The sequence below is a fragment of the Ischnura elegans genome, chromosome 3 (genome assembly GCF_921293095.1).
Source record: "Ischnura elegans chromosome 3, ioIscEleg1.1, whole genome shotgun sequence".
NCBI lineage: Eukaryota > Metazoa > Arthropoda > Insecta > Odonata > Coenagrionidae > Ischnura > Ischnura elegans.
The window spans coordinates 126,016,386-126,088,474 of NC_060248.1; the positions used below are offsets into that span (position 1 = coordinate 126,016,386).

Below are 72,089 nucleotides of genomic sequence, written 5' to 3' on the forward strand. Positions count from 1 at the left end.
ATCCAGCCCAGTGGAATGCACCGATGAAGATGAGGAAGGTGATGATGATGAAGAAGAGGCAGGTGATGTTGATTTTTTTCCAAATGTAACTCCATCTATTGCCGTAACAACCGTGATGCCGTCAGCTAACCCACGAGCCACACCCACTCCCGGGAGTCAAGTGTCCCAAGATCACGGTGCAGCTGTTGTAAATGTACCACCAGCTGCAGCAGGGCAACCATCAATATCGACTTGGTGTCAAAACGCGCATCCTTCCGCACAAATTCCTTTTTCAGGAAATTCTGGGTTGAAAATAATTCCTCAAGGAAATAAACCTCTAGATTATTTTTATTTGTTATTTTCTGATCAAATATTCGATTTAATATTGCAGCAGACAAATTTGCAGGCACAAAATTTGTCATCTAAGAATATTTCACCTAAAGCTCGCATAAATGGATGGAAAGACATCAACCGTGATGATTTTGAGGTTTTCTTGGGTTTGCTTTATCTTTCTGGTCATATTCATGTACCCAGTTTTGCACATTATTGGATGAAAAATTCGGTGTATAACTTTCCCCTTTTCCGAAATGCCATGGGGCGCGACAAATTTTTACTTATTCTTAGAACTCTTCACTTTGCGAGAAATCCTCAGCAAGGTGAACCTAAACCGTCAGACCCACTTTTCAAAATCAACCCATTGGTGGAGTTATTTCATCAAAGAATGTCAGACATTTATTATCCCTCTAAAGAGTTGAGCATAGATGAGTCAATGTTGTTATGGCGGGGACGCCTTTTCTTCAGGCAATATATCCAGAATAAGAGGCACAAATATGGTATCAAACTATACATGTTGACACAGCCTAACGGTCTCTTATTGAAATTTAGAATTTATTGTGGTTCTGCTGATAAGGTAGTAGGTGGAATTGGCCATGTTGAAAAGGTCGTGAAACACCTTATAAAAGATCACTTAGATGTAGGCCATGCAATATATATGGATAACTATTATTCTGGGGTTGGTCTAACAGCTTACTGTCTTGATCGTAAAACATACGTAACAGGAACCTTGAAGGCGAACCGGAAAGGTAACCCATCAGATATAGTGCAAAAAAAGTTGAAGCCTGGTGATGTAGAAGCAACTTACTCTAATAATGGCATTTGTGTTCTCAAATGGCGGGACAAACGTGACGTTCTAATTGTGTCCTCAGAGTTTGGCGCCCGTATGTCTGAACACAAATCCCGCTCTGGTAAGGTTACTCAAAAACCTGAGGCTGTCCTAAAGTATAACGAGTTTATGGGAGGGGTCGACAGATGTGACCAATTATTAGCATACTACCCCTGTGAAAGAAAAACTCTTCGCTGGTACGCCAAAGTTGGCGTTCACATATTCCACGTTATACTGAACAATGCCTTTATACTGTATAATATTTTCAGCAATAATGAAAAATTGACTCTTTTGCAATTTCGGGATAGTGTGATTCAATCACTAATTTATCAACATCGTCCACCTCTTGAATCTTGGGCAGAAAATCCCAAGTCAAAAAACATCCATGTTCCGAAAGAAGTTCCCCGAAATGAAAAAAATAGAAAAATAAGAAAGAGATGTGTCATATGTAAAAATGCAAACATGCGAATAGAGTCGAACTATTACTGCGATCTATGTCCAAGCAAACCAGGATTATGTATTGAAAGCTGTTTTGAACGATTTCATGGTTATAAATGAAAGACTGTACTGATATTTTTACATATTGCTCTTTGTAAAAAATATCTTACCTATTTGTAATTTATGATTATATGTTTTTCTCTTGTAAAAAAGTGTTCATAAGGATGTTGAAATAAATATTTATGTTTCTGAAAAGTCTACTTGGTTTCAATGTCCAAAAGTAATGGATGGTAAAAAAATGTGTAATGCTACTGAAAAATTGATTTGGATCTCAACTATATACCTATAGTTTACAATAAACTTAACTTATTGATCTGACACGAATAAAAAGAGAATCTGACAAAGTAACATTATTTGGAAAATCCAACCGAGAAAATGGATTTTTTTTTACATTTTACGCTTTTTTGCAATAATTTATATTTCATGTATAAATTTTTATTTGGTTGTATGTGTGCGAGTTACTTAGATTAACTATTTTTAAGCGATACACTAGTGAGTTCTTGTGTTTTATGAGATATATCCAGCGGGCACCCAAAAAACTATGACGCGCTCTTGGTGGTGATCTACGCACACATGATCGTATGCCACTTTCGAATGCTTGCGCATGCATAAAAATGACTTGCACTAAAATAATCTATAACTATTGAGCCCGTATACAAATTCTTAGGAAACTGGATGGATACAAAACCTGCCACAAATACAGAATACCATAGCGAATGTGAACAAGCAGGAATTCCCGTGTGTTGCGGGACTGCATAAGCAAAACCTATTCGAGGGGCTTTCGTACGGCGGCAGTCGACACTGTGTCGCAAGTCGTTTTTTTTTATAAACAATGTCCAAAATGCAAAAAGGTATTTAGATATAGTTTCTATACGTCAAAAAGAGAATATTAAAGAAATAAAACATTTCAGCCATCGGGGAGACTAAAGAAATTTAGCCCAGCAGTGAATGTGTTAAAAACCTAAACGCCATTATGATGATTAAAAATTGTCTCGTGTCTATGCTTGCTGCAATTAAAATTAATGAAAAACTTAACACCGTGTGATCAGAATGAAGACGACAAAATATACCGCCATGACGAAGTCCCAAACCCTGACTCCTGGGGTAGGAGTCATGTATGCTACCACTTCCCCACCTGACCCTTCTGTTTAACCCTCATATGGATTTACAAATTTAGTTACATGGTTGGATTTACGGCGCCGTGTCATTTTTTGTTTTTATCTTTCAAAGTTAGCCTGAATTTACAAGTTTCTGATTGATAATGGTAAATACATCTATGATCTTTATTTCTCACCGTGTTTTGCTAGATTTAACCCATTCTTGTGGAAGTTATAACAGAAAATCTTGTACGCTGCATTCTTTTCCATTTTTTGCCGTAATGCTTTCTATTTCTGCTCCCTTTGTCTGTTGTTTTCGAATGAAAGTTTTAATTTCGTGTGTAATGATTGTTTGAAATATTTTTTCTCATATGCAGTGCTGGACTAACTCCGCTTTTTAATGTTGATATTGTTTATATTTTTATGTATCTAAATACTAAAAATGAGTACCGAATAAAATTCGTTTATTCCATTTGACATAATTTTGCTTCAATGTGTCCACCCATATATTTTATCTTTGCAGTGTATACAGAAGGACTCGCACGCTCCGCGCGCTCGTTAAGGGGCTCCGCCCCTTAAAAACCCCGGTTCCGGCTTCGCCGTCAACATTTGTGGTCGTTCGAGGACTTTCGAAGTTTGAATAATCTCACCTCAGCTAGGGGCCGGCTTCGCCGGCCAAGGGGAAGTGAGACGCCCCACTCTTTCCTCGAAACGGCTTCGCCGTTCCTCGCTGTAGGGCGGCTTCGCCGCCCAGGGGATGAATGTGAGTTGAGATGGGTGAGTCTACAGCGGCTGCGCCGCATGAAAGCCGGGGCTATTAATGTGTTATACATGCGGTCACCGATCGTCCACAGTGATCACGTAGCGATGATTGTAAAGGGTAGTGTAATGCGGCGTAATAGTGGCGACAAGTACCCATAAAAGAACACTTAATGGCAAGTTTTTCATTTTTTTGCGGGGGGTTCCAACGGAATACCGGGGGCTTTATACTTGTGTTAAACCAAAGAAATCGTCCTTATAAATTCCGTGCCGATAAGTCCTAGGGGTCCGCAACAGTGGCGGAGTTCTGACGATTCCTTTACCCGGAGAGGCTACTTATTAGAGAATTGTTTTGGGATGTTTCACGGGGTTATCGGGGGTTTTAATAAGTAGAAGGGGCACCGGCTAAATTGTAACAAAGTACTCGGAAAGGCGACTTTAAAAATTTTTTTTTCTGCGAGGTTCCAAGAGGTGATCGGGGGTTTTCTGATATTTTTCCCGTATGGTTTACGGTGGCTCGCCCTCACCAAATATTCCGGATCTAGAGCTCAGAGGGGACGGGTAGTGCGGCGTAATGTTTGCGAGAAGTTCCCAAATAGGAGACTTAATGGCATATTTTACATTTGGGGGGATTTCAGGGGGATACCGGGGGTTTGTGTGTGTACTCCATGCGGTCACCATCCGTTCACAGAATTTCCGTAGGGATGAGTCGTTGGGGTAAGAACCAGCGGTGGAGAAGTCACGAAATGTACCCAAAAAGTAGACTTATGTGCAAAATTTTATTTTTTGTGGGGTGTAGGTGGGTTTACTGGGGGTTTATGGGTTTGTACTGCCAATGTTCATCAATCGCCCATATCAATTCCGTAGCGATGAGTGGTAAGGGTTGGAAAAGCGGCGGAATTGTGGCGAAAAGTACCCGAAAAGGCTACTTATACGCAAATTTTAATTTTGTAGGGGGTTTAAGGGGGTTTAAAGATGATGATGTTATATGATCACATCCATTTACTATCATATCTAAGAGAAGTTGTCCCTATGGCATCCATATTTCGAGAGTAATACATTAAAAAATAAATTTCTCCCCGGAAAAAATTAGTAGTGCCCGCCATTTTCATTTTTTCGCCGTTATATCGATTAAATAATTTATTAAATGTTCATTTTTTCTGAAAGTCAATGCATTAGTGTATGCAAATACTAAGTTTGAAAGAAATCGATCAGGTTAAAATTTACAAAATCCTGTGTTAATCTTTTGGATTTCATAATTTTCGGTGATTTTCGGTATATTTTAATTTTTTACTGAGTAACCAAGGACGATGAAAGAAAATTGTTGCCAACATTTCGTAGACGATTATATGAGCATATATAATAATCATTTTCGTTATCCTACATCCGAAATTAAGTCGAGGGGAGCGGAAGGAATGAAATGTTTTTCGAAAAATCAATTTTTGGACGCCATTTTGGCTGTAATTTTCTCAAACGGAAACTAATAAATTTACTTAATTACGTGCCTACGTTCATCAGCCTTCAAAAAATACATTAACAACTCGTGTGGCACGCACGGTTCGCGCGCAGTAAAACAAAAACCGAAAGACGGTCACCGGAAAAAGCCCGATTTCGGCCATTTTGTCGTCCTAGCGACGACACGTGGCGGAAACTTCCGGTTTTCGGATTTTTCCTCCGGATCATTTCGGTTTCCCCGCACGCGTGCCAAATTTCAGCTCTCCAGCACTTCTAGTAGTGGTCGGGAATTTGTATCCATCAGTCAGTCAGTCACCACAAGGGCTGTATATAGATAGGATAAGTTTTTAAACGTTAACAATGAAACATCTGTAGGTGAAGTGAGAAGAGACGAGTGTTACTTTCGTGATTTTTACAGGATTCTGGCGATCAAGGCAAATCTTACAAATATTCTGGTAGCTCATAACCTGCAATTAAAAAAATGAAGTCCTATAGGTTTTGAAATATAACGAATGTGGGATAGTTAGCGACGTGTACAACAACCCAACGCCGATTTGGAGGTGGAGCTATAAAAGCCAGCATTTTTTCTGACCGCGGAGCCACATTCCCTCACTGAGGACGTTTCCTTAGAGATTGACGTGTAAATGTGATGCGTGGGAGTGTACCAGATGAGGTTTTATTCCTGGATTGGTGGGAAATCCAAGAAAATAACTTCTTAGAAGTATGGGTTATAGGTGGTAGGGAAGAAGGAACAGGCGTCTATTTTCTTTCGTCCAGCTCTACGTGAGGGACTGAAGGAAGAATGTTCTGGGGTGACAAAAATACCTTCAACCTGGGAGGACTTTCCTCACCTTTTCTTTCCGTAGCGTTTCACTGACCCAAACATTGAGGCTATCCATACCTTTCCACTAAGCTTCCTTATTTCGTCATTCACCACCTTCTTCCCCCTCCCACAAAAGTTGATTGAACTTCTCTCCGCCCTAATGACCCACCTGAGCTGGACCTTCTTGGAATGAAGGGAGGGCGACCGCGAGGCGTTTTGACAAGGCTTTTGTTCCCTGTCCCTCATGCAGAGATGGAAAGATAAAGAAAAAGCAGGCTATTGTATCTAATTGTCTCCTTGCACTCCCAACCGTTTTCGCGATAAGAGTTTTCTACTCTTACCTGGCCTAACGATCTGGGTATTCCCTGATCCTTGGCAGTCGACACACTACCACCCCTTCACCTCAAAACAACCTACCTGGCATTCCTTCTCCTTTCTCCTCCTCACTCACCCCTTCACGTTAGTAAAATCCCAATGAATAAAATATCTGTGCATTTGAGTACACAAAGAAACGAGAAATATATTTACAAATTTTTACTTCACGGTAAATTGTCTATTCTCCTATCCATCATGAAACGATTTTTACCATGTAAATACTGAACTAATGGTCAGGAAAAAGAAATTATTTTCTATCACACAGTTAGGTAGTTATCTTGATTTCACCCCAATGGTAAACTGTCACGTCATCGTAATTATATAAACGTCAGCAATTTTGCATTGACTATCGTAGCCGCAAAGGAATATTATCGAATGAAAGGTACAAGACAAATAACAGTAACCGTGCAATGTGTTCTTCACGGTAGTCGGTGAAACCTCTGAATCTCCTGGCAAGTTACAGTTGCTCATTCAACGAGAAATATTCACACGACGGTGAGGAAGCATTATTCTACGAATTCGGATAATGCATTATGTTAAAATTTTCTTAGAATTGCTGCTTGGTGTAATTATAAACAGAGTAACACTGGGATTTACTCAAAGGTGACTATGACCACGGCAGGTAGGTGGACGCGGAGCGGAGAAGGTGCCCAAGCAAAACTAAGATGGAAGCCATGGAAAAAACAACCTAGCTGAGCCATGAGTTTCTATGAATAATTATTGCAAAAAGATGAAGTTTTGTGAATGAACATTATAACGAGGCAAACATAATGATTCTTAGCTAAAAGAGAAAGCACAATTGGTATTTTAACATTTTCCTTTTGTTAAACAATTTCATTTGGTTTATAAGTTAAAAAAAATTAAATAGTAGTATTATAAATAGATCATAGCGTTTCATACGAAACATAATTGCTTTGACATAAGCGTTCAGAGTGCAGTCCCTGGCGTAGCGACGAGGAAATTCTCAGCCCAAGCAAAACTAAGTAGGAGGCCCAGGAAAAAACAACTTTGGCTAGCCATGAGATTCTATGAATTATTTTTGTAAGAAGATGAATTTTTGTCAATGAACATTATATTGAGGCAAACATTATGATTCTTAGCGAAAATAGAAAGCAAAATTGGTATGGCAATATTTTCCTTTTGTTTATAAAGTTAAGAAAATTAAATAATAATATTATAAATAGATAGCATTTCATACGCAACATAATTGGTTTGACATTAACATTGAGAGTGCAGTCCCCAACGTAGCGACGAGGAAATACTGAGCGCCGCAGCGGCGCCTTAAATCCAACGACGTAACTTTTTTCGTTAGAGGCCAATAAAATGTAAACTATTGACACTATGCAAACAAAATTTTATATGTAGACGAAGAAAGCAGAAAAAATAGACTACTGAAAATTTAAAAGTGATCCATTGGAATGGAAAATTTTTACACCACTTTTAAAACCATGAGTGCCGCTAAGGCGCAGATAATCCATATGAGGGTTAAAGGTGTGATATTTTGAAATTATATACGGCTTGTGAAAAGTACTGCATAGATATTAATTAATTGCAGCCAAACTAAGGCTCATTCAACGGGACCACTACTACTTCAGAGATGTGTTCACCATTCCTAAGGCCATAAAAAATACGCCATTGAAAAAGGCAGAGCAAGGTACGTGGTCTCCACTTGTCAGTTAAACAGGCAAAGCATGAATTATTATCTTAATGGACTACAGTTGGGTCCTCCATCTTACACACACATTAACAAGAAGACACTTTAACCACAAAAATTCTCTACATGCCATTGCAAGGGATTCATACTTAACCTCAGTTGTAGAAATGGCTACAGTGGTTAGTTCATGAGTGCCCCAGCTTACAGTTGCTCCATACACTTGGAACAAGTAGCCTGATGTTGACTTGGAGTCTGTTGTGTTTCCAGCCCAATATGAGTCCGCACATCCTCCTATTTTTGGCGTTGAGCTTCATTCAAATACTTTAAGTGACCTAGTATTGCTTAAGTCCCATACATTGGGGCTTTGTAGCTGTAGTTTGGTACTTGTGTAACAAGTTGCTTCAAGCACTAAGATGAGGCTGTGTGGTGTACATCAAATATGTAAGACATCCCACAAGCTCTTTGTATGAAGTCTTATTAATTACACAGGGGCCTTCCAAGGTTGTTATTGGTCTGGCCTTCTTGTTCCATTCTCATGGAGCCTGTTTGAGATCATATACTTAGGCTTTTATTTAGTTTGCAGACTAGTTTTTCATTACCTTCAGTATAGCCTTCTGGTTGTTTCACACAAGTATCTTCACTGAGGTTCCCATGAAGAAATGCAATCCTGACAGCAAGTTGCTCTACATAGAGTCCATCTTGATTGCATTTTGTTAGCACAATTAGTATAGTTAAAAGGCCTCCTGCTGGTGAGTAAGTTTCTTCATAATCATACCCCTTGCACTTAGTACATCCTTTCACAGCAAAATGAGTCTTCTAGCGATCAACATCCCCTTTTTTTAGTCTGATTTACTTTGAAAACCCACTTGCAATAAATAGCTTTCCTTCCTGGGGGAAGTGGAGTTAAATGCAGAGGTTCATTTTCACAAAGAGCCTTCATTTCTTCATTAACTGTATTGCACCACTTGTCTTGATCCTGTCTCGCTTTGATACTTGAGAAATTCTTGGGCGTCATCATCAAGAAATGCTTCAGCACTTATAGCACAAACTATGACATATTCCGTCTCATAGTCTTCTTCATAAGGTGGATACTGGGCCGCTCTGGTTGACCTTTTGCCTTTTTCATCTACTTCCCATTCTCCACCTAAATTCTTATTTCCACCTGTATTTTGGTCCCTATCTGCTTGGTTGTATTCTTCATTTTCAGTGGTACCTTGATTTTCATTCCAGTATCCTAATTCCCTCTCAGCTTGGAACTTCTTTTCATCAAAAATTACATCTCTACCTCAGGAGTATCTTTTTTATTTCTCGATCCCAAAGCCCGCTACGAAGTACCCTACAAAGGTGTACTACTTACATCTGGGATCTAACTTACCACTCACTAATGCTTTGGGAGTTTGCAGGTAGGCTGTACAAGTGCATCCAAAAATCTTCTGCTTATTAAGATGTGGATTCTGCTCATATCAGAGTTGAGCAGGAACTTCCTTTTCCAGGGCTTTTGTGGGATTCCTGTTGATAAAGTATAGGGTATTAAAGTGCCACAGATTTTCTGCTTCCATTGCAAAGCAAGCTGTGTTAGTCCTCTAACAAGTGGTCATATACATATAATTGTCCTCAGCGCCTAGCAACTGCTTCTGTTCGACCACATTTCAATGGGTGCTTTCCAATCACCTTGCGCAGATTAGCTCACATCGCAACAGATTGAAACACATTAGCGCACAAAGAAACAGACGATTGGAACGCATCTGCGCTGATGTGTTTACAAATGGTGGACCGATCGGCGGCAAAAGTTGAATGTTCAAATGACCTGTAGCTTTTGAACTGACCTTCGCCACATGATCAATCAAGAAGGATGATAAATGTTCGTCTATATCATTTTGTATTTATATAAGCACTAGTAAGTATTAATTGAAATAAAATAATGGAACTATCGCTACTTAATAATTACCTCTCCCGAACCGCTACTGTGCCGGCAGTTATACCAGTTATACTTCATTTCGCATTTCTGGATTGAGATACACATACAATAATAATTAATAATCCATATCACGCAGGTAAAGCCGTAAAAAATTTTAACACTGCATTATAAATCTGCCGATTCTATAGTTATTTTGCGGTACTGAATTTAAATTAATGGAATGCAATTAACGCCACATGAACGTTAAAGGAAATTTGGTATATAATACGTCCGCTATCCATGTAAGCTAATGAAATAAATCTGCTTATAATCTAAGCAATATAACATTTTAGTTTAATAGCTTACATTCTCCATTTCTAATTTTTTTGATAAGGACAATTTCTCTAGAAAATCGACTAGCCTCCTCTTGCTATCGTCCTTTGCTCATGTTATATCAATCATTACGTTTGACGAAGATAATATTATATTTCCCAAATTACGAGCTTAATTAAACTTATGTAAGACATATACAGATCAAATTATAGTTTATTATTCTCAAATGATCATCATACTTATCTTTGAGATGGTGGAATTCATTTTCCGTCAGCAATATATTTTCCCGCCATCATTAGTTTTGTCTGCTAGCGCAGACGAACAACGGTGCAGGATGTGTTCCCATCTGTTTAGCGCAGATGACGTCACAGGTACGATTGGAACACGCTCTGAGCTAAACAGTTTCAAACAGATCAGCGCAGATACGTGATTGGAAAGCACCCAATATTTTTCCTATTCCGTCTGCAAACAGCAAACCATAACCATAAAAATTCAAGTTTTGGACAGAAGCTTCATCTCAAAATAAGATACCCGTAACACATTGCATTTCTTTGAGTATTTGACAATCTTCAATTTCATTTTAGTATCCAGGTTCAATTGACTACCATAGTCTTCTCGTCTGCAGCATCAACTGGATTCGAAGTGACCAAGTCCCGTAGTTTTCGTAGCCCAGGGGCTGAATCTTCATCTTTTTAGACCCCCATCGTCATCTGAACTCCATGAACTGGGGTTCGGTTCACAGTAAATAATTGTTCTAATCTGCCAACTTGTCTTGATGCGACCATACCGTCCAAATACCAGTAATGCCCTGCTGAATATAATCTGACTTTTTGTTTAAACCAAAAGGGCACAAGGAGGATTTAACCTGGCTCTGTGACAACCATGTTGACATCCTATGCAGTGCAATCGAGGGAAGGAGATTTGCAATATTTACAACCAAATTATGACTACTGGCATTTTTTTATAATTAATACATAATGGGAGATGACGGTCATTATAGTAGGACATCTGCTTGCACTACAGATTAATAAGATTATTTCAACATACATATTTTGTAAAGCATCGATCATATCTTGAATTGTAGCTAGAAAAGGTAATGGACCTTAAATAAATCAACAGTTATATCATGTGCATTCTTAACTACTGAAGAAACTTTGGTGGATCTAGTTGATCTACATTAATTTCATCTTGCATGTGGGGGATGGCGGTACCTTTTTCAGGAAATAACATCTCTTAATCCAAATCCAATTCTAGTTGTGAATCAGCAGCTTTATTCCCTGATTTCTTTCTTTGCACATGGTAACAGCTGATGTATCTATCATTCTTCTCACTGTACAATACATGGAAAATCCTTATTTGTTACTAATTTGTTACTAACTTATTTGTTTTACTAATTGATACATTTTTGTTTGTACTATGCTATATACTATTTAAAGGAAATGTGGTTAACTGCAAGGTTATAATTGGAGCATTTTTCACTGACAATAATTAGTCTAATGTTGTCATTCATCCTGGAGTTTTGAAATTACAATAATGCACATTAGTAGGGAAATTCCCGCAAAAATATCTCATGTGAAAATTTTAATATCTCGTTGATGGTGATCATGTGGAGCAATTGTGCTCATTGATAGATGCAGTGTTTATGGTAAGTCAGGCTGATTGTGTAAAAAAATTTGCACCTATATTTTCATGAATTTTTTTGTGCATCACTTGTTTACAATGGGAAGCAGTGAAAAGGGTTTTAGGTGATGCTCTGATCCTTTTTTTTGTTGCTTGAATGCCATTTTGAAGACATAAGTGAGCAGCAATTAAAATTGTGATGAAGAATGAAAAAGAAACTTTGTGCTTTTACATGAAATATTTATTTACGCCACCATGGTTTCAACTGAAGTAAGACGTCATCATCAGATGATGATGTCTTGAGCCGGTGTCCCATGGTCAAGTTTGCATAAAAATATTTGTATCAAATTTTGATACAACTGATGCGCACCTTCTCCCACGGTCAAAATATCATTCAACCAGCTTTTGGTCCTATCGTTTGGACCAAACTCAATGTGGTCCGAATGGGTTGGACAGGTTCAAAATTTTCATCCATTTGGATGAAACCAGCAAATCACGGAGCCTTTGACAAAATAGCATCGCCAAGCGCTAACACACAGTTTAAACTTATTTATCGTCTGCATGAACATTATAATTAATAAACAACTATTATGTATACAAAAATAAACTTGTATTCCACACGGTATGCATTAAAAACCCAACCTGTTTCAACCTTTTCAGGTCATCATCATTATCCGTACACCTTTGCAGAACTTTTTAAATTGCAGACTTCGAATTGAATTCCTTGTTTTATTTTGAGTATTTTCAAATTTTTAATGAAGCTCTACCATCAATATTAACACATTTAATGCAGCAACAACTTCCATGCTGATGTTTATACTGAAATTGATGTATAAGTAAATATTTATGGTAGCAATTCGTTTAAAAATTGTAAATGCTGCTCTAAAGACAAATAATTCAATTCTTAGTTTATATTTTTTTATTTGCAAAATGACTGGATAAACAATTGTGTGACCGCGGTCCATTAATGCTATGAGGTCCCTTAATGCACATGTAAGACAAGAGGTCTGGGTACCTGCTCCCGGATTTCGAGGGTAAAGCTTAAGCCCCCGCTTTGCTGGGTCCGGAAACAAAGACATCGCACACCCACGACCGTTTTAAAAAGGGGGAGAGCTAGGAAATGTATATATATGCGGCAGTCATTCACTTGCGATGGAAAATCACCAACAAAAATTTGCTGCTTTCATCTCTCGTGTCAGGAAATGTCCAGACTCATATTTTTGTCTTTAGTAGTGAACGGGTTAGTGTCGATAATTTACGGGAACATCATAAACCAACTCCTCCAACAGGGTTAGCATGCATATTCCAACGCTTTCTTATCCCCTTTCTGGAAAAGGCCAAGTCCAACACTCCCTCCGTTTTCTTTTTTTCGACTCTTTTAATGTTCAAGAGGCCTGCTCAAACAATGTCGACTGCTAAAAAAGAATCCTCCACTCCACATTTTTTTACATAAATATCGTCTTTCGTTTGTTTTCCATCTTGTGGTCCAAATGAGATGTGTTGCGGGAGACCCCATCCAGTTGAATATAAATTTTTGGGCTAAAAATTTTGATGCAAATTTGACCGTGGGATACCGGCTGTACAATGAAACCATGGTGGTATAAATAAATATTTCATTTAAGCACAAAGTTTCTTTTTCATTCTTCATAGCGAATCGCATTCACAAAGTTTCACCTCAAACTATCAATTTTAAAATTGTGATAATTTAAAGTCTCGTCCCACCCTGGGTGGCAGCGTGACCTCTTGTCTAGACTGAAAAGTCTGAGTTAGGCAGCATGCTATTGGTTGGAAATTTAAATGCTCATGTTCCAAGTTGGAATATAGTAACAACCATTCTTGTAGGAAATTATTTGTCGTGTTTTCTATAAAATCTGATCAACTCTTTTCGAGCCTCTCCTATCCCCCAATATGAAGAAATAATTTCATAATTATGGTGTTTACTGAAAGGTTGGGCTTACTTATTCTTCAAATTTATCTTTCTCTCTTCTAGGTGGAACTAATATTTGGAGAAGACTGATTGATGTGCCAAGCTAGGATGCTATGCAGAATTACTTTAGTGATGAGTGGTATTTATTGCAGACTGAAGGTTCCTAGTCAGGAAAGAATTGTATTTTCTCAAGTATGCTTTGTCAAGTATTACTTCCACTGCATCTAGAGAAATGTTGAGCACAGAATTGAAGTATTGACAATATATGTTGCAGTTTGAGGCCATACATAGTTTACAAGAACTTCAATGGTGGCCAAATCTTGGATTCTTACATTAAGACATTGAGGTAGGTAAGGAAGTCATTTATTCACAGGTCAACGGCCTTTGCATTAGCTCTTTCATGTTCCATTATTGTTGTGGTTGTACTTCATGAACATCGTAAGCAGGAGAGCAACTGGTTTTGCTCAGAACCACTTAAACTTATTCATTATGCAAGATATAATAGAGCTGCCTCTTATGATGCAATTCTATCATTTTTTATGAAATTGCTAATTGAAATGTCATATTCATTGCTTTAAAACTATTTAAGCCAGCTTGCTACTCACTGTATATGGTTTAAGATTTCCAGTGTACATATTTTTGATGACAATAAATGCAAACCTCACAGTTAATAAGTGTTTTCATTTACAGTCTCTGAATTGAAGTTTGCTTCTTAGAATGTTAAACCCTTCCCCCCTCCTTCTAAACCTTGCAGGAATCCTTCATAAGATGTTTATTTTTGCTGTGCATGTTATTAGTGTTGCATTTTGTATATATCTTCAAACAACTTTGTTAAGAAAGTCAAAATTCTATAGAAAAGAATACTTTCAGACAAGTCACAGTCTACAGATATGAGTATCAGTAAATGGTAATGAGTGTATTCATTGCCTATTGATTGTTTATTCAGTCAAAACTGACTACATCTAATGCATAATATCATCTTACTCATGGTCTTCCCTCCTTCTCTTTTAAATATTGGAAGCCCGTGTCCACATTGACTGTGTTTTTGACAGCAGAGTTGTCAACATCACTGAAGGTAATTTTTTTTCTATCCCTGCGGGTAGGGGATCTGAGAATACTCCCGCAGTATCCCTGCTTGTCGTAAGAGGCGACTAAAAGGGTGTTAGGAACATCATTGGAAATAGAAAAGGTTCAATGAATACTCTGCTGATTTTGTTACCAGTGAAGGGAGGAATCATTTTGCTGCCGATGGTTGTGAATTCGGTGATTGGCTATGCTTTTAAGATTAATTGTAGCTTTTGCTTGCTTAACATAACTTCATCTAAGTATATAATATTTACCAGGGTTTATAGTATGTCCGTCAAAAACAAAAAATTATATCCTGGGACAAGACTGCTATATCAATCTCTAGGGGTAATCACAAATACTTCACTCATCTAAGCATTCTAACATATGACTCAAATGTAAAAAACGTAGAGGATTAGCAGATGGAGGTGAGATTACAGGTGGAGGTGTGCCAGGACCTGATCCTAGATGCAATTTTCTTATGTTATTTGCAATGATACAGACTCTGGAATTTAATACTGGCACAAATAAAGATGTTTCCCTCACAATACAAGCTGCAAGATGAGTAATGAGACGACTTCTTTAAATTTGCGAATGAAACAAATACACAAAGATCTGGTTTGAGTAATAAAAATCCAGGGAATGAAATCCTTGGGAAGAGTGACTGATACTGCCCCACTAAATGATGAACTATGCAAAGGAAAAGTAACTACTGATACTCACGAAGGCACCAGGGAATCCACCAATGCTTCGGGAGTCCCTGCTGGAGAGCTGGAATACAGCATATGCAGGGCCTCCCAATGCCTCCACTCCGGTGGAGAATCTCCAGACCTTGGGGACCTCTTCAGCTCCAAATACCTCTTCCTTAAATTGTTTAACTTGTCCCTCACTTGAGAGGCTGTTCTGGGGTACCCTCCTGCCGCCATCCTCTCAGCAAGGAGCTGCCACACCACCCCATGCTTCCTTTGGTGGTTCTTAACTCTAAGAGAGCGATAGATATACCATCAAAACATGTTGTGGAGTGAAGAGTGTGATAATAATAACAATTCATCTTTTTTTGGCGAGATGGGGACTAGAAAGTCCCATCTTCCATCTAACCCCACCTCATGCATTAAATATTTGTAGTTATTCTTGAAATTTAATGTTGCCAAAATACAACAAAAGAGACATAGAAATAAGCTTTTAAAAATACAACTAAAATATGCAGTGAACAAATTTATCTTTGATAAGTAAGATGATGTGAAGAAGTGTGGGGAAAACATATGGATATTGACTGTAATATTAAGATGATGCAGTGAATGATGGGAATACAGTATTTGAGCAATCAATACATTATGCCATGTGCATGGCCAAACACGCTGATTCCCCTTAAGTTCTACTCCAGGTTAGCTCATACAATTATACACTATATATAATTAATAAGATAAAATTTCCTTCACTTGTTCTGAATTTCTTCCTCTGAATATAAATTAATCGGGGCAACCACTTCCTGGTTGTTGCGGTGCAATTTCCAATCAGCTGCGATGTCTTGTCTGACCCGATTGACCCTTTGATGTCAAAAAAGACAATGAGCATTGTTTTCACTTTGGATTTGCTCATTCTTCCCTTTTATAGGCGAGGAGACGTTGGCGTGTGCCACTCGGAAGGTTGCCTCTGTCTCAGGATCATACTCGAATATCCATGACTCGTCACCTGTGATAACATTATTCAAAAATTGGGGGTCATTTTTGCACTTTGGCACACTTCCACTCTCCACAATTTCTCGTCGCTAGTGAGCAATTTAGGGACCATATTCGCGCACACCTTGCACATGTTCAAATGCTCCGTCACAATGTCATGAACCACTGATTGTGATAAATTTCACATCTGGGCAATTAAATGAATACTTAGTGGACGGTCTGAGTCACGAGTCACATTGTCGGTGTTTGTAGAAGTCACAGGTCTTCCAGCACGGTCTTCATCAGCGACCTCTTCCCGGCTCTCCAAAAAGGACTGGTGCCACGGAAACACACCACTTCTTGCTAAATCTGGGTAAGCCTGCTTGATCATATCAAACGTCTCTGTCGAAGATTTACAGAGTTTCACACAGAATTTAATCGCGTACCTCTGCTCTAACGAATGCAGCATTTTCGGCTTGCACCACTCACAGAAACACGTGCAAAAATGTCTGTCCTGACTCTCCAGGTGCTCGGAGACAACTGACCAGCCGCTCGTTCGTTAGCTAGGAACGCCCTCTACCGAATCCAGTCGGTGCACGCACGCTCCGAAGTACAGTCGTGGCGGAAGGAAATCAGTCCTATTACTTTCCGGACAAACCCTGTATGTGCGTCATAATTTGACAAGTGTTGCGTGATAAGTGATGTATTATACTTAGTTACTGTTCTCCCTGGTCTTCTTCCCTCCTTCCCGGTCAATTGCACCAGTCAGATGGTGCCCAATTAAGTAGTTAAGACTTGCATCGGCAATGTGTGGGAAACCTTTCTGCACTGCTCCTGTTGAGATAATACATCTGAAAAAATATTATTGTGACTTCCCTCTACCTAATCAGGCTGTTTGAATTTGAAAAAAACAATTCAAAGAATTTTTTCCAAACAAATTTACCAGCAATGAGCATTTACAGCATTGTTTGAGGAAGAATGAATAATAATGAAAAAACAATGCTCAATAATCCATTCTTTTTCCCACAGCAGCTATACAGTTTGCAAAGGTCATTAGTAAACATTTTTCTCATAATATTGCGCATTGTGTGCACCTCTGTCGAGCCTGCCACAAATGAAAACTCCTTCACCTGGGAAAATGTTAACAATGAATAAACAAAAAATAAAATATCAAATATTTGTCAATAAATGAAAATTTTGCTCCTCTTACCAGATTCTCCCTAGTGGATTCATTGAATAACTCCAAGCACAATTTAAGTAAATAAAAGATCGTAGCACTTTTCCACAAGAATTTTTAATGCGTACAACGCGTTTTGGCTCACTGAGCCATTATCTGGTACAACCACTGTGGAACCTTACACTTCAAAAGGTATTTTCTATCTTCTTGCTTATTAGATACCGAATATGGGTCAATAATTTAATTTAGGAAATCTTGATCTCTGCTCGCTCATTTATATTCAACATGTTCATTTTGCTCAAAACATTAGTTTGCCATGCAAAAGAGTCCTCTATCCACACCAGCTGCAAGCATTTGTTATTGTATTTGGGTCCGATATCATCATGATATAAATAGTTTTTCTCCGTGGAATGCCCTGATGGGCACTTAAATTCAACTACAAAACCATCTCCACGGGCATCAGGTGATGCTCCCAAGGCAGGATATGCTTTCATTAGAGATATCCCACACCGAGGCAATTTGGACTTCAGTTTACTCTCCAACCCACTCCTCATGGGGCGCCGACCGCAGCATGATGCTTTCAGCAAAATTTTAGCAAAGACTGGAATGATGGAAATTGGATGGTAGCTACTTGGCGGGTTTCTATAACCATACTTATAAACTGGGATAACCTTTGTATATTTGAGGCTGTCTGGGAAATTTCCTGACTCGAAGCATGAATTTATTACTCTTGTAGGAGGGTATGCTATACAGTGAATAATAGACTTAATTAAGTTGCTAGAAAGACCAAATATATCCTCACTGTTGTAGTTATTGAAGGCTTTTACAGTTCTAATTATTTCCAACTTGGAAGTTTCCCTCCACTGAAAGCCCTTACAGAAAATTAATACTGGTGGTCAGTATTTTTAATACTGAAATACAGTATTAAAAATACTGGCTCTAGTGATTTTCAGTATTAAAATCACTGACAACCAGTATTTTCAATACTGGAAGAGTGCCTTTAATACTGGATCTCAGTATTAAAAATACTGGCTCTAGTGTTTTTCAGTATTAAAATCACTGACAACCAGTATTTTCAATACTGGAAGAGTGGCTTTAATAGTGGATCTCGGTATTGAAAAAACTGGTATCAATGATTTTAGGGAAATTTATTATTAGGCAAGTGGCTTCACTGCTGGCCACCATTTAGCATTAGAAATTTTGGAATCTGGGGTGCTAAGGAAAAAAATGCTGCCTCCATTTTTGTCACAAACAACTTTTATCTCAACTGGATCATGCATTTCATGTCATATACTATAAAATGTTTCGTGATGTGTCATAAATTAGATTACCCACTTGTATGAAGAGATAAGTGTATCACCAAATAACTGTATGCATAAGTTATTGAAAACAATGACATTATTTATTGACCATTTTAAGTACTTTTAGTCCCTTTCCAAAGAGTTAACCAGAGGAAATATACATAATTTATTCTCAAATGGAATCAAAACACACTTGTTGCACAACATTTCTGGAAATACAGCAATACATTCAGGAGTTAATTCAGAAATATATGGGAAGGCATTGGAAGTAATACCAATTGATTTTTCTCGGAAAAGTGTTTCATTGGTTTGGTGTAGCTTCACTCCTAAAATAATGCATGTCATTTTATTGGAGCTCACAGTTTTAACTTTGAGAGCATGCGTAATAAAAATCAATTGCTTATTTTGGAGCTGCACGACATAATTAACTCGTTTCGTCATATGTGTATAGCTTTGAACGTGAAAGAGAACATTTTTATAAATAAATCTCTGGAATGAAATTGCATTGTTCCAATATACTTCCTCACCAACTAAATTTTCAACCGTCACTTTCTGAGCCAAAGTCAAGGATACAATGTCTGGAGCACCAAACAATCTCACATAATCACTATGATTTTCGCATAAACTTGATCTATGCTTAGCATAAGTAAGCTTCCCATGTAATAACTTTGCACAGTTGGATTGAGATGTTTCCATAATTTCAGAGGCCTTTTCCCTAAGTGCCTGTAACCATAAATACGACTTGCATATTTGATGTGGTACTGCTTGTGAGCTTTGGAACATTCGGGCCAGGACCCCATTGTTGTGCTCATAAGGGAAGGCTGATACTGCCCACAGAGATCCATAATTTTGTACACTTTTTGGGATGTGCAATAACAAGTGACAATTAAATTTCAATAATTGTGGGGTAATGTAAACATCCTCCATTGATAGCACAAACTTCCTCAGAGCTTTCTCAGCCAAAGAGAACTCTTTCGGGCTGATATGTTCTTGAAGGAATGTTTTAATGCTATACACTAAAAGGGACCAATGGTCAAGGTATTTCATTGGAAAATTAACAGCTTTTAAAGAAATTACAGAATAGTAAAACAAAAAAATTTTCCGCTCTGATGCCTTCCATAATTTTATGTCACTTAATGAGCGAGGTGTTCTAGTGATTTCACTTGGTGGTTTCACAGACTGAAGGACATTATCAATTATTTTACCTTTTTTATTGCTACCGATGTAAAAGGGCTGACTTTGATTCATGGGAGAAAGCCACCAACACACCAGTCTTCACTACACCAAGTAGCACACAGGCATGTATTCTGGGACGAAGGACACAATGATATTGAAAACTTTCAGAAGCAAAAGCACCGAGGGTCCTTTAATTCCATTTATGCTCTTCCCCATCCTTTGCACCTCTCGTGTATCACCCAGGTGCTGTTCTTATCAACTGTACGCCCTAGGGCGTACAGTTGATACAGAAATTCTGAAGGAGTTGGATAGAAGTTGCAGTACTGTTACCAGTACCAGCCAGAATGTTTTCCTCAGAATTTATGAATGATACATTGAGAACATGAGCCTCGAATTGGACATTCTTGGGGACGGCCGTCATACCAGTTTCCCTCATAGTGACTGACCAGGCTGCCTTGCATTTATTAGTAGCATTAGTTATGAAGTAATTATTGGAGTTACATTTAGCCTTTGTTTTAATTCATCATAATATTCCTTTTTGAGTTTAATATACTGATTTTTGAGAACAACATCACCCGCTGTCCTGTACAGTGTATAAGCATTTTTTTTAAGTCTACCTCATGCCTATTGGTGAACCATTTTTATGTGGGAATTTGTTAAGTGGAATTTGAATTGATTTCTGGGGAAAAGCATGCTCAAATAACAAGATAAAATGTTCAAAGAAAGCAGTAACAGTTCTTCGACTATCACCAGATTAAAGTGAAGAGTCCCAGTCAGTTGTACTCAGAAGATCTTGGAACACTTAGAGTTGGTGAGGAGTTAATGGCCTGGTTAGCCTGGTTTTGGAGGTTTTCCTAGTGGGGTCACCCTCAACATTGATGCCAATCAACAATGATATTGCATAATGGTCTGACAACATTGGATCAGAGACACTTAAACTGAAATTACTTACATTTGGGGCAGTAATTACATTATCAAGGCAAGAAAGCTTCCTTGTAGGCTCATAGTTGGCACAATACAAATTAAAAGACCTTAGAAGAACACTTAGATGTAGACTTCTTTGATTGGCAGCTCATGTCAACATTTAAGTCAGTGCCAATGAAAATTTTCGCCTGGAATTTCTGAAAGTGGCAGAGTACACTTTCCAGTCGTCCACAGAATACATCAAAGTCGCATTGGGTGAACGATAAATTGAGGCGACAATTATTCCCAGGTCACGGAGATACACAGCTGCCACTTCAAAATGCAGTTCTGAAAAAAAATTTACCACATCAACAACTTTGCTGTTGGGATTATGCTGGAGAAACACAGGCTCCACCGTTTTTTCGTTCGCGCCGGCAGTAAATTGAAGCAAGGTAATTGTCTTGCAGCTGGTGTAGATGTGTTTCCTGTTCAAGTAACAACTCGGTGAAGCAGAGCAGGTCAAAGTTTTCAGAGTTCAGAAACACGTCAAGGCCCAGGATTTTGTTACGCAGGCACTGCACGTTAAGAATTAGGAATTTATTAATTCAATGTCATGACACTACGTTACGATTGTGCGAGATATCATTAACGGGCCCCTTGGGGGCTTTTGAGGGCTGTAACTTAGCAGTTAGCTTGGATCTGATATGGCTGGTACGCCAAAAAACAAAAACCATTCCAAAGGACGTATTTCGGCCAAATTTCTCTGTCTCTGAGGAGGTGAATAATGGAGCTATTGGCTGACACTCGACAGGATGCATAATCGCCTATAGTCGGCAGTTGCTCTACATTCTCATCACCTCACACTTTAGAAGAAGAGTCAAGAAGGTAACTGAAGAATATAAACTAACAGGAGAGGCGATGTATAATATATTCTTAACTTTGGAATTACAATGGGTATTTCAAATATGAATGATTGCAGGAGGCGCTGCAAGGCAAATCACAGTTAACTCAAGTGGTATCTAAAGAAAAATCGTCCAGTAAAAGCGCACGCCCAGGTAATAGATGCAGAGAACAAACAGGTTCATCTAAAGGTGTTAATTAAATATATGTATTAATCACTCTTATTAAAGTTACTGTTTCACTCCTATTCCGAATCGTCATGTTCAGAGCCTTCTCCACTACTACTGGCGCTGTACGGCTTTCTTCGATAAGCGGTGTTATCTATCCTAATAAAACTTCTGTACTGGTCAGCAAATTGCTTCATTTCTACTAGCAGCTGACTTCTTACAATTTTACATAGCCTAGAGAGACTGCAAAGTAAATCATTAGGAAAAGTGCCAATTTTGATGATGATTTTACTCATGTTTATGATATCATTTGTCAGCATAGTATTCTCATCTTCTTGTGAGTTTGAAATTTTACATTTCTTGACGGGGAAGTAGGTATCAAAATAGAATTTGAATTTGTCCATAAAAGCATACCCCAGTCAACACACATGAGTCCTATATGAAGTCTTAAAGAGCTCATACAAATTTGTATGAGTCTTATGACACGGTCTCAAATGCCTCATGAGGAGGTCTTTATGAGGTCTTATGCAATCATACAAGAGTCATGAAGGATGTCACGTAAGACTCCTAAAGACCTCCTGCATGAGGTCCCGTAAGACTCCTATAAGACCGTAGCTGCGAAGGGGGCGCCATCTGTTGATTGATGGTAGAACTACGATCTATCATCGCTTAATTATACCGAAAGATGGCGCTAAAATCGATTCATAATACGCCGGGTTGCCTATATAACCCCCGGGAGACCACAGTACCGTCTGTTAATAATATAGTAATTCCGTTGTTCTAAAACTTACTGACCATGAATATTACTGGAAAAAAGCAGTGAAAGAAACCAATCTTCTTTGTTATTAAAAAGGAAATAGAGTAGCTACACATTCAAACACACTAGGGAGAGGTATAAAAATACCAAAACATTAACCTACTCAATAGAAATAACCATTTAGAGAAAAGTTTCCAGTTAAAAAAGTAGACAGCCATCAACCAATCTCCCAAGGTTTTGGTTCCTTGGCAAATAGTATCAATTACCTAGATGTTAAGCTGGCAGAGGCTGGATTAACAAATGCATTCCTCATCCTGTTAATAAATCACCTGAAATTATAAAACGAACTGACAATAAAGGCAACTAAACCACTAATGGAAGGAAGCATGGGAAGTCATAAGTAGACATATAATTCACTTTACAGGCATGAACAATTTTTTATTGGACACGAAATGGGAACAATATCAACAACTAAACAGCAGGAACATTTTTTTTTTCGGCATACTTCAAACGGTCTCCTGCATGCTGCAGCCACTGCTTGGCTACTCTCTCCAAGCTGGCAATGTTGCTTGAACAATGGGACTCCATTACAGCAGCTGGAAAATATATTCATCATAAGGGTGATAGAAAATAACTATAAGGCTGAGGAAATGATTAAGTAGACTTCATAAGCCACCTAAATACCATTCAGGAGGAAAACTTATTCATACCAATCAATGTATCTGCAAACTTAGTAGTTCTTAAAGACATGGTATCTTGGGAGCACCCTCCTTTCTTGCTCCCATGCTGTGGACCAGTCCACGTCAGTTGATATGCTAACTCATTAGTCAGGAGGGTCGACAACACCCTCCTCAGGTGGGCATCTCCACTTGCTCCTCCAATGAGTTTTACTTTCAGCTTCTGCGAAGTGCAAGAAAGATCTCAATTAGAATGTTTTGGATCATCATACCCAGTTCCTAAGGAATTCACAATGCTTATTATTTCAGGAAAATGTTTAAAATTCATAATGCTTATTATTTCAGGAAAATGTTTAAAATTCATGGCTCATTACTACAATGAAAACCTTGCATAGAAACAATATATTTCACATCTTAAGAAATATGAATCAATTGAAGATATGGCTCACCAACTGTTTCCGGGCTTGCTCATCACTCAGTAGTTTTCCCTCAAAAGTTGTAATTTCTCTGACTGACTTTAATGGAAAAGTTGGCAGAGCATCTAATGTGCTCGACATTTGGGCACCAGAATAACTCTCTAATCCTTCATTTTGAAGGAATGCCAGCACAAAGTCAAGCTTATTACTTAGCGTCTCATTCTTCCTTTCCATATTATCTAATCTGGCATGCAAATTTGCAAATTCTCTTTTCATTAGAGCTGCAATGTTATATTCTGAAATATAGTATGCAATGCAGGGATTAAACTGATTGATAAAGACATATTAAAACCAAGATTTGAAGTAAATATACCTCCTCCAACGTCATCTGTCTCTATAGGAGAAGGCAGAGGTCCTTCTTGATTGTCACCACCAAGACCTGAAAACAAAAATAGCAATTCAATGCCAAATATAACCTCTTTCTGCAAATCACCTTCTGAATGACAAATTACATAATCCATTATCATCCATCATTAATATATTTCCTACCATTCGTTTCCACATTAATTTTGACCGAACTTGGTCCACTTTTAGATGCACAATTTTCATGAACTTCTGGAAGGCAAAGGTAAGGCATCATTATTGGGACTATTTAAATTCCTTCAACACAAACTTTGTCCATACATTATTGAGAAAACCAACCATTTTCAATGATGCCCGACTTCATAGTATTTGATGATTTTTTAATGCTTCCACTGCACTGAGGCCTTTGAATGCCTTTAGTGTGTTCTCCACGAGACAATCCCACAGGTGGAGGGGGCAACTTATCTAAAAGATCATCACCTAGAATAAAAGAACATATTTGGAGAACAATTACTCTTTCGTCAGGCTTTTAAGAACAACAAACAACTTTTGTTGTTCTTGAAAGCCTGACGAAACCAGCAGCTTAGCACGGCGAAACTGTTGCCTAATACTATGAAATTAATTGATTGCAAAACCAAAAGCCTGAATACCATAAACAATGAGCTACAAAAATCGACAAATAAAAGATAACTCCTATTGAGGCTGAGGAGCAGTAGATCCTTATCCACCAAGAACATCCAATCCTCAGTGGATGAGGAACCATCCAGTATTCATGATGGAACATATTCCTACCTTCACTTCCAAGTTCCACCATATCATCAAAATGTTTCCTTTTTCTCTGCCTCTTCCCTTTGTTCCCTTGGGTTGCCCAGAGTATATGATCCTCATCCTCAGTGCTAACCTGAGCCATTCTGCTCTCCACTTTTCGTGCTTGCTCCTCGGTATAGAATAGAATAGAATAGATATTTATTATGCTCTGGGAAAAAACCCTTGGAGCAAAAAACACAATTTACAAAAATAATGGCTCATCAAAGCAAAAAGTTCATGAAAAATGTCAAGTAAAGTTGTTTGATACGCACCTATAAAAAAGAAATAACACGTAACAAGGATTGAAATTTGACATCATAGGCAGACGGAATATAGTACATAATACATAATAATGATACATAATAGGCTGTATTTTCGTGGGAGTTTATTTTAGCTCTCCACTGAGTAAATCCATGTACAATTTAATTTTAAAAGCATGGATGGAGCCCCTCTGTCCAAGATCCTCAGGGAGAGAATTCCAGAATTTTGATCCCGTTATCAGAAATGATTTCTGGTAGATATTAGTACGTGGAGTAGGATAACATAAATAGTAATTTTTGCGAGATGACATATGGGTGGTTACTGATCTGTTCATAAAGATTTCCCGGAGATAATTAGGGATTCTCTCTCTGAAAATCTTAAAAAGAAGAGCACCGAGTAGATATTTCCTTCGATTACAAAGATTTAGCCAACCAAGGCTGATTCTGTACTGTGATACATGAACATCCTTTCTTAAATTGAATACATATCTTACACATGAATTAAGTAGCCTTTGTAACTTTTTATCCAGCTCTTTAGGCATGTCATTATAAACAAGACTACAATAGTCAAAGGAAGGGAATACCAGGGTAGAAATTAACATTTTTCGGGTGGATATAGGAAGTAAGTGCTTGTGCAGTTTTAGTTGATACAGTGTGATATTGACTTTATTACAGATTTCGTTCACATGTTGGTTCCAAGACAAATTTTTTGTGAGGGTTAGTCCAAGAGTGCGAACAGAGTCGCTGAACGGTATTTGATGGTCACCAACTACAACTGGAGGAAGGTGATTATAATCTATTTTGTTTAGGATCCTTGAGCTACCGATGATTATTGCTTTCGTCTTCAAACAGTTCAGTATGAGGTGGTTTTTACCCACCCATTTTGTGATTTCTCTCACGTCATGATTCACTAGATTAATACTATCAGCTATGTTTTTAATCGAAGTATGGATGTATATTTGAAGGTCATCTGCATATATCATATATTTACAATTTTTAATCGCAATTGAAATGTCATTGACAAATATAGAAAATAGCAGAGGTCCCAGGACAGATCCTTGAGGAACTCCGAAAGATACTGGAGCCCATGCGGATAAGTTATTTTCAGGTCCTAAGACTGCTTGAAATCTATTGCCTAGGTAGGAGCAGAACCAGTTTAAAGCTGAACAAGAGAAACCAAGCTTCACCATCTTATGGATTAGTAGATTATGATCAACTCGATCGAATGCTTTACTGAAATCAAAAAGAACTAGTATTGTAACCATACGCTTATCAATATGAAGTCGAATGTCATCGGTTATCTTTAGTAGTGCCGTCTGCGTACTGTATCCATGCCGAAAACCTGATTGCATAGCGTCAAGTTTGTTATTGTTATTTAGGTACTCTGTAACTTGCTTGAAAACAATTCTCTCCAACATTTTCGACAGGGCGCACAGAATAGAGATTGGCCGGAAGTCAGAAGGTAATTTTGCATTTTTTGTCTTCTTTATCGGACGAATAAGTGCTTTTTTCCACTCCGATGGAAATACTGAATTATCGAGAGAATGGTTGAAAATTTCAAGGATGTAAGGTAATAGGGCATATTTGGCAAGTTGAATAATCTTTACTGGAATGTCGTCAACTCCAGTGGCATTTGACTTGGAGAACTCCAATACTTCGATCAGAGTCTCAGGAGTTACGTGCTTAAAGTAAAAGTTGTTATCACTGAATGGTATAACTCGCTCAAGTCTGGAGTTAGCTGGGGCATCATTATGACTAATCGTAGTTGACAAAAAGTAGGAGTTTAGCTGATCGAGAGTTATATTTGGGGGTAGAGAAGAGTCCCGTCTTCGAACCAGCCCAAGATTTCGAAGCTCACGCCAAATCAATTTCGGGTCTCTCTGCGAGGAAAGCTTCGAGGAATAAAACTGGCGTTTACTGTCATTGATGGCTGATTTAACGCGATTTCTAAGTTCCTTGTATTTTTGTCGCAGAGTGGAACAACCAATGCGTCGAAAGGCACATCGCGCTTGGTTGCGTTCTTTAATCATGAGTTTTATCGTCTCATTCAGCCAAGGAGGTGTTCGGCGTTTAGGCCGACATACCCGTAAGGGAAAAAAAGTGTCAGAGCAACTAGCTATGTTTGACGTGAAACAACCAAGTTTTCCATCGATAGAACTAGAGTTAAAAACACCATTCCAATCCATCGCTAGAAGCGCATCATGAAGGCACCGGGAATCAATGTTTTGAAAGTCACGGAATCTGAAAGAGGTGGGTGTGACAGACATAGATAAACTGAAGTTGTAGGTAATTTCAATCAAGTCATGAGACGACAGGAAGGGGACAGAAGTCTGAGAGTATTTTGAAACTTTTTCCAGATCGTCGACGATACAGAGATCTAACAGGGTAAGACTTTTTCCTGTGTGATGCGTTGCAGCATATGGTACAAGATGGAGATTGTTGCAATGCACAAAGTTATGCATGTATTTACCATCATAATTATTTCGTATGAGGTCAGCATTGAAATCACCAAATATAACAATATTTTTAAAGGTAGGGGCATAGTGCAAAAATGCATTTTCAAAGTCTATGGGGAGTGCCGTTTTAGGAGGCCGATACACGACACATAGCAGTAATTTCGAGGAAATTTCACTATGTATTTCTGATATAATAAATTCAGAAGTATGGGAGTAGGTGCCGGGGGAAGTGGCAAGAACATTTACATTCAAATTCTTTCGTACATATACGCCAACACCCCCACCACCTTTACCAATTCTATCATGTCTAAATATATTATAACCATTCATTGTAACCATCTCATCTGGTATGCGTTCTTTTAGCCAAGTTTCGGACATGCAAATTATGTCGTAGGTTGATTCCTGAAAGAAGAGGCAGAATTCATCAAAATGGCCAAATAGGGATTGACAATTAACGTGGCACAGAGTTAAATCTCTTGAGATCTTCTTGTGAGCAAGCAATGACTGAGTGTTAAAAAAAGATTGGCAATTAACACAACATATCTTAATGCAATTAGATTGAAAAACTCTTTGAACCAGATGGCAGCCCTTGGGTTGACAAGTTGGTTGCTAATCCACCAATGAAGAAAGTTTATCAGTATCCTCCGTCGAAGAAATGGTGAGGCGCTCGGAACCGTCTTCTTTGCGAACGTAAATCCTTCCATTGCGCACCCAAACATACTTGATTTTGCCATTTTTCTTCAAGTCGCGAACCACTGAGTACAGTTTACGATTGAAAGGCGTAAGGGATTCATTTACGTACACTGGGGCCGCAGGAGAGAGGCTGAAGCCTATATCTTTGGTAGTGAAATTTCTCTTCCCACTACGGGCGATACGATATACTACGGTATCTGGAGTGAAAGAATGAATTTAGTTTCACTTCCTCTCAAATCTGTCCACCATTAGAAAACATTTTGTATTATCATACCATAAGGCCCTAGTATTCTATCATAGGTATCTTTATGCCAGGTAGCATCAGGCTCAAGCTGACGAGAAACAGCAGTCCTCGATGACACATTTCTTGGCCACCTGTAGACTCCTTCTACTTCATTAATCCAGCTGCTGGGAATAGATGCACACCAGTCTTCAGCTAACACAACATAGTAGTACATCTGCAATTGAAGTAAGAAGCATAATAATATAATATCAAACTTTTGGTATACCAATACATCCGTGGATATAGTATAGAACTACAAACCAGAAGACCAAGGTTTAACATTTCCAAATGTACAGGAACACCTCTTTTCTTCAAATAATTTTTCTTTCATGCTGTATGAGTATGCAGCAAGGGAAAATAGCAGACTTTTTCACTGCTATATGGTAGGCGAATAGCCTTGGAAAGAATCTGGTCAACATTGATAATTTTTTCTGTACTCCACTTCCCTCCGACATGAATATCCAAGGAACGAGAATCCAATGGATAAAATGGCATGCTTTCCGATTCCTCTAGCACATTGCCAATCACAACAGGAGTGTCATTCTTTACTCCTATCACTGCTATTTTTACAAGCTCCTTAGTTCTCAAGAAGCAGCAATTGTTTGCAGTACTTTTACTAGATAACACAAAATGGTTGAACTCTAATTTTTCATATGCTGCACACAACCCAGCAATCTTTTTATTTAGTGGCTTCAACATAATTGGGTACTTCTTGATTGGATGACCCTCGGGCTTTTTAAGCATTGACTTTTCATGCAGGCGGTTATGCAACTGTGAAAGAGGTTTTACCTGTTTCCTAAGAGCCCTTTTCATGACTCCCAAGTGATTTTCAAATGGAAATGCACTAAATGCATCCAAAGGACAACCTAGTCCTTTCACATCATTGGCCAAATGAATTAGGTTGTGAACATTATATATGAGTGCTTCTTTGCCATATAACTAGCTAAAAGACTTCACAAAATACATAAGCAAACTTCTGGCATATTCATTGTACACAATGCAGTTTACTTCATCACAGAGAATTGAAATAGCTACGTGAAGACAAAGAAAATGCCTTAAATACTTCTCTGGCAGATAGTTATGCAGAAGAGAGGGTCCCACATAAAGAAGAAAGAGCCGGAATTCTGTTGCCTTGTATCGGCAGACATCATCAAAGTTTCTGGTTTTTCGTGCAAATTCAACACCAATCCATGAGGCAACTGAGATTAATCGCCTGGAAAGGCACTCCCTTCTACGAGGTGGTAGTTTCAACTCGGCATTCCCCTTTCTCCAAAGCAGTAGCAGCTTCTTCATAACACCTAAACAAACTAAATGCATGTAATCTAGGGGAAATTGGCTGACCATTCCCAACTCTGCAATTTCTTCAAACGGGGAAACACCCACATGATGTCCAATGTCTGCCCGGCAACGGAATGACTCATCAGTTCTAAGCTGACAGTTCAAGTCACTGAGGATGATACGATGGTTGCTCTCATACCCTTTCTGAATGCATTTTCCACAACAGTTAAAACCCATGTGACCCTTAGTGGCTGTAACAAATGAGCGGGCAGGAGTGTCACAAATGATAGCTCTTATTTTTATTCCAAATGACTTTTTGTCATTTTGAAATCCACTTTCCTGCAACATTTTGAACTCTTCTACCAATTCTTTAAGCAATTCTTGTGGCGTTAAAGTTAATTTTCCATAGCTGTGATGTACTCCTATTACAAATGGGGATAGCTGTACTTTTTTACAATATATCCGTCCTAAAATAGCCCAAAACACACTTCTACTGCTTTTTGCTAAAGGGAGGCCATCAATGTTTAAATCTATTTCAATAACGTCACTGAAGCAATCACTATCCACTTTCTGCAATTGTTCACCCAATGCCTTTTTTAGGCCATAATGCAAATATTCGCCACAACTAGTTTTTTTTAAGTTGTTGCTTCTTGGTGTGCATAACAATGCTCTAGCAGTGGTAGGAAGACCCTCCAGCTTACCTTCTGAGACCAATATTTTTAACAGCTTGTCCACAGTACTATGAGCTACATTGTTTTCAATGCTCCAATGGGCAAGGGCGTTCTTTAATTGACTTTCATTGGCATGAAACTGTGGTTCTAATGTTCCACGGGCAATATCCCTTTCAGGTGACTGATCATTATCAACAACTGGAGTTGAGGGCAAGTCTGTGACTGAAGGTAAGATATCAGTGTGTTCTGAAGGTGAATGCAGATGAGCAACGTCTATTTCATCAAAGTGATTAGGCAATGCATCCACGTCACCAGTAGAGTGATTAGGCAATGCATCCACAACACCAGTAGAGTGATTAGGCAATGCATCCAGTTCACCGGCAGTACTACCAGAGCTGTTGAATTGTAGTCGTATTTTCTTAAGCCTTCTATATTTTTGACTCTCCGAGAGATCAAGGAATGATTTCTGCTTCCTCATATCAATTTCAACCTGCAGGAGGAATAGCAAATTCAAAGGGATAGAGTATGTTTTAAAGGCCAGATATTTAAATGTCACAATAAAATTATATTATTCATATCCCAGGCAGATAAACAATAATGTTAGCATTAAATACACATTTAAAATGTACAGTCCTGTTCAAAAAAATCTTAACACCTCGGGGCCGAAAAATTCTAATGTAATCTTATGCTAAAATTTCAGGCTGATATTGTGATAGCCGGCAGCCACTATTTTCCACCGTAGAATTATGTTTGGTATGTTTGATAAAAAGAGTCATGGTCAATAACCATAATTTCTATTTATATGTCGATAAACAGATTCAACACATAATTTCCCTTCATGACTGTCGTACCGTGTCATATTTTTGTTTATCAATTGTGCTAATGGTTTCTACATATTATTATATTATTCTAGTTCCTCAAAATAGATTAAACTGGAATTTTCATCATGGTACACCCTTACGCACATGTAGAGCAAGATCAGGGTGAATATAATAAACAATTCATGAACACATCTCACCCGCCGCAATTAATTATATTTAATAAGGGTGTTTGTGCGATAAAGTCCAGTCTGGGAGAATTTTCTCCCAGACGACCCTATCGCTCATTTGCCGATATTAGTATTGTATGAACGTTACTCACCTCGATTTTCAGCACGATGTACACTTTCTGCGAACCAGACGAGGTGCAAGATGCACACGAGGGTCCGATAAAACAAGCCGATCCCAGGAAAAACGGGTCGAAACAAAGCCGGATCAGTAGAGCGGTCCAAAGAAGGTATGGTGATAATATTTTTTTAGGAATCCAAAGGAAGAGCAAAGAAGGATGATCCAAAACATGTCCCGATTCCGTGAAGGGTTCAACAGCAGGGCGAGAAAAAAATTAGTCACGTAAATATATTTCATTGCGAACTCATTATTATAAATTGTGCAAAAGGAATGCATACGAACCAAACTGACCTCGGAAATTCAAGACGATGTCCGGGCACGCACGCGTCCTACGACGACACTCAAGTCCACCAAATGTCAAAACAGACCCAGAAAAATCGGGCAAGTAAAACGATGCAATAGTCCGATTCAGGCAGGGTGAAAATCAAAGAAAGTCCGAAGGAGGCAGGGTCAAAATAGATTCACTGAGCGGAATGTCCAAAGCGGTGCGAGGGTCGAAAACGGGAGAGAGAGGTCCAAATTACGCGCGAAGTCAATAATGGTTCCGTTAGGGTAGTTCAATCAGGTGCGGAGGTCAAAACAGGAGAGCAAAGTCCAAACGAAGCAGAGGTCAAATAATACAAGAAGCCGAGTCGCAAAACAAACACACCGAATCACAAGGAAACCCACGCGCCCACGCCAACTAACAACTGAATGTGTCGTTTCTGTGGTCTACCACAAGGGGGCCGATTGTGTAACTATGGTGTAACTTTCCGTTCGTATTTTCGCAATACCGCCATTTTAAATTTATTCCGCGCGGAATTACGAAGTTACAGGGGAAATAAGAATACAGGAGAAATATACCCACACCGTTGGAATGGTGGAGAATTAAGAAAAAATGTACTTTATAATCCATTGGTCCAATCTTTGGTCTATAAATGTCTCCTCAATTTAGTATATCTCAAAGACATTATACGTCTCTATTTTTTTTAATGTCTTACGTTCAGAGGCAAGTTCACCCTCATTATTTGGGAAATGCACTCGTACATTAACTTGTACGTGTAAATATCCGTGTAACCAGACCTTTAGACCTACTACTAGTCGAGTCGAACAAGAGTCACACAGCATGAGCCGTGAAGACCTCTTTAAGACCTCCTAGAGTCGAGTCTAAAAGAGGTCTCACGTACGACCTCTTATATGACCTCATCACGACTCCTGTGTTGACTGGGACGTTTTTTCATCATATGTGTTTTTCTGAATAAACATCATCCCATGTTTCATTTTGCAGATCAAAAGCCAGCAGCTGAATGTCGTTTGTATGAAAATACCTGTTATACACAAAGTATGACCTGTGGTTTATAGTTTCATTTACACTTGCACCAACTAAAATACCTTTATGATCTGAAAAGCCGCTGCTAAAAATAGAACCAGGACGTTTTTCCTTGCCTAAGTTAGTAATTATTTGATCAATGATGGTCACACTCATTTTCGTAACTCTGGTAGGTTTGATAGTTTGAGGCGTAACTTGGTGAAAGCGATTCATAATTAAATTAAAAAGGACTTTGTGCTTTCACATTAATATTTATTCACGACCATGGTTTCAACGTAAGACGTCATCAGGTGAACTCTACAGAGGTCCATCACATCCTTTTATACCAGGCTAGGAGGGGTGGGGGTGGAAGGTATCTAGGTTGAACGGATTGGTCAACAGAGAGGAGGGAGGGGGAAACTTCTTTCATACCATATGACCAAGGTTTTCCCCCTCCCTCTTCTGTTGACCAATCCGTTCAACCTAGTTACCTTCCACCCCCCCCCTCCTAGCCTGGTATAAAAGTATGTGATGAACCTCTGCAGAGTTCACCTGATGATGACGTCTTACGTTGAAATCATGGTCGTGAATAAATATTAATGTGAAGGCACTAAGTTCTTCTTTTTAATTTAATCTGGTAGGTTTGCTTAACCCTAACCTGCAATGATTCAAAAACTGATTTTATTTGCAAGACTTTTCCACAATGCTCTTCCAGGAAGTTGACATTAAGATGTCCACACACAACGATAGAATTCTCATTTCTCCAGTAGTATTGTTTTTTTAACTTGTTAATTTGCTTTTTTAAGTTTCAAGTTGTTGTTTTTTAACTGTATTAAGTTTCTCCAGTAGTATTGTTACCCTAGTAGCAATTGATATCCATACAATATCCATAATATATCCAACTATAACATCCAAGCAATATCCAATTTTCATCCAACAATATTGCTTAGATATCCACATAATATCCGCCATAAGTTGCCGTCAAACGCCATCTATATAATATCCAACTTGGATGTTACCTAATATCTAATTTTCATCCAATAATATTGTAGGAGTATCCACATAATATCGAAGTTGCCGCCAAAAGCCATCCACAGAATATCCAACTTGGATATTAATCTGATATCTAATTCTCATCCATCATGTATATTAACCAGATTTGGGTCCCCATCCTCCTCTTATGAGAATTTGCAATCAGGATTAAAACACGCAGTGATGTTACATGTGATCACTGTGCCAAACATTTTTAGCCTAACGCCCCGCACGGGGGGAGGAGAGTAATCTCTTCCTTTGGGGAGTCGCGCCCCCACGGACCCGAGCCCACCGGGGAGACAACCTCGTCAAAAAACCCTTCGTACGCTAGGATAGCGTCCAGACAGCATGTGACTCTGCTGTGCTGAGTAGCCGAAACATCTGGCGTCCAGATTCACCCACGTGTTTGCCGTGCGTGGAGACCCGTACAAGGGGGAGAAGGGGATCCTGGTGGGTGAGTTCTCCGGCACCCAGCTGGGCGTCGGAAACCCGGTATGGGCCGGAGTCCAACACCCCACTTCGGCCCTGGATTCCCCGAAAAACGGGCGGCCGAGAAGAGCCCAGCTCGGTCAATCGGCTCCTGGCGGCTGGGGAGCTTGGCGGCTCCTTCCGAGCGTACGCCAGGACGGGTTAGTGCTGGAGATATGGGGGTCTCCGTAGGGCGGCCGAAGGCGTGTGGGTTCGGAGGGCCCCCGCGCTGGAGGTTCTAACCCGAAAGAGACCTCCTATCGAAGGTTCCTATATCCCTTGGGTAGCCCTGGCGACCACACCGGATCTCGGTGTGGCGTCCCGAATGTGTGGCTCCGTGGTGGGTGGGGAGCCCAGGGGATGAATAAAGGGTTAGTCTATGGATCACAATTTATCTCCACCTCCAAAAAGATCCCGTCCGGAAACGGGCGGGGGAGAAATGAAAAACAACAAGTTCTTGGTAATGAAAAGCCAGAAGGAAGGGGAAACGCTGAAAAAAGTGTCCCCCTTCTTAATCCGTAAAGTGTTATCTGCAGCAGTACCGGGAGACATAAAGTCTGCAAAGAAGTTACGCGACGGGACCCTATTAATTGAAACATCGAACAAGGCGCAAAGCGAGAAGATCCTTAAAATGAAGCTGTTAAATGATATCCCAGTGACAGTGGAGGTCCACCGAACCCTAAACACTTGTCGGGGCGTAATTAGTCACTACGATCTTTTGTATGTGGAAGTCGACGAAATAAAGCATGAGATGGCATCTCAGGGAGTGAACGATGTTCGTCGACTAACCACAAAACGGAACGGAGAAGTAACAAATACCACATCCGTAGTGCTTACGTTTTCGTGCGATCGGCTCCCCGACAAGGTGTTCATAGGGTATGAATCAGTTCCCGTGCGACCATTCATACCAGCCCCGATGCGCTGCTTCCAGTGCCAGCGCTTCGGTCACATCGCAACGCGATGCGAAGGCAAGGCCACCTGCCCACGCTGCGGCCAGGATTCACACGGTGACTCCAGCTGCCCCAAGGGTCCGCAATGTGTGAACTGCGAGGGCACACACCCCGCTTATTCCCGCAAATGCCCAAAAATGTTAGAAGAGCGTAAAATAATGGAGATTAAAACAACAGAGAAAATTACATATTTCGACGCAAGGAAGAAGTATAGATCAATAACTGCCCCGACCTTCTCGAAATCCTTTGCTAAGGTTGTCGAATCAACGGTCACTAAGGCCTCAATTGGCACACAAACAGACTCTATCCCCAAGAATGATAATAACACTGTAGAACCTGCCAAACCGGATAAGGCATCTAAACCGGCTGCTAAAAATAATTCCACCGCTGTGGGTTCCCCTAAAAGGAACCCAACCAATCAAAACACTGGCGTAACGCAAAAGAAGCGCGAGGTTACGCCACCCCCAACTACCTCCGGCTTCACAAAAGGTAAACTGAACCAACCAGAGTCAATGGAGGAAGACGAAAGTCTCTCAGAGACAGAGATCCTCCAAGCCAAGAAAAAGACAAAGAAGAATAGACTTAAGCGCTGAACATACCTCACGCAGTTCAAGTTTTTTATTTATCTTTAATCATGGCTTTTATTTTACAATGGAATTGTAATGGTTTTTATCGGCACAAGGAGGAGCTGGCCATTTTACTGCGTGATTTCAATCCAATGTGCATTTGCCTGCAAGAAACACATTTTAAAGCAACGGACAAGGGTATTTTAAGTGGTTTTAACGTTTTTAGATATGACGACATAAGTGGCCAACGGGCACACGGTGGTGTTATGATCGCCACTAGGGAGACCCTTCATGTCTCCCGGGTGGCGCTTAACACGCCTTTTCAGGCGGTAGCGGTAACGCTGCACGGCCCCCAGTCGGTGACTCTATGTAACGTATACCTTCCAGAGGGGGCACCGGTGACCCTTTTTTATTTAGACTCCCTTATCTGCCAACTGTCAAAACCCTTTATTATAGTAGGTGATTTTAATGCCCATGATACACTATGGGGTAGCTCCAGGGCACAGTGCAATCAGAGAGGACGCATTTTATCGCAGTTTTTAACAGTCTCTAACCTGGTTTTATTAAACGACGGAAAGAAAACTAGGTTCAATAGTTTTAACGGCAATTATTCGACTATTGACCTTTGTTTTACTTCGAGCACATTAATGGACAAATTCCAAATGAATGTTCACGACGATCTATGTGGGAGTGATCACTTCCCCATTACTATTAATAGAGAGGAATATTTTAACCCCAATATTTTACGTCCTAGCAATTGGAGTATCCGGAGAGCCGACTGGGCTCTTTTTAAAGAATCATTCAATTTTACAATTAACGAAGGCCGCTGTGGTATCCAGAATATTGAATTTTTGACAAACAGTATCGGCGAATGTGCAAATAGTAGTGTGCCAAGGTCAGGACACGCCCGTATGAAGCCTTCCGTTCCATGGTGGAACGACGATTGCGCCAAGGCTATTCAGGCACGCAAGAGAGCGCTAAGAATTTTTAATAAATACCCAACAGCCATAAATTTGGCTTCCTTTCGCCGTCTCCGAGCCAAAGCCCGAAAGGTGGTCAAAGAGGCGAAGAAAGACTCCTGGATGTCATTTGTATCCGGGATAAACTGCCGGACACCAGTGTCGCAGGTGTGGAAAAAGGTGAGGAGTATCTGTGGTGACCACCGTCAGCATGGAGTCACATACATTAAAAACAATGACAACATCGTAACCTCATCGGCCGCCATCAGCGAGATATTCGGACGGCTGTTAGCTAACATAAGCGGCAACTCCAATTATGAGGACTCCTTCCTATCCTTGAAGAGACGCTGCGAATTGCACACACTTTCTTTCGCTGATAGGGGGACACTGGCGGACTACAATGTCCCATTTTCCCTTTGGGAACTAAAATCAGCAATCGCAGCTTCCCGCGACACGTCTCCGGGGATGGATGAGATCCATAATGCCTTTCTCCGGAATCTTCCAGAGAGAGCTTTATTGGAAGTTCTTTTATGTTTCAATCAACTTTGGGCAGAGAGAAGCTTCCCACCGTCCTGGCGCGAATCTATAGTTATTCCAATTTTAAAACAGGGCAAGGATAAATCTGATCCGAACAACTATCGTCCAATATCCCTCACCAGTTGTCTGTGTAAGGTAATGGAAAGAATGGTGAACCGACGACTTGTTTGGTGGCTGGAGCGTCGAAACCTTCTTTCCACTGTCCAATGTGGCTTCCGACGCGGCCGATCGACAGTTGACCACCTTGTCAGGACAGAGAACTACATCCAGGAGGCCTTTGTCCTTCGTCAGCACGTTGTTGGTATTTTCTTTGATCTAGAGAAGGCTTACGACCGGGTCTGGCGCCGGAAAATACTCTTGACGCTCCACAAATGGGGATTTAGAGGCCATCTGCCAATATTCATTGAAAATTGAAAATTTTTTAAAGAACCGCACTTTTAAGGTCAGAATAGGCCGAGACTTATCGCAATCTTATTCCCTGGAAAATGGGGTACCACAGGGCTCCGTATTGAGCGTGACACTTTTCGCGATAGCCGTAAATGACGTGGCGGATTGTGTCAAAGCCCCAACGATGAGCTCGCTGTTCGTGGATGACCTGGCAATCTTTTGCCGGTCGTCCAAACTTGTATCGGTAGCCAGACAACTACAGTTAGCTTTAAATAACCTAGACAACTGGTCACGGAAAAATGGTTTTAAATTTTCAGCGGAAAAGACCAAATGCGTGCATTTTCACCGGAAGAGAGGTTACTTTGCCCCTCCAGTTTTAAAACTGGATGGCAGACCCCTTCCGTACGTGGAGTCGGCTCGGTTCCTAGGTATGACCCTAGACCACCGATTAAATTGGCGGGAACATATTCAGTTTTTAAGAAATAACTGTCTTAGGACCCTAAATATTTTAAAGTTTTTAACCCACTCCTCATGGGGCGCCGACCGCAGCATGATGCTTTTACTATATCGCGCACTTGTTCGATCCAAGCTGGACTATGGGAGTTTTATTTACTCGTCTGGCCGCGAGTCAATTTTAAGAACCTTGACGACGCTGCACAACACAGGGTTGCGGCTCTCAACTGGTGCCTTCCGCACCAGCCCGGTGATCAGCATTTATGCAGACGCTGGAGAGCCGCCTTTGCAGAGCCGAAGGAACATCCTGATGTTAAACTACGCGGCGAAAATCTTAGCCTCAAGAGGTCACCCGTGTTTTAACATTGTTTTTAATCCAAAGTTTTTAAGAATTTTTATTATAAGAACGAGAGCCACTAAGCCACTATGTGTACGATTGAAAGAGTTCATCGAAGCATCCGGAATTCAACTCCCGGATGTAGCTCCAATCGTTTACCCCGATATCCCGCCATGGATAATTCCACATCCCAAAATTTATGATGCTTTTAAAGGACTCCAGAAAGAATACTCCACTGCCTCAGAGTATCAGTGTCATTTTAATGAATTCGTCAGTCGCCATAAGGGCAGTCGACTCATGTATACAGACGGATCCAAGTCGGAAGCCGCCTGTGCCTGCGCAGTGTCCTCGGCATACCACGGCATCAAGCAGACGAGACTCAGCCCGTTGTGTAGCATATACACAGCGGAGCTTATCGCCATTAAGATGGCGTTGGGAATGGTCGCCGACGATTGCAACCCTTCCACCATAGTATGCACCGACTCAAAGAGCTCGCTGCAATCTATCGCCGCTATTTTCCCGACGCACCCTATTGTGCAAGATATCCAAATCGCTCTATATTATATCTGTAAACGTGGACGCCAAGTGTCGTTCCTATGGGTTCCCGGGCACATGGGAATAACAGGAAACGAAAAAGCAGATGCAGCTGCAAAGGCGGCGCTCACGCTGCCGGCGCAGGCTTCGACTACTGTAACCTATCAAGACCTGCAGATGGCCATGCGCGGAATAGTTCTACGGCAGTGGAGTGAGGTATGGACGAACGTAACGAATAACAAACTGAGAATTATCAAACCGGTTACGTCAATGTGGCCCTCTTCTGTTGGGAGGAATCGTAGGGAGGAGGTCATTATTACTAGACTGAGAATCGGTCATTGCGCCCTGACACATTCCTATCTCTTCACCCAAGACAAGATCCCACCTCGATGTGGCTATTGTGACTGTCCCCTGACTGTGAAACACCTCCTGACGGAGTGTGATGAGCATCATATTACGCGAAGCCGGACAGGCGTCAGGGGCAACCTAGAATTTATTCTGGGCGATGACCCTGGCCGCCTATGCCGCGTCATAGAATTCGTTAAGAAAACTGGTCTTGTGAATTCGATTTGATAGGCTCGAAGTTTACATCAATATTGTCAACAGTGCCGCACCAAACTGAAATTATAGTATATGCTTATGTCGCAATTTGATTGCGCGTGGTGCTAATGACCTTAGCTGTCGACGCACCCTTAACCCCAAACCTACTACTATTTTTAGCCTAACGTTTATAGGCCATGAGCAGGGTTGCCGACCTATAAAAAATATTCGGGGGCCCATACTAGGGGTCTTGCCCCCTGATGAACTCCTCCCATTGTTGCAATCAGTATTCAACCATACAAAATATGCTTTTAATTGCTCAAACTAATTTTAAAGTCTAAATTTTTTACAGCGAATGTGTAATGCATTTTCAAGAGGGAGAGTGAAAATATATATTTCACTCTCTCACTGGAAAGGATTTGACTGGAAATGCTGAGGACAGTAATTATATGCACATAATTCATATATGGTTTCATATTCAAATGGGAAATTCACTAGAAATTAAGTAATGAACCCAATCAAGAGAATATAAAGATCCAATTTCATTGAAAAAGACATTAGAAACTGGCATGGTTAATTATAGATTGTTCATTTCATAGTAGAAGTTAGAAAAAATCAATCATTAATGAAACTCATTTGGTTATTAACAGAAAAATAAATTGTAGTACTTTTATGCATTTATCTAATCACAAATCTATTTATTTTCTAATGTATGCCCAAAATGGAACAACTTTAGTAAAAATTTCTAACAGAATTTTAAAACAAGCTACACTAATAAACAGCTTTAGAATACTTCCACAAAGATATCAAATTTAACTTTAAAAAGGAAATTTAATATTGTTATTCAATGTAACTTAAAAGTTAAAACACCAATTGGCATAATATGGGGAAATTAATTCCACACTAATGCTACTAATAAGTGACAACTGATCAATATGATGGCCTTTCTTCTAGGCATCCCTAAATTTGGCATGTCTAAGCCAATCCTTTATGTAATCATCTAGTTCCTTGGATGAAGCACCAATTATATAAGTTTCAAAAATCATTCACATTGAACCTTTCAAATATTAATTGGGCACAGTCTTCAGCCCAAGTCTTAAGAGTGAAAAGATTGTGAGGAAAGGGTGGAATGAAAGTGATTAGGGATTCCATGCCATGTGGCCACAGGAGAAAGATGTCATCTATGTATCGGACCCAAAGGGTGGGTGTGAGTGGGTATTGGGACAGAAAAGATTGTTCTAGGCGGCCAAGAAAAAGGTTGGCATAGGACGGACTGAACCGGCTCCCCATAGCAGACCCCCTAGACTGTGTGTAGTGATCGTTATTGAACAAGAATGAATTGTGTTTCAAGATTATCTCGGAGAGATCGACGAGAAACTTTGTGCTTGGAATCTGTGGAGTGGAGCGCTGCTCAAGGAAGTGTTCGAGAGCGGAGAGGCCCTCTGTGTGTGGTATGGAGGTGTAAAGAGATGTGACGTCGCCATTATGACGTCTTTGTCTCCAGGATGGGTGGTCGAGTGAAGGCGCTGGAGGAAGTGATATGTGTCTTTAATGTATGAGGGAAGAGAGTGCACTATGGGTTGGAGGTAATGGACAACAAAAGCGGAAATTCGTTCTGTGGGAAATTGAATGGAAGAAACTATCGGACGGCCGGGGTTATTAGCTTTGTGTATTTTAGGTAGTATGTAAGAATGAGGGCTTCGGGGGTTGGAATGTGATAGTAATTCGATGTCTTGGGCTGTTAGTCCTTCATGTGGTCCATTTTCCTCGAGGAAAGAAAGAATCTTCTCTCGGTATTGGGGGTTGGGATCAGCAGGGATGGGTTGGTACGCCGAAGCGTCGGACAATTGTCTAAGCGCCTCGTTGTTGTAGTCAGCCGCATTCATCACGACCACCGTAGACCCTTTGTCTGATGGAGTGATGACGATGTCTGGGTTACGGATGAGGGAATTTAATGCCAACTTTTCTGTTCGCGAAAGATTGTCCCTGGGTTTAATAGATTTAATGAAAGATATCTCCGAAAATTTAGAGAGGAGGAGATTACTGAAAATTTCAATAGGATGATTGGAGGGAAGAGGTTTGGGTTCGTGCGAAGAAGGAGGCTTAAATCTCGTCAGTGCACTATGGACGGTAGAAGAGTGTTGGGTGGGGTTAGGATGGGTTTCCCAGAAGAATTTCCACTTAAGTTTACAATAACAGATAGAAATTGAAACAAAGAGACAGAAACATAAATACACGACGATGACACACTGTGGTGTGGAGATGGTATGAAGGCCGAAAACACATGGAAAAATTTCACCTGAACCGGGAATCGAACCACGGACCTTCTGCCTTCCGGGCAGATACTCAGACCACTGAGCTGTCCAGGCTAATCTTATCTCCAGTGTTTTCGGCGGGGGTTTATGCAACCAATTCCCCCAAGATCTAGCCCTATGAGTTGGCCAAGAGATGGCTCTGGGCGTAGGTCCCGCCACAAATGAAGAATTCAACGCACACAGAAGAAGAATGAAATTAAAGATGGTCACAATCATACAAATAGTACGATAGACATAGCACATGCGTTTCGGGGAATGTTGATCCCAAGTCGCCACAGGCGAGCATACAATCATAATAACAGATAGAAATTGAAACAATGAGACAGAAACATAAATACAGGACAATGACACACTGTGGCATATATATATAAATAAATGCCATGATAGGCCACAAAAACATAGACACAAATAAAAGAGAACTCACGCGTTAGTTTCAAATTTTCGACCCCTTAGGGTCTTCGTCGGGAAGGAGACAAGGAGATACTGAGGAGGAGGACAGAGGATGCCCAAAGGCTGAGGGGATTAGGATAAGATAGGGGAAGGGAGAGGGTGGGGAATGGGGGATGGGAAAGTGGAGAAGGCTATGGAGATCATTGGGCCCTGTTAAGACCAGGCGGGTTGAAAGCTTGGTATAGCCAAATGGAAGACAGAGTTTTCAATTCTAGCGGTGAGGCGGAGGGTGGGAGAGAGGCAAGTATTCCTATGTGAAAGCAATCATCAAATTCTAAATTGTGGGAAAAGGCGTGGGTAGGGACAGGAAGCGAAGCAGATTGGGAAGTGGGTTTGCAAGAAGCTCGATGGTTGTTAATCCGTAGATTACTATGCAAAAAAATTAAGATCATACATACATACTTACAAATAATGGAAAGTAACGATTTTCAATAAACGATTGCATTCCTTCTTCACCCTCCTGCCGTTCATATCCGTCGCTCTGTCAGCCAACACTCTTGTTAATTTCAGTGCAGCATTCTCAATGCTTGGTGGATCATACTTTATCTTCAACAGAAAAATCTTGAAATGTACTGAAAATGTTTAAAAAAATCTGGAAACTGCACCTTAAACTTGAACCAAAACTTCAAAAAGGGAGAATCGTGTAGTTCTTACCTTAAGCAAATTCAAGGAAAGCCTTGGGAAATGGTCTCAAGTGGCTAGTTTTACGTGGTTGCACATGGTAAAATTTGGCCTCCTCCCCAAAGACGCCGTGCAAAATGGTCACACACCAGTCTGCTATGCACTTCGACTCCTTCATTGCTGTCCATGATGAGAGGGGGCAGAAAATCCCTTCCCCTAATGAGACGTACAGAAATGTTAACAAAGCTCAATTAAATGACCAAAGTGGTCCTATGGTTTTTCAATTTCCACCTCAAAACAGTCCATAATTGATTGCACATTGTGGTACTTCTATCTAAAAGGTAAGGGCAGATTTCTTTTTACATCATTAACTTCTGGCCAGAAAATAAGGGTTACAAAAAAATGAACTAAGTCGGGGAAACACACATGAAACATTAGGTAGGAATAACCCATTGAGGTGCCAAAATGATCAGCTAATCTTTCAAAGTAGTCATTCAGTTTTATTTTCATTAGCGTTAGCTTTAAAAAAATGTTCACTGCAGCCAGTTTTCTGCACCAACAACGAGATAATGGGGATCCAATCATTTGGCAGGCCGAGGTACTTCTTCGAGTTCTTCATTATTAATTTGTCAGTTAGTTCAAAATAACGCTTACTTTCTTCTTCATAGTCACTGAAGTGTTCCTCATCGCACGAGCTCGAATGATAATCACTTCAGAAGTCTTCGTTTTCACCCTCTTCGGAAGACTCTTCCATCAAAGATGTAACACATTTTCGCACCGGCGACGTCATAGCATTTTTCGTCGCAATGAATTTTATAGGGGACGTTGCAACATGCACCTGGCTACCTTTTAGAGAGCAGCCAACACCCTTGCTCCGAAATGAGCTTGGCCTCGTATGAATACATTTATCATACTTTAATGGCTCTTTAGGATTTCCTTCCTTTTTTTATTTAAAAATTCAAAAATTAAATCCCTTTATAATGTGGAATTAAACATTAAAAATTTGTTTTACATAAGGACTGTTGTGGTGCAAAATGACCTTTGCTGTCGACGCACCCTAAAAACACTAACTAATGGTTTCGGGCCTCAGGTACTTCTTCCATACACGAACTGGTGATTGTCATACAGTCTCTGAATGGATAAACACCGGCTGTTGATAAAAACAAGGATCGAAATTTAAGGCATGCTCGCTTCAGTATCACAACATTCTCGATACAATATTTTTCAATTTCATCCTTCATTACAAAATGATACCCTTTTTCTCTCATGTCAATGTCAGGACATGAATTTTTCCTTCTCCACAGTGGGCATCTGGCTCACACCATACATTTTGGGGTCCGGTAGCATTCCACTGCAAATGGCGTTTGTGGTGCTGTTCAAGAAATGTTGAAAATATCCTTTTGTTGGGGAAGGGGACAGCCCTAGTGCAGCCGGTATTTTTGACAGAGCCGTTGGTATATATTTTTATGAGTCAATAAAGCGTAACCCTTTATATGAAATGCAGAGTAGCTTTGCTCTACTCATCAAAACATCCAGCTTCCACTCTTTTCGCTCCAGTATTGTTTTAATAATAAAATTGTTATCATAACCTTTCGCATTGTGTGATACGCTGGTTATGTCTTCCAGTCCCTTGTTTCCTAGCTATCTTGAGTGAGAAATTCGTAAATGGAATCGACTTCCTTAAAAACCATCTGACGATCACCACAAATTTTACATGGCGAAGATGAGTTTTCATTGTCCATACAGGAATTACGGCAAAATTTGAGCGACGAGGAGATTTGGCACGTGGAGAAACGTTTCCCTCGCCCCTTCTACACGTGCATCCTGTGTGCATTCCACATCATAAAAAATGAATGCGAATTGCTCTGGATGTTTTCTTGGTTTTTTCACCTGCATGAAACTAACATGTCGTCCTGGCATGTAAGCACTGCAGACGTGGCAAAACACTCCCCCCCATTTGTGCTTCCTCTTATCCTTCAGCGTGGAGTACGCCTTAGAGAACGAATCACAGAGCCGAAAACACTCGCAAACTGACCTTCCTGCACCCTTCTTAAGCAAGTGTTTCCTGATACAGTCACCCCCGTTAAAAGACCTCTTACAGGTATCACAGGTCAGAAGCGGAAGTGCTTGATCACAGGCTGGTGATGAAAGACACATGCTACACCGTGCAGAATGACTTAGCCGTCGGCGCACCCGAACACCCAATGCTACTACTACTAGCATTATTACTGCCCATATCACAAACTGTAGCAGCCACTTTAAGCCCAATATCTTTTAGGGCACTGATTACTTCAACTAGCAGCTTTGAAAGTATTGTGGCTGATGTACTACCTGAGCTAAAATGAAAGGCAACTGGTTGCTCCCGATTCTGAGTTAGCCCCCGAGCCATAAACGCCAATTCCTCTAAAGGCAATCACATCTTTTCTGCCTTCACCACCGAAGTCCTGCAAGCCCTCAAATGACATCAAGACGAGGATTTCTAAACCAGAGAAGGTTTGATGGACATTTCATCAAAGAGGAGAGTGCAAAGTTTATCTTTTTCATCCATTCTCCTCACCCGTCGCCCAAGAAATTTAAAAGTGAACGGATTAATGTCAAGAGAGAGAGAAGGACATGCACTGAAGGAGAGATTTCAATGTAGCCACTGACGGGACATTCATAATTGAAGGAAGATAACTGTATGCTTTTGGACTTCTTTCATGAAGTGATAGGAACACCATCTTTTCTTGTGCGGTCCACCGTCTTGCATTTGTATGTAAGTTAGAGTTCCTCTCAAGTGAGGCCAATATCTTCTTCGATCCATTGCAATTAATCGAAGATAAAATCTTTTCCATTATATATGACTCCCGTTTACAATAAAGTAATATTTTTTAAAGACTTTTCTTTTCTTCATACACGAAGCCCTTTTTGAGCACTCTGATAAAGGTGCTTATTCCTTGGAGTTGAGTCAATCAATCTCCGGCAGCTGAAGTTCTTAATGATAGACTTTGATCTTTTGGGAGTGGATGCAGCATGGGTCACTTCTCCATCTCCATTTGAAGAGGCACGGTATCAGATGGAAGGATCGAGGACATGAGTGATGTGGAACTTGGGATTTTATTGGACGATGGACATTGAGGTGCTTGAGGAATGGGACTACGTTTTTTATTTACCATTTTTGAGGTTTCAGAGGTGAAAGAATGCGTTGGTGTTTGGGGGTGGAGAGGTGGAAGTGGCCAAGTCGGAAAAATCATGATTGGCAGGTTGAGATTCAGACAAAGAAGCAGAGGTCTTGTGGCCAGTAGATGAAGCCTGGAAAATTGATGGTAAAGCTCCTATATGCAGCCTTTTTCTGATGGGGCACATGTATTGATCAGGAGTGAAATGATATTCACACAGGAAATACGATTTGCTAATCTTATTCAAAGGCTTATTCATGGAAATTAGGTAACTAGGTCTTTCACTGAAGAGAGAATTCCACCCCTTTGTGATGATTGAGACTCCCATTACTGTGAGACATCTCCTGACAGTGTGTGAAAAATACCGTGCTGTGCGCCATAGGCTGAACGTCGGGGGAGACCTAGGTCACATCCTAGGAGACGACCCTGATAGTATCAGCCGAGCCATACAGTTTTTAATAGAGACCGGGCTAATTAAGCATGGTCAGGTCATTAAGTTGTCAGCATTTAAATTCCATCATTTTTAGAAACTGACAACCGCTTTTATTTCAAATTTTTATGAGTGTTTAAATGCTTTTTATGTACCTTTTTAAATTTTGATTTTATAGATTGTGAGTGGCGCAAATGACCTTAGTTGTCTAGGCACCCTAAAAACAAAATGCTACTACTTACTAGATCTTTTAACCCATTCCGTATTACTGAAATAAGTGTAAAAATATAATTAAATATGATGATGGCTGTAAACAGGCAAAAAAATATATTGATGGATTCATATCATTTTACTCAACAGTACACGCAGCAATTCATTACGGGGCAATGGATGCACAAGTCTCGTCGCGAGTACGCCTTCTTCTACAGTTATCGCACAACACTTCCTAGCTGAAGACATTTTGCTTTTGATAGTTTTGAATGGGCCAGTTGCATGATTTTTTTTACTTTGCTAGATGAAAATATGATCAAATTGAGATGTGAAAAAATACTCCAGGTATTTTTTCAATGCGCCGTTATTAAGTAATCAGCGCTCGTAATACAAGGAAGCATGTGAAATTTGTTGATATTCCCCTTTATAACACCAACAGTTACACAAGTATCAAGTATGTAATCAAAATAAAGAATTGTACATTAAAGGAAAAATATTTTCCTTCCAAAACTTCATTCCATTATTGATCAATGCCATGCATTTATGCTGATCAAAGTCAACAGACACTATTTCGACCTCCTGGTCATCCTCAAAGTCAGGTCTAGCAACACAAGAATACCCCTTCCTCCTCTTACCAGTCATCAGCATTTGGGCAAAATGCTGTTTTGCAGCGAAGAATGAACCATTGCATTCAACAATATACTTTGAATTGCTAATAGGGCACTTGAACTCTAATTTCATAAATGCCATCAGGTGACGCGCCCAAAACAGGATAATCTCCCCTTAAAGAGAGCCCACAGTTGGAGATTTCCACGCCTAATGTGCACTCCACAGCATTTTTTATTGCAACTTCTAAGTTCCTGCCTCGGGACATGGCCAAATTGTCATCTATTCTTTATGCCCCTAAAATGGTTTCAACCAGCACACCTTCCTTCGTGTGGCAGTGGGTAGCTTCATGTAACTTAAAAGCAGTTATTCTCCCATATCTTAATGGGTGCCACATTTCTGAGCTACCTTGCTGTGCAGTGTCCTTCTCTGCTGCTATAGTATCTCTGTCTGTAATATTGTGACTGCAGTAGTCCACAAAATCATCTGCCCTTTGTGAGTTCACACTGTAATGGAGCCCTATCAACAATGAGTGCAGGGAGAGAATCTGCAACAGATTACACAAAGAACTCTCCAGCTTCCTCAGAAATATTTAAAGCTACCGGCGCCCTCCCCATCTCATCTGCAGTAAAAAACTTTCTTCCAGTTCCAATGGAGGAGAGATTTGACTTCTTCCAATGACACTCTGTGGATGTTTTCGCAGGTTCTTCACTCCTTCGATGTAACCAAAATAATAAGGCCACAGCATGTTTACATACTCCTAAAAATATAAAATTCTATGATGTATTTCGTCTGTGATACCCGATTTCAACAGGGCATCATGATTAAACGTTCATAATATTTAGTTGTATTAAGAAAATAATTTGAGTTGTACATTTGAATAACGATCGTTACTATATCACATGAATGCTCACCGGTAGATGCTGCACAGTCTTCACATTCTACGGATAAAACCTTATCCTCGTCCTCATTAATTGCAGCTTTAACTTTGTAACCGATGCCCCTGATTTTGTGCTCAGGTGTTACCTTTGCCTTGACTGTGCACTTAGCTTCTTCTCTTTTTACTTGGACACAGCCCAGGGCATTTTTGCCATAAGATTCTCTTCTGGCTCTATAAAATGAGTTAATGTCACATTTTAAATTGACATAAATACAATTAAGCAAGTAAAAGATTAGAAATGCAACATGAATCCTGCTTCTAAGTAAGTGCAACACGCAGATAGAGTAAACCAATGTACAGTTTTAATATGCGAGTAAATGATGGTTATTTCACCTCATCACGTATTAGATTCGTATAATTATGAGAAAAAACCAACCTTGTCAACCGTTTTCATGCCACGTATTTCTGCTCCCACAAAATTCGAGTTCAGGCTCATGAACTTCGCTACCATTAAAGCGTCAATAGCTGATGGATTGTCTGATTGTACTTAATTAAGATGTCCTCACACAACAATAGAATTCCCATTTTCCATTAGTATTGCTTTTTTTGAAATTGTTAATTTGTTTTTTTAAGTTTAAAGTTGTTGTTGTTATTACTGTATTAAGTTTCTCCAGTAGTATTGTTACCGTAGTAGCAATTGATATCCATACAATATCTATAATATCCAACTATAACATACAACCCCGCACGGGGGGAGGAGAGTTATCTCTTCCTTTGGGGAGCCGCGCCCCCACGGACCCGAGCCCACCGAGGAGACAAGCTCGTAAAAAAACCCCGTCGCTCGCTCGGATAGTGTCCAGACAGCATGTGACTCTGCTGTTCTGAGTAGCCGTAAGATCTGGCGTCCAGAATCACCCACGTGTTTGCCGTGCGTGGAGACCCGTACGTGGGGGAGAAGGGGATCCTGGTGGGTGAGCTCTCCGGCACCCAGCTGGGCGTCGGATACCCGGTATGGGCCGGAGTTCAACACCCCACTTCGGCCCTGGATTCCCCGCAAAACGGGCGGCCGAGAAGAGCCCAGCTCGGTCAATCGGCTCCTGGCGGCTGGGGAGCTTGGCGGCTCCTTCCGAGCGTACGCCAGGACGGGTTAGTGCTGGAGATATGGGGGTCTCCGTAGGGCGGCTGAAGGCGTGTGGGTTCGGAGGGCCCCCGCGCTGGAGGTACTAACCCGAAAGAGACCCCCTTTCGAAGGTTCCTATGTCCCTTGGGTAGCCCTGGCGACCACACCGAATCTCGGTGTGGCGTCCCGAATGTGTGGCTCCGTGGTGGGTGGGGAGCCCAGGGGATGAAATATAACGTAGTATGGAGTCTGAAATTCTTCCTCCACCAAAGAGATCCCGCCCGGACACGGGCGGAGGAGAACAGTTATTCGAAAGAGCAAAACGGTTTCTGTCATTGAAATGCTCCAAGGACGGCGAAAATTTGAAAAAGGTTTCTCCCTTCTTCATTAAAAAAGCACTTCAAGCCATCATTCCAGGAGAGCCAAACTCAGTAAAGAAACTTAGAGATGGTTCCCTATTAATCGAAACAGCCAATAACGTACAAGCCGAAAAATTGTTAAAAGTAGATGAGTTGCACGATATACCAATCAATGTCGAGATCCACCGTACTCTTAATACATCTAGGGGTGTGATCAGCCACTACGACCTACTATATGTCGAACCAGACGAAATTAAGAAGGAGATGGCTTCCCAGGGTGTCATTGATTGTCGACGACTTACAACAAAGCGTAACGGTGAAGTGATTAATACTACCTCGGTAATCCTCACGTTCGGTTTGGATAAAATCCCGAGCAAAGTCTACCTAGGCTATGAATCGGTACCTGTGAGACCTTTCTTTCCCAACCCGATGCGTTGCTTTCAATGCCAAAAATTCGGCCACATCGCACCGCGATGTGAGGGCAAGAACACCTGCCCGCGCTGTGGCAAGGACAAGCATGACGGTGAGAAATGTTCATCGGAGCCTTTCTGCGTCAACTGCGAGGGTACGCATCCATCGTACTCCCGAGATTGTCCCGTCATGAAAGATGAAAGGAAGATAATGGAGATAAAGACCCTGGAAAGAATCCCCTATTCCGAGGCACGAATGAAATACCGGTCACAGATGGCCCCAACATTCTCAAAATCGTTTTCGCAAATAGTCGCAACCACCACTAAAAAACTACATGTACCATCTCTACGCAGACTTACAATGATTTTCGCATTGAGAGCACGAAGATGCCCATACGAGAACCTAAAAAAACAAAAAAGCAAATTAATAAAGTCACAGACAGGAAAAGTCATTCTAAGGCGGTTTCCCCTAAGAAAAACCCAAAATCTACTTCTGAGGATGCTGGGAATAAGCGGGATAAAACACCCCCACCCACATCCTCTAAAGATTCACAATATGATGCCATGGAAGAAGACCTCTGTGTCTCGGACACAGAAGTGTTCCAGGCCAGGATAAAGCAGAGGAAACAGCGGTTAAAACGTTGATCCTCCGCTCACTGTGTACATACGTACATTTCCAGATTTTAACCTATTTATTTATTTATTTATTTTAACAATTTAAACCATGTATTTTATTCTACAATGGAATATGAATGGTTTTTATAGGCACAAGGAGGAGCTGGTTGTTTTAATTAGAGACTATAACCCCGTCTGCATCTGCCTGCTAGAGACGCATTTTAAGCTGACAGACAAGACCGTTTTAAAAGGTTTTAAATTTTTTAGACTTGACGACACCAGTGGTCAGCGAGCCCAGGGTGGAGTGGCAATTGCTATTCGGGTGGCCCTATACACCTGAACACTCCGCTGCAGGCAATTGCAGTGACAGTACACGCACCCGAGGAAATTACTCTCTGCAACGTATATCTGCCGGAAGGTGCACCTGTGAGTCGAGTTAATTTAGAATCCCTCGTTCGTCAGTTACCTCGGCCCTATGTTTTAATGGGTGACTTCAACGCACACGACACCCTATGGGGTAGCACAAGAACTCAGTGCAATCAAAGGGGACACATAGTCACAAATTTTATCAATGACCTTAACTTGTTTTTACTAAACACCGGTGAAAAAACTCGATTCAACAGCTTCAACGGTACCTTCTCGTGTATCGACTTAAGTATTTCGACAGGTGGCCTAATGCGTAGGCTTGAGTGGTCCGTACATAAAGATTTATGCGGTAGCGACCACTACCCTATTTTAATTACTAAAGGTGGCGGTTTTATCCACCGTCCGACTCAACCAAGCAATTGGGTAGTCCGCAAGGCCAATTGGTCTCTTTTTAAAAGAAAATTTTATTTTAAACACGGCGACAATGTGAATGGTGTGGGGAACATAAAAGTATTCACAGATAAAATTCTAGAAGCCGCAAATTCCACCGTACCCCGTTCTAAATGCAAATCTCACAGGCCCACAGTTCCGTGGTGGAACGAGGAGTGCGCAAAAGCTATACAGGTGCGAAAGAGGGCACTCCGAATATTTAGCAAATATCCTACGGCGACAAATCTCACCGCCTTCCGGCGCCTCAGAGCGAAAGCTCGGCAAGTAGTTATGGAGGCCAAGAAAGCATCATGGGAGGAGTTTGTGTGTTCTATAAACCACAGGACTCCCATATCCGACATCTGGAGGAAGATTAAAAGCATCTCTGGCTCTAACCACAACCTTGCAGTTTCATCCCTGAAGGAGACTGACCGAGTCCTGACGACACTTCCCGAAATAAGCGAGTGCTTCGGACGTCGACTTGCGGAGACGAGTTGTAACGGCAGCTACGACGAACCATTTAGAACACTGAAAGAACAGAATGAGACGATACCTCTCACCTTTAACCCGAGAGACTCTGGCGAGGTTTACAACGACCCCTTTTCTCTGTGGGAGTTGACCTCCGCCATCCTCGAATCCCGTGACGGCTCTCCAGGTATAGATACTGTGCATAACGCTTTTCTAAGAAATCTTCCCAAAGAAGCACTCCCCCATATGCTGCGATCCCTTAACCAAATTTGGTCAGAGGGTAGTTTTCCAGACCCTTGGAGGGAGTCCATAGTCGTACCAATCCTTAAACAAGGAAAAGATGGATCGGACCCCAACAACTATAGACCGATATCTCTCACCAGCTGCGTATGCAAGGTGATGGAAAGAATGGTAAACCGTCGTCTCGTTTGGTGGTTGGAGCGGCGGAACCTACTTTCAGATATCCAGTGCGGCTTTCGACGAGGCAGGTCAACTTCCGACCATCTCGTCAGGACTGACAATTTCATTCAGGAAGCATTTCTCTTGCGGCAAAACGTAATTGGCGTGTTCTTCGACTTAGAGAAAGCGTATGACCGTGTTTGGCGGTACAAAATTCTGAAGACACTTGATAAATGGGGGTTTAAAGGAAATCTACCTATCTTCATTAAAAATTTTCTGTCTGCCCGAGTTTTCAAAGTTAGAATAGGTGAATATCTATCTACCTTATACCCACAAGAAAATGGAGTACCACAGGGGTCCGTACTGAGCGTGACCCTATTTGCCATTGCGATAAACGATGTAGCCGAGTGTATCCGCTCCCCAGTTATGGGCTCATTGTTTGTTGATGACCTTGCTATTTTCTGCAGGTCATCAAAATTAACGAATGCCTCTAGGCTGATCCAGCTGACTCTGAATAAGCTCTCCGTTTGGTCTCAGAGGAATGGATTCCGTTTCTCTACTGAGAAAACGAAATGCATTCACTTTTACCGAGGACGGGGTGTACAAGCCCCACCGTCCCTATATCTCAATGGTAATGAGCTTCCTTACGTTGAGAACGCCCGATTTCTGGGTATGACATTGGACCGGCGCCTGAATTGGCGCGAACATTTCCGAACTCTAAGAGACAATTGCTTCAAAGTTCTGAACATTTTACGGTTTCTGTCACATTCGACATGGGGCGCGGATCGTACCTCAATGCTAATGCTGTATCAAGCATTAGTACGTTCTAGGCTAGACTACGGATCGATTGTGTACTCATCCGCCCGTGAGACCTACATGAAACCGCTCTCGACGGTTCATAATACTGAACTGCGTTTAGCAACCGGTGCCTTCAGGACCTCCCCTGTCTTGAGCATTTACGCCGATACAGGAGAGCCTCCCCTAGTCCATCGTAGAGAGACTTTGATGTGCAATTATGCCACAAAAATTCTATCCGCGCCGAACCACCCCTGTTTTAACATTATTTCTCACCCACTGCTTTTAGACCTTTTTAACCGAAAGACAAGATCCACTAAACCTCTAAGTGTTCGCTTCAGAAACCTAATCGCAGAACGCAATTTTACCTTGCCCGCCACGTACCCCACTGGGTACAGTAACGTGCCGCCGTGGTTAATTCCCCGGCCAGCTTTGAGACTTGACCTTACTCGTTGCTCCAAATCTACTACTATGCCGGGAGAATACCAACAACTTTTTAAGGAATTCCGCGCCGAAAACTCCGAATTTACGTTCGTATACACTGACGGTTCCAAATCGGATACCGCCTGTGGGTGCGCTGTGGTATCCCCATATCATGGAGTACTTAAGGCAAAATTGCATCCGTACTGTTCCATTTTTACGGCTGAGCTCACTGCCATTAGGATTGCTCTCCGATCCATTAAAAACAGTGTTGCGTCATTTATGATCTGCACAGATTCATACAGTGCTCTCCAATCCATATCTCTTTATTCTCCTTGTCACCCCATTGTTCAGGACATACAAAGCACTCTGTTATCCCTGAGTAAAAAAGGGACCACTATAAGCTTCGCTTGGGTCCCTGGACATGTGGGCATACCAGGGAATGAGAAAGCAGATTCTGCAGCCAAAGATGCGCTCAGGTCTCCGGATACAGATTTTCAGTTAATGCCAGCGGAAGATTTAGGGAATGCCATGAGGGGTATGATTAGACAAAATTGGAAGACGCAATGGCTCGAAATCCAAAATAACAAACTTCGGGAAATTAAGCCCGTAATAACTGCGTGGCAGACCTCTATAAGAAATGTCCGCAGGGAGAAAGTGGTTTTAACACGCTTAAGAATTGGTCACTGCTTATTAACCCATTCATACCTCTTCACCGAAGAGAGAATACAGCCCCAATGCTTAAATTTCAATTGTCCACTAACAGTGCGACATATCCTGATGGACTGTGCAAGATATCGTACTGCACGGGTGAATCACAACCTCGGAGTCAACCTAGCTGAGGTACTAGGAGACACTCCCGAAAGCATTTCCCGACTGATAGCATTCCTACACTCAACTCGACTTTTCAATAAAATATAAATGATACTCTTGTAAATTATTGACACGTTAAATTCAGAACGGGCCTAATCCCCTTTATCAATACCAGTCAGTGAGTGGTGCAAAATGGCCTTAGCCGCCGACGCAGCCATTAAAAGAAACACTACTACTATAACATACAACCAATATCCAGTTTTCGTCCAAAAATATTGCTTAGATATCCACTTAATATCGAAGTTGCCGCCAAAAGCCATCCATAGAATATCCAACTTAGATATTCAATTCAATTAAATTTATTTACGGGATAACCCATTAACCATATTCTTACATATAGTTTTACATATGATAAACAATACAAAATACTGAACACACATGCAATAAACCCAGAAAAAGAAGAAAAAAAAATCTATACAGAATTGCACATCAATGAATAAAACATGTAGAGAGATACAACAAAATAAAATTTAAAGTATAAACATGTTCTCCAGTAAAAAAGTTCATCTTTGCCACAGGTGACATTTGAATCTGGAAAAGGACATAGAGAAATCGTAACTTTGGCCGAGTCTATTAAAATTCCTCATCATTCTGGATAGCGGGGAGTTAAAGGCATAATTTGTTCTATGGTAGTTAATAACAAATGGGTGCGGATTTCTGGAATTATGTCGGGGTGCGTTAAAATTTACTAAAGAAAGAAGAAAGGAACAGTCAATATAAGAATTAATAATTTTGTAAAGGAATAGGGCATCAATGGAGGAACGCCTGTCAGATAAGGATTTCAGATTTAAAAGGGATAGAAGATATGAAGTATTGTAATCAGAATGAGGTATTCCTAATTTGAAATTAATAAATTTGAGAAATTTGTTTTGGACCCGTTCAAGCCGTATTGAGTCTGTATTATAATAAGGTGACCAGTTTACAATAGAGTATTCTAATTTTGAGCGTACCAGAGCTATATAAATAGTCCTTAAAGCATGAAGATTGTTAAATTTTAGACAGGTTCTCTTTATGAAACCTAAATTCTTTAGGGCATCGCAGACAGTTCGGTCTAGATGTACCTTGAATGAGAGCTGGCTGTCAAACCAAACACCTAAATCGCAGACAGCAGTAGGTCTACCTAATACAGTGGAATTAATGGTATACTCATGGAAGTAGGGCGTGCAAGAGTGATGGAAAGTCATTACACTACATTTTGGTACATTGAGTGATAACTCATTTGCATCAGCCCACTGCACTAGTTGGTCAATGTTTTTCTGTAGCACAAGAGAATCCTGCAGGGAAGCAATATGCTTATAAATCTTTAAGTCATCAGCAAAGAGCAAGAAGTTAACGTCATCGAATATATTATAAATATCATTTATAAAAAGACAAAATAGTAAAGGTCCTAGATGACTACCCTGAGGTACACCAGATAGACAGGGAAACGGCTCAGAGAAAACATGATTAATACGGACCATCAGAGATCTGGATTGTAGGTAGTTCTCAAACCAGCTTAAGAGCTTGCTATGAATACCTAAAGAATTCAATTTGGATATCAGTAACTTGTGGTTCACTCGATCAAAAGCCTTACTGAAGTCAGTGTATATCACATCAGTTTGATAATTGGATTCCAGACCACTAACTATAAAATCTTGCAGCACCAATAGATTAGTTGAGGTTGATCGACCACGCATAAAGCCATGTTGCTGTGGTACTATAATATTTTTGAAATGAGGAGTAATTCGAGAAACCAGAATTTTCTCCATGATTTTAGGTACACAGGAGAGAGTTACTACAGGCCGGTAATTACTAATATCAGTTTTATCACCAGTCTTAAATATAGGTGTAATGTAGCTTAATTTCCAGTAAGAGGGGAAGAGACCATTATCTAATGAATGGTTGAAGAGCAGGGTGAGTGGAAATGTGAGTGATTGCGAGCAATTCTTAAGAAATATCGGTGGAATACCATCTGGCCCTGATGATTTGTTGATATCCAAATTTACTAACACATTCAACACTTCTGAAGAAGTAATTTTAAGAAATCCCAAATTAATAGATTGAGTGTCGCTAGGTACAGAGCTTGCACTATTTGGGGTAGTGTATACTTGGGAAAAATAGTCAGCAAAGAGGTTAGCAGAAGACTTTGGGTCAGAAGAATGAACATCTCCATGGTGCATTTGTTTAGGTAATTGATCCGACCCAGACAAGGTTTTGACATATTTCCAGTAATACTTCATGTTGCAATATATGGAATCCTCAATCATAACTATATGATCATGATGACACTTCTTAATAAGATTTTTACACTGAGATCGTAGATTAGAGTAAGATAAATAGTCAACCCTTGAATGTGATAATTTGTATATTTTATGGGCTTTCTTCTTGGCAATAATCTTTTCCTTCAGCTCTTTAGTAAACCAGGATGGAAATCTATTCTTACTTTTTTTTTAGATTAATTAGAGGCACAAACTGATTAACTGCACTGTTCAAAATTGAATAAAATTCCATCACAGCATTATCAACAGACATTGACAATAAGGGTAACCAGTTAACAGCAAAGAAATAGTCGTTGAGTAGAGCATAGTTGGCCTTCCTAAAGTTAAAGAATGAGATATCGCAAGAATCAGGTACAACATTAGAATCAACATTAAAAGCACATTGAAGTGGTGGATGGTGAACATCAGCAGTTACAAGTGGATCATCACATTCGATAGAAATATCATTAATGTTGAGAGACAAAGATCCAAAATGCGTCCATTTACATTAATCACAGAGTTATGCTGAGACAAACCCAGAAACTGAAGCGATTCGTACGCAAATTTCCCAGTGGACGAGTACCAGTCTGGGAAAATACCTAAATTACTTGAAGGTAAGATATTGTCCGGGAGGTTGTAATCACCAAATACTAATACAAAGGAATCCGGATATTTCTGCAAGTACCTGTCAATCTGCTCAAAATGCTCCTCGTAGTGTGCTAAAGGCGATGCCGGTGGGAAGTAAACACATCCAAGAATCAGTTTTCTATGCAGTAAAGGTAACATCACAAAAATATGTTCAATGTTGTCACTATCAGACGGCAGCGTATAAGCAGGCAATCCAAGTTTCACTGCAATCATAACACCACCCCCGCGAGTTTTTTCACCATTAACAAGGGGTCTATCTTTCCTAAATATATCGTAATCAGCAAATCCAAGCTCAGAGTCGTGGATATGAGGAACAAGCCAAGTTTCTGTTAAAAAAACCAAGTCCGAATTCAAGAGAGGAACATTCAGTCTTAATTCATCAAGTTTGGTCCGGAGACCTCGCACATTTTGGTAAAAGGCGAGGAAAGATCTTGTCGACCTTACTACTTTGTCATAATGTGAACAATACACCCCAGCCCTCAATCTAGGTAATTTTGACCTTAACCCTCGAACATTCTGGTGATAACAGTTAAGAACTGAGGTGTTTATACGTTTTTTGTGGATTTGTTTACAATTTTTGGGACACCGTTCACATACTTAATCGTGATGTCAGACTCACCAGAAGAAAGACGAGTACTCAGTTCTTCACGCACTTTGTTTATGTATTGCCTTTCCGAGATGGTCTTATCTCGCGAAATAGCAATATTTTTCAGTGGCCCCTCAGGGTTGCTTGATTTTAACGTGTTGAAAGCCTTAAATAGATCTGTTGGTTTGAGACCCTCATTTAATCGTAACTTCACCGGACGGTTTTTCCCGTTGACGACCTTACCTAATCTATGCATAACGACGTTTCCATTTGCGATTCTAGGGTCAATCGCAGAGATAACGGACAATATCTCCCGTTTGTCCTCCTTTTCATTAGCACCATTGTCCTTAATGCCGAAAAGAATTACATTCCTGCTACGATATTCCCTATCCCTAACCTCATTGATCACGGTTTCCATAAAATCAGATGCGTCCGTAGTGGGATTTGCGGGAACAGGATTAATCAGTCGTTCATTTTTCAATTGGGCCAACTCTGTTTTCAGTTCCATCACCAAGGCTTCCAGTTTGATGATAAAAGTGGCACAACCACAGTTCACTCCACTATCTGCCATCTTACTGCTATTAGGTGCCTTAGATCCTGGCGTGGTTGGAGCAGTTTTGGGGTTGCTCCCAGAACAAAACCAATCGAGTTCAGGCTGACTCAAATATATCTTAAAGATGTTGTCTTTGATTTTAGAGCACCTTTTGTGTACATGAACGTCACACTTGCTGCATACAATATGTGCATTATTCGTATCAACGTTTTTGAGACACACCGGGCACTTATTAGCATCCGCCATCTTCACCTACAACACAGAATTGTAACACAGAATTCTCTAATTTAAATGGTGAAATGGCGTATTGTATGTAGTATTAATCTGATATCTAAATCTGGATCATATCATCATGGATATAAACCAGAATGGGGTCCCCATCATCCTATTAGGAGAATTTGCAATCAGGATAAAACCACGCAGTAATGGTACATGTGATCACTGTGCCAAATATTTTTAGCCTAAGCTTTTATAGACCATGAGCAGGGTTGCCGACCTATAAAAAATATTGGGGAGCCCATACTAGGGGTCTTGCCCCCCTGATGAACTCTTTATTGTTTGCAATCAATATTCAACCATGCAAATTGTACATATAATTGCTCTACCTAATGTTATAGTCTAAATTCTTAACAGCGAATGTGTGTAATCCATTTTCAAGAGGGAGATTGAAAATATATATTTCACTCTCTCACTGGAAAGGATTTGACTGGAAATGCTGAAGACAGTAATTATATGCACATAATTCATATATGGTTTCATATTCAAATGGGAAATTCACTAGAAATTAAGTAATGAACCCAATCAAGAGAATACATAGATCAATTTCATTGAAAAAGATATTAGAAACTGGCATGCTTAATTTTAGATTGTTCATTTCATAGTAGAAGTTAGAAAAAATCAATCATTAATGTAACTCATTTGGTTATTAACAGAAAAATAAATTGTAGTACTTTTATGCATTTATGTAATCACAAATCTATTTATTTTCTAATGTATGCCCAAAATGGAACAACTTTAGTAAAATTTTCTAACAGAATTTTAAAACAAGCTACACTAATAAACAGCTTTAGAATACTTCCACAAAGATATCAAATTTAACTTTAAAAAGGAAATTTAATATTGTTATTCAATGTAACTTAAAAGTTAAAACACCAATTGGCATAATATGGGGAAATTAATTCCACACTAATGCTACTAATAAGTGACAACTGATCAATATGATGGCCTTTCTTCTAGGCATCCCTAAATTTGGCATGTCTAAGCCAATCCTTTATGGAATCATCTAGTTCCTTAGATGAAGCACTTTGGTGAGAATGTCGAACTGCATCTGTAAAAGAAGAGGTATTCCCTAAGACAATGATATCAGCAACATGTAGTCCAATTAATTTATAAAATTTTTGAAGGAACAATTTATCGGAAAATAAGAAAGAGAAATGTAAGACAATAACTTATGTAGTGAGGATGAAGAGCTGAAGAGATGAAAATGAAATAAGTCTTACTGAAGAAAGGGATAGATGTTTTTTAGGGGTGTTTTCACAAAGAAATATCCTCTTGATTTAGAATTGCTTCAGCATCTACCTCTTATCTAATGATGAAAAAAAATATGATAAAAAACTTACAAAAATAATTGTTTTCAGGCCAAGCTCATAAAATACTTATTTCTTTTTGTAGCCTATCCAGGTATAGTTTGCTGCCAAGTTGTCTTTCATGACATGCTGGAGAGTTTGTACAGTCATTTCCTTAGAAGTGTTGCCTCCAATGAGGGCTTAAGGGTCTCTAAGGGTTATTTTTGTGCAAAATAACTAAGCCCCAAGTAACAATGAATAGTATATAAAATTATTTCGTCACGGATACACTCGAGTCGCACTCCGGGAATCAGTGAATCGCAATGTCTGCGGATTCAGTTGCAGTTCCACGCTACGGCTTCGCAGGTCTCTCTCGCGCGGGCTCAGGGACGCTACTCCTCGGAGAAGGGCTCCAAATCCTCAGGGTACCATTACCCTGCCGGCGCCAAGGGTCCTCTGCCTGTCTCCCTCCAAGCAGTGCTGCCTTTCGGTGGTGGCGCGCAATGATTTGAACGCTACAAGGGCCAACTCAGAAATCTGCAATGACATTAACAAAGTATATACATTTTAATCTTCATTTTCAAAGGTAGATGCGTCAAGTCTATCACAGAATTGCAAATATTCATGATGATACAATTTTATAGGCATCTGTCGTAATAGTTTCACCAGCATTATTGCTAGAATCTTCAGGTCTTATTGACAATGAAGTCATGTCCTGTGTATGTACATTGCACTCACAAACTGATATCCAATATATATTAAAACCAGTTGAGATATTCTTTTTCGAATATACACTTGACGAATCCTAATTTCTTTAGGGCCATGCCACAGATATTCCTTATATGTGTTCCCCACATGAGGTTCGAGGTTATCGTAACTCCCAGATACTTCACGTCGTCTGTTGCCTTTATGTTAATACCATCCACAGAATAAACATGGTAATAGTTGGACGAATTCCGCAAGAAATGCACCGACATGCATTTGCTCAGATTAAGTTTGAGTCCCCACTCTTGGCTCCACAAATGAACGTTGTTGAAGTCCGATGATAGAATTTCATAGTCAGAGTGATCACCAATTTTGCGATAGATGACAGCGTCGTCAGCAAATGAACATATTTAACTGCTAATGCAAGATCAGAGATCATTACTTTATATAATGAACAAAAGGGGGCCGATAATGCTTCCTTATGGAACACCTGATGTAACTTTTACTACATCAGGGCTAATTCCGTCAAGAACTACTTTTTGTTTACGACCTCTGAGAAAGTCTTGTATCCAGTTTACCACTTTAGTTTTATCCGCATGACTGTAATTTGTGTAAAATTTTGCTGTGAGGTACCGTGCCGAAAGCTTTCTGAAAATCTAGAAATAATGCGTCAACTTGTCTTTTCGATTCACCAGATTTTAGAACATCGTGAAGAAAGCACAAGCTGTGTGAGCACGAGTTTTATGGCTGATTTACCTTTTCTGAATCCGTGCTGACAGACATGGAGGAAGTTACATCTGTCCAAGAAAGTCATGATATTGCTTACGACAATATGCTCAAGTATCTTGCTTATAAACAGTGTTAATGAAATTGGACGGTAGTTGCCTGGGTCATTTCTGTTTCCCTTTTTGAATATGGGTGTAATGCTTGCAATTTTCCAGTCCAGCGGTAAATTTCCTGCAGATAGTGACTTCTGGAATATTATCTCTAAGTAAGGTGCGATCTGTTGAGCTAACTCCTTGAGGACACACGCGGGTATTCCCTCCGGACCCGGAGATTAACTATTCGAAATGGATTGTAGTTGTTTAGTTATTCGTCACGTTGTATAGACATTTCTTCCATCAATTCCTCAGTGTATGGGATGTCTAAATTAAATTCAGTATTGCCTGTAGTGTATACATTTTCAAAGAGGGAATATAACGTGTTAGCTTTGTCACAATTTTCGGTGACGAGTTTAGCGTCTTTATCAAATAACGAATCTACGGTTGAATGTTTTCCCTGAAGCTCTCTCGCGTACGACCAAAAAGATTTCGAATTTTCTTTGAGTAATTCACTGAGTACTTTTTTCTTGAACTGTCACATTGATTTCTTGGTAATTGAGCGTTGTGCAGCGTAACTTTCTTAACTTCAAGTTCCTCTATCGTGTATCCAGGCCTTAACACTCCTAAACATGCCAAACATTATCGAATTTTCTTTAGATCTGACAATCGTTGTTTTCCATTGAGTTTAAGACTTGTAACTTTTTATGACGAAATGCGCGGTTTTTAGGTCTTCAAGGTTGAGTGAGAGGCCTGCCTTCGGTACTTGACCCCTCAAGCCGGGTATAAGCATTTGGGCATTTAAGTCCTCCGGGGGTATTTAAATTTGCCCGAAATCTATGGTGTGGACACCCACTACTTGTAATTGCGATATCTAAAAAAGTACTTAACCAAAATTTTTTAAACTTGGTGAGATTTTGTATTATTTATGTAGTTACTTCTACCTGGAATTTTATGAATGTGCCTCAACTATATGTATACATTTTATGCATTCATTCACACGATTTTTGTTTTTTTTTATCGTCCATTTTATCGTTAAGTTTTGTGGAAAATTGAAACGGATACTTAGAATATCATAAACAACATATATTTTGGTTATAAAACCAAATTGTGGCCAAAATATTTAAAAAATAATGCTTTTCTGTCATTATGTATAAGCTTTTTCCTGCACGCTGATGTAATCGCCGGTTCCACCCGCCGATTTGTACCCACATCTTCTCGCCGCAGAAATCTAGACACAAACGAAACGTTATATGACATATTTTAAAAATCAGTTACTATTTCATTTTATTTATTCATCGTTGCGTATAATTATTATCCACCTACCTACTCCATTTGTCATTCCGACTCCGGAATCAATAGTCCGACATGGTGTGGAAAGTCTTGAAGCATCCTTCAAAGAAAAGCCCAACTACGCATTCACTGCACCAGTAAATGCTTTCCTTTCGTTTTCCATGTTTAGTGCAAACAACACATCTTCTTTGGGGCTTTGCTTTTTTCCCGGTAGCAGGAATCCTTTCAACGAAATGTATCTCAATCAGGCGTCGAGGTGGGGGGTTTATTGACGGTCTCCTGAGGGTTGGGGTCCCCAGCTGCGGTCTGCTTGCATTGAAAAGTGCCTCGACTAGACTAATGCGGAAGACAAGGTGGTCAGCATCGGTATTTCTTGCCCGAAAAAGGACGAAGGTGTTGTGTACAGACACATTGAGAAGTCTATTGAAAAATTTTATATACCATTTCAGCCCTCGTTTTCTTTCCACCAAAAGACGCTGCAACTTTTGATCCTTGAAATCCACTCCACCCATAGCCAAATTGTACTCATGCACACATTTAGGTTTGATCACTTTCACACCTCTAATATATCTTTCGATCATTCCATCATCGTGAAATGATGAAATCATTGCCACGTCTCTTTTGTCTCTCCACTTCATAACCATAATGCCATTGCTCTCGTAAGCAATGACCTCGCCTTTTTTCAGAGTCTTGGCTTTCGCACTCAAAGGAACATTCTTCCTCGAAAATCTCAGAGTACCAGAAACATTCACACCATTCTTCCGTAACAGGGAAGCTAAATACGGGGAATTATAAATATTATCCATTCATAGATTGTACCCTTTAGAAAATAATGGCTCCTTGAGAGGGACAACTATCTTCGAGCTTTTCAAATTGTCATCAACATTTGTACTGCATATAATATCTGACCTAGCACCAGTATATACAAAAAAATTCCATAGATATCCACTTTTTGATTCGCAAAGTTCAAACGTTTTGATTCCAAAATGATAGAATGAGAAAGCAGATTCTGCAGCCAAAGATGCGCTCAGGTCTCCGGATACAGATTTTCAATTAATGCCAGCGGAAGATTTAGGGAATGCCATGAAGGGTACGATTAGACAAAATTGGAAGGCGCGATGGCTCGAAATCCAAAATAACAAACTTCGGGAAATTAAGGCCGTAATAACTGCGTGGCAGACCTCTATAAGAAATGTCCGCAGGGAGGAAGTGGTTTTAACACGCATAAGAATTGGTCACTGTTTATTAACCCATTCATACCTCTTCACCGAAGAGAGAATACAGCCCCAATGCTTAAATTTCAATTGTCCACTAACAGTGCGACATATCCTGATGGACTGTGCAAGATATCGTACTGCACGGGTGAATCACAACCTCGGAGTCAACCTAGCTGAGGTACTAGGAGACACTCCCGAAAGCATTTCCCGACTGATAGCATTCCTACACTCAACTCGACTTTTCAATAAAATATAAATGATACCTCTTGTAAATTATTGACACGTCAATTTCAGAACGGGCCTAATCCCCTTTATCAATACCAGTCAGTGAGTGGTGCAAAATGGCCTTAGCCGCCGACGCACCCTATAAAAGAAACACTACTACTACTCCAAACTTTGCCGCCTTCAAAGGTATGTATTGCTTGAAGCCTAAGCGACCCCTCCAAAGCGTCAGGGATTCGTCAATACAAATATTTTCATCGGGAACATACCCCACTTCGGCCCTGGATTCCCCGAAAAACAGGCGGCCGAGAAGAGCCCAGCTCGGTCAATCGGCTCCTGGCGGCTGGGGAGCTTGGCGGCTCCTTTCGAGCGTACGCCAGGACGGGTTAGTGCTGGAGATATGGGGGTCTCCGTAGGGCGGCCGAAGGTGTGTCGGTTCGGAGGGCCACTGCGCTGGAGGTTCTAACCCAAAAGAGACCCCTATTGAAGGTTCCTATATCCCTTGGGTAGCCCTGGCAACCACACCTGATCTCGGTGTGGCGTCCCGAATGTGTGGCTCCGTTTTGGGTGGGGAGCCCATGGGATGAATTCAATGTACTTGGATGGCTGAAGAATCTTTACCTCCAACCAAAAGATCCCGTCCAGACGACGGTGGAGCTAAAGTTAACGGCGCTAGTCAGCGCTACCTAGTAATGAGGTGCCAGAAGGAAGGGGAGAACCTTAAAAAGGTGCCCCCTTTCTTATTTGCAAAGTCTTATCGGGTTTGGTTCCCGGGGAGCTGAAATCGGCTAAAAAGCTTCGCGATGGTACACTGCTCATTGAAACCGATAACAATACCCAGAGTGAAAAACTACTAAACGTTAATAAGCTTCATGATATTCCCGTCAGGGTCGAGGTGCACTCCACCTTAAACACCTGTCGGGGAGTTGTAAGCCACTTTGATCTGCTGTACGTTGAGATTGACGAGATCAAACGTGAGATGGCCTCCCAAGGAGTCTCTGATGCTTGTCGACTCACTACGAGGCGCAACGGAGAGAGAATAGACTCGACATCTGTCGTACTCACGTTCGCGTGCGACAAACTCCCTGACAGTGTTCATCGGTTACGAATCGGCGACAAATACCGTGACGCGCGGACACAGTTCAATCTAGATGGGGATCTAGAATCTATTCTAGGAGACCACCCCACCAATTTAAGTAGTACAATTATGTTTCTCAAGGAAATAGGTGTTTTTAATAAAATTTAAAATTTCCCCTCTATTTTATGTAAACAAATTGCGTAGTAAAGATCCATTTATAATGCGTCTTGAATCAAACGATTGAGTAGTGGTGCAAAATGACCCTACCGTCGACGCACCCTTTCGCTCAATTCCACTACTACTACTATGAATCGGTCCTAGTGCGGCCATTCATACCGGCACCCCTGAGATGCTTCTAGTGCCACCAGTTCGATCATATGGCCACAAGGTGCCAAGGCAAGGCCACCTGCCCACTATGCGGCCTGGACAAGCATGAGGGTGAGTGCAATGGTGACCAGCGTTGTGTGAACTGCGAGGGTGCTCATCCTGTGTACTCCCGCAAATGCCCGAAGCGGATAGAAGAGCGAAAAATAATGGAGTTTCTAATGGAAGTTTCTAATGTGCAACTACGCTGCAAAAATTTAAGCGACGAGAAATCACCCAGCGCATAATGACATTTTCAAACCACGATTTTTAGAAATATTTAACCGACGACGGATAGCCACCACACCAGTAAGCGTACGGCTAAGAAACTTTTTAGACGAATGTCCGTTCAACGTTCCCGTATTATTCCCCGCTACTACTTCTAGACTACCTCCATGGGAGAAGACGAGACCGTTATGCGATACGCAACTCCACAGACGTCTCAAGAGTTCCACCTCGGCCGCCGAGTTCAAGCAGCTCTTTAACGAATTGTTAGCCCTCAACCCAGAGTTAATTCCCGTGTACACGGACGGGTCGAAAATTGATTCGGCGTGTGCATGTGCCGTGGTCTCTAATCACCACGGTGTCATCAAGCGGAAGCTCAGCCCTCTGTGCGGTATTTTCACGGCTGAATTGATTGCTCTGTGGATGGCCCTTCAGGGAATCCATCAAAACGACACACCTTATGTCATCTGCACTGACTCAATGAGCTCTGCAGACCATACTCCGTTTCTCTCCGTCGCATCACATTGCAAACGAAATTCATTTTGCCCTCCACTCCCTCCAAATGAGGGGTGCGAAAATCAGTTTCATGTGGATACCAGGGCATATGGGAATACGCGGAAACGAAAAGGCAGACAGAGCGGCGAAAGAGGCTCTATCCGATATAGAGCGCAATACACTGCCAGTACCTGCAGGTGATCTCCAGGTAGCGTGGAATAGAATCGTTCTAAATCAGTGGAAAGAACGCTGGTGTTCCCAAACGGGGAACAAACTCCGTAGCGTGAAACCTGACGTGTCAGAGTGGGCCTCTTCGGTCAGGAATACTCGGAGAGAGGAGGTAGTCATCACACGACTGAGGATAGGGCACTGCGCCATGACTCACTCCTATCTATTCACAGAAGAGAAAATCCCGCCCCATTGTGAGGAATGTGACTCTATAATCAGTGTGAGACATATCCTGACGGAATGTGACCTATATCGGGTATTGCGATATAGGATGAACCTTGTTGGAGGACTAAACGACATGCTTCGTGACGACCCTGAACGTCTTAATCGGGTAATAAAATTTCTGAAAACTATTGGTCTGCTGAATAAAATCTAACCTCGTTACACAATTTGTATTCACGCACACACCTTTCTCACCTATTATTTTATATTCCGAGGAAATAAATATCCAGATACCTTCAGGTTAAAGTTAATGACGTGATCCTCCCAAAATGAATTTTTACGAATGTAATGATGCGGTGCAAAATGACCTAAGATGTCGACGCACCCTAAAAACAATAATAACTAACTAACAATATACACTTCGAATGTAAAATTTTACACTGTGAAGCCTTACATGCTATGTACTCAAATATTCATTAATGCTATAGAAGCATTTTTAAGAAGATAAGTAAAAACAATTTTTTAAAATACAAGTATTCTATTTTCACATTTTATGTAGGCAGGCAACTTATTATACAGTTTCGTGCACATTGCACGGGGTATTTTGGTGGTATGGGTAAAAGTTTTTTGTGTGACATGTAGATCATTACACTTTCTGGTATTGTAGGAGTGTATACTATTTTTTTGAATGAAATCGCTAAGGTGTTGTTTTGCATAGATTACAGAGTGGTATATGTATATACAAGGCACAGTTAACAAATGTTGATTTTTAAATAGAGGTCTGCAGTTAGCTCGGTGATGCTGTTTAAGCATTACCCTCAACAATTTCTTTTGAATTAAAAAAACATTGTGCAACTTAGGTGAGGAACCCCAGAGCATGACACCATATGATATCCTGGAGTAGAACAGACCATAGTAAAGCATCTTCAACACATCTAGACTGACAGTATATTTGATCACAGACATCAGATAGAAAACAGTATTTAGTTTTTTACATAAGAAATCAATATGCGTTTCCCATTTTAGGTAAGAATCGACATAAATACCAAGGAATTTTACGTTTTTAACCATACCGAGATCAAAGTCATCATGTAAAGGAGAATTTCTATGTGAGAAGATTGACACTTGTGTTTTTTCAGCACTTAGAACCAGGTTGTTATTTGTACACCATTCTGTCATACTTTCTATTAATGGTTTTCTGGATCTTAATACTTCAATCTCAGTTTTACTAGATGTTAGAACACTCACATCATCAGCGTATAAAATACACTTATTATTTGGGTTTTCCATCAGCTTATTGGGTAGGTCATTGATAAATATTAAAAATAACAGTGGACCTAGTACTGACCCTTGTGGTACACCTTTGTCAATCTCCCTAAGTGAGGATGAGTAATATCAGAGAGTCAACAGAGTCAAAAGCTTAAGTGAGATCATAAAAAATCCCAATGGTATGTAAATGATGATCGAGACCATCAATGACAGCATCAATAAATTTGTAAATGGCAAATTCAGCAGAGAGGCCACCTATGAAACCAAATTGGCTTTTTGATAGAACATTGTTCTTGATTAAGAAAGACATAATCCTCCTTGAAATGATACTTTCAAGTATTTTTGAAAAGACTGATAGTTTAGAGATAGGTCGATAGTTATCCATAACATGAGGATCACCCTTATTGAGTAAGGGAACCACAGTAGCCATCTTTAGTTTATCAGGAAAGATGCCAGAGGAAAGAGAGGCATTGACCAGATGCGTGATAGGAGTGAGAAGTTCATGCAATTTCCTTTAGGAAGGGAGCATGGAATCTCATCCCATCCAGCTGAGTGTTTTAAATTAATTTTTTAAATTACAGATTCAATTTCCTTTTCACATGTAGGATAAAAGTATATATTATTCATAACTGAATGTATATGTGAGTAGTTATCTGGGTTACCGCGTCCAGTAGCTGGTTTTGTAATGGTATCCAGGAAATGATTGTCGAAGTAGGTGGCAATTTGCTCAGGGTCATGAATTGAAATGTTATTGTGGAGAATTGATTTGGTAAAATTAATGTTCTTGGATTTCCCATAGGTATTATTAATAATGTTCCAGGCGGTTTTAGATTTGTTATTGGAGGAGGAAACTGATTTGATGTTATACAATTTTCTGGTGCTGTTGATCACACTGGAGCAGTGCTTTTTAAAGTCAATATACTGACGTTTTAATTCACTATTATTTGTAGCTTTATAACTAACCCATAGAGATTTGAGAACTTGTGCATTATGGATAATATCAGGAGTAATCCAAGTTTTACTAGGAGACCTACTTGATTTAGAATTTTCTAATGGAAAACAGCTGTTAAAGAGTGAGAGAAAGATTTCAAGAAAGTTATTGAATTTGTCATTTACTGAGACTGAACAATAAACAGTATCCTAGGTTGACAATTGTAGAGCATTACAAAATTCACTGATATTTTCAGGAGTGAAAAACCTTTTTTTAGCTATAGTCCTCTTAGAGGTAGAATATTCGGAAAAAAAATTCCATTACCCCGCACGGGGGGAAGAGGGTGATCTCTTCCTTTGGGGAGTCGCGCCCCCACGGACCCGAGCCCACCGGGGAGACAACCTCGTCAAAAAACCCTTCGTACGCTAGGATAGCGTCCAGACAGCATGTGACTGCTGTGCTGAGTAGCCGAAACAACTGGCGTCCAGATTCACCCACGTGTTTGCCGTGCGTGGAGACCCGTACAAGGGGGAGAAGGGGATCCTGGTGGGTGAGTTCTCCGGCTCCCAGCTGGGCGTCGGAAACCCGGTATGGGCCGGAGTTCAATACCCCACTTCGGCCCTGGATTCCCCGAAAAACGGGCGGCCGAGAAGAGCCCAGCTCGGTCAATCGGCTCCTGGCGGATGGGGAGCTTGGCGGCTCCTTCCGAGCGTACGCCAGGACGGGTTAGTGCTGGAGATATGGGGGTCTCCGTAGGGCGGCCGAAGGCGTGTGGGATCGCAGGGCCCCCGCGCTGGAGGTTCTAACCCAAAAGAGACCCCCTATCGAAAGTTCCTATATCCCTTGGGTAGCCCTGGCGACCACACCGGATCTCGGTGTGGCGTCCCGAATGTGTGGCTCCGTGGTGGGTGGGGAGCCCAGGGGATGAATTTTTCTTTACGCATTCATGGAGACAATCAATCTTCCTCCAACCAAAAGATCCCGTCCAGAAACGGACGGGGGAGTAAATATAGCTACCGCTTGCCGCAGATTTCTTGTGATGAAATGTGTAAACGAAGGGGAGACCCCGCACGGGGGGAGGAGAGTTATCTCTTCCTTTGGGGGAGTCGCGCCCCCACGGACCCGAGCCCACCGAGGAGACAAGCTCGTGAAAAAACCCTGTCGCTCGCTCGGATAGTGTCCAGACAGCATGTGACTCTGCTGTTCGGAGTAGCCGTAACATCTGGCGTCCAGAATCACCCACGTGTTTGCCGTGCGTGGAGACCTGTACAAGGGGGAGAAGGGGATCCTGGTGGGTGTGTTCTCCGGCATCCAGCTGGGCGTCGGAAACCCGGTATGGGCCGGAGTTCAATACCCCACTTCGGCCCTGGATTCCCCGAAAAACGGGCGGCCGAGAAGAGCCCAGCTCGGTCAATCGGCTCCTGGCGGCTGGGGAGCTTGGCGGCTCCTTCCGAGCGTACGCCAGGACGGGTTAGTGCTGAAGATATGGGGGTCTCCGTAGGGCGGCCGAAGGCGTGTGGGATCGGAGGGCCCCCGCGCTGGAGGTTCAAACCCAAAAGAGACCCCCTATCGAAATTTCCTATATCCCTTGGGTAGCCCTGGCGACCACACCGGATCTCGGTGTGGCGTCCCGAATGTGTGGCTCCGTGGTGGGTGGGGAGCCCAGGAGATGAATTTTTCTTTACGCATACATGGAGACAATCAATCTTCCTCCAACCAAAAGATCCCGTCCGGAAACGGACGGGGGAGTAAATAAAGCTTCCGCCTGCCGCAGATTTCTTGTGATGAAATGTGTAAACGAAGGGGAGACCCTTACTAAGGTGTCACCTTTCTTAATACGCAGAGTCCTTTCAGCAACAGTGACGGGTGACCTAAAATCCGCCAAAAAATTAAGAGATGGAACGCTCCTAATACAGACTACAAACGAAGCACAAAGCGAAAAATTACTCGCATTAGAGAAATTTAATAATATCCCTGTCAAGGTCCAAGTGCACCGCACCCTTAACACTTGCCGGGGTGTAATCAGCAACTATGACCTCCTCTACGTGTCCGACGATGAAATTAAGACGGAGATGGCTCCACAGGGCGTAATAGACTGTCGCCGATTAAAAACTAAAAGGAACGGCGAGCTGATAAATAGCACATCTGTAATCCTAACTTTCTCACGCGACACACTTCCCGAAAAGGTATATGTGGACTACGAATCTGTGTCAGTCCGACCATTCATCCCAAGTCCTATGAGATGCTTCCAATGCCAGCGTTTCGGCCACATCGCTACAAGATGCCAGGGCAAGGCCACCTGCCCACGCTGTGGCAAAGATAAACATGACGGTGATTCCTGCACCTCAGATCCATCCTGCGTCAATTGCGAGGGTACACACCCAGTGTACGCCCGTGATTGTCCCAAAATGATGGAAGAGAAGAAAATCATGGAAATCAAGACTGTGGAGAAGTTACCCTATTTTGAAGCCCGCAAAAAATTCAGAACATTAATGGCACCTACCTTTTCAAGATCGTACGCTGCAGTAGTAGACACCTCAGTTAATAATAATAAAAACAATGTAAGCCAAGGAAACAAAAAGAACGTGAAAGAGAGCAAAGCAACGGACAACAGCAACAACCAAGCCAAACCGGATAAGGCTACTAAACCGGTAACAAAGAACATTCCGACAGGAAAAAATGACGCCGTGTTGGATTCTTCGAAGAAGAACGCCAACTCAGGCACCACCGGGACCACGCAAAACAAGCGTGGGAAGTCCCAGTCCC

The 72,089-nt window shown here is 40.8% G+C and overlaps 2 protein-coding genes across 2 annotated transcripts; both read right to left on the reverse strand.

Moving 5' to 3' along the window:
- Positions 1 to 23,095: 23,095 nt before the first annotated feature.
- LOC124156549 lies at positions 23,096 to 25,077 on the reverse strand. Its single transcript, XM_046531157.1, has 7 exons — positions 24,932 to 25,077; positions 24,479 to 24,619; positions 24,326 to 24,391; positions 24,150 to 24,215; positions 23,810 to 24,072; positions 23,394 to 23,583; positions 23,096 to 23,279 (listed from the first exon to the last, which is right to left on the reverse strand). The coding sequence occupies exons 1-7, from the start codon at positions 25,047 to 25,049 to the stop codon at positions 23,155 to 23,157; spliced, it is 969 nt and encodes a 322-aa protein (XP_046387113.1). The 5' UTR covers positions 25,050 to 25,077; the 3' UTR covers positions 23,096 to 23,154.
- A 4,500-nt stretch (positions 25,078 to 29,577) lies between these two features.
- On the reverse strand, positions 29,578 to 32,648 carry LOC124155276. Its single transcript, XM_046528996.1, has 2 exons — positions 31,728 to 32,648; positions 29,578 to 31,077 (listed from the first exon to the last, which is right to left on the reverse strand). The coding sequence occupies exon 2, from the start codon at positions 31,063 to 31,065 to the stop codon at positions 29,578 to 29,580; it is 1,488 nt and encodes a 495-aa protein (XP_046384952.1). The 5' UTR covers positions 31,066 to 31,077; positions 31,728 to 32,648.
- Between the last annotated feature and the right edge of the window lie 39,441 nt (positions 32,649 to 72,089).

Excerpts from the sequence above, each read along its gene's own strand:
- LOC124155276 (XM_046528996.1), bottom strand. The coding sequence starts at position 31,065 with ATGAGGAAGCAGAAATCATTCCTTGATCTCTCGGAGAGTCAAAAATAT.
- LOC124156549 (XM_046531157.1), bottom strand. The coding sequence starts at position 25,049 with ATGGCTCAGGTTAGCACTGAGGATGAGGATCATATACTCTGGGCAACC. Across the intron at positions 24,620-24,931 it reads GGTGGAACTTGGAAGTGAAG|GTGATGATCTTTTAGATAAG; the intron begins GTAGGAATATGT and ends CTTTTATTCTAG. Across the intron at positions 24,392-24,478 it reads GTCGGGCATCATTGAAAATG|AAGTTCATGAAAATTGTGCA; the intron begins GTTGGTTTTCTC and ends TTTGCCTTCCAG.